This window comes from Agelaius phoeniceus, chromosome 2, assembly GCF_051311805.1.
Source record: "Agelaius phoeniceus isolate bAgePho1 chromosome 2, bAgePho1.hap1, whole genome shotgun sequence".
In the NCBI taxonomy this organism is placed as follows: domain Eukaryota; kingdom Metazoa; phylum Chordata; class Aves; order Passeriformes; family Icteridae; genus Agelaius; species Agelaius phoeniceus.
Genome location: NC_135266.1, coordinates 77,713,191 through 77,775,021, shown reverse-complemented (window position 1 = coordinate 77,775,021; position 61,831 = coordinate 77,713,191). Strand labels below are relative to the sequence as shown.

General features: G+C 38.3%; 1 protein-coding gene across 1 annotated transcript; it reads right to left on the bottom strand.

The window, feature by feature from the left end:
- Nucleotides 1-2,106: 2,106 nt before the first annotated feature.
- Nucleotides 2,107-40,775, bottom strand: PGR (progesterone receptor). Its single transcript, XM_054654611.2, has 8 exons — nt 39,222-40,775; nt 37,776-37,927; nt 26,343-26,459; nt 18,915-19,217; nt 17,433-17,577; nt 14,108-14,238; nt 10,891-11,048; nt 2,107-9,479 (listed from the first exon to the last, which is right to left on the bottom strand). Exons 1-8 carry the CDS (start codon nt 40,403-40,405, stop codon nt 9,324-9,326), a joined length of 2,346 nt encoding a protein of 781 aa, XP_054510586.2. The 5' UTR covers nt 40,406-40,775; the 3' UTR covers nt 2,107-9,323.
- Between the last annotated feature and the right edge of the window lie 21,056 nt (nt 40,776-61,831).

Below are 61,831 nucleotides of genomic sequence, written 5' to 3'. Positions count from 1 at the left end.
ATTGTTGAGTCTGAGATGTCACAATAAAAATCCCATCTCATTTAGGGAGACTCTCATCTGCTAAAGGTTAAAGCAAAACCTTCTACCTCAAAGGGTTTAGACATCCTATGTCAAATAAGGAGTAATCTTATTTTATTCTTTATACCCTTCTATTACCATGTCTGTTAAAAAGAATAAAACACCAAACTATCCTTGAGCAAAAGAGGTATGCATTGAGGCTGATTTGGGACAGAGCAGATTATATATAGAGATATATAGATATATATATATAGATATATATATAGATATATATATATACATATATAGAGATGTATAGAGATACATACATATAGATATATATATATGGACACACAAAGCTCTTCCACCCAATCCTGAGGAACATTATTGTGTAAATAAATAATGGGGGCCTAAATAAAGGTACCAATGAAGATGTGCTCCACTGCATATTTAAGTAAGACCATATTCTTTCACTTTGACATCTTGAAGTTCAAGTGTCTCAGAGACTTTAAGATTATTTTCTTCTGTGTGCTAGCTGTTAACAGAACTTCCACGTAGAAGAAATTCATGTGGTTTTGTACCGACTAAATGCCTTCCCCAGTTGTTTTATACTGCATGGAATGCTTAAAACTAAATTAATTTGGAAAATGAATCACCTGTGTGGTAAGTCCCAGAGCTGTCAACCTGTGATGTGTACATGGAGCACTGGTAACATCCAAGATATCAATTGACAAGAATGAGGACATTCAGAAATGAAACTGCAACATCACTTTCAAGATGTTCTGTATCATATGGAAATTATGTCCATGAGTATTGGTGTTGTTGGCATGACTAATCCTTCTCTGAGGGCACACTAACACTGCAGCACACCCTTAGAAAGGGGTGACATCTACACCAGCAGTCCAGTTTTTTGCCAGTATTTCCTTGGAACAGAAAAGGAGGGGGGTGGTCTCTCCTGTTGATGGAGGAGCACCTGGCATTTCCCAGCCATTCTGCCTGTGCCCCTGACCAGGCTGCAGCTCCCACTCCTTGCCTGTTGCACACCATGTCACAAGGCACTGGGGTGGGAAGCAGAGCACATTAAGGATGAGGGAAGGATCACCTGAGCACTGGAGTCAGTTCCTTATAAGCCAGGGGTGATTTTGGTGCAGCCAAGGAAAGGTTGCACCAGTCCAGGTCCATGACCAGCAACAAGAAAAGTTCTTCTCCCCCATGACTGAGGATCCCAGGGTGGGTGGATGGATGGCAGATGGATGCATCCTGCAGTGTGCTGCATCTTGCACCTCAGAGGACAGATCTGGCACTGACCAATTCTGGCAGCAGAAAGCTCCAGCTCTAGGTGTGGACTGGCTCTGTAAAGTCCAGGGACAATTTATTCTGAAACTCTGGCTTTTAAATAGTTACAAATTAATGATTACCCAATGTGTAGGCTGCTGTGCTAATGGTGTCTCTACTCAGATGTATTTTTGCTGATCTGGACCAGCAGTGCCATGCCAGCACCTCTTCTCCCACAGTGCCACAGTCTGTGCTCTCACATCAGCACCTCTTGCTAGTGCTGCTGTGCTTGGACCTTCTGCACTGCAGGGCAGGCTTTTAAATAAACTTTCCCTTTGTATGTGTTTATGCCAGGAGATCAGGAATGCATTGTAATTTATTTTGATTTTTGATGCTTCTATCAGCTGGCAGTTTGCTTCAGTTTTGATTAAAGTCACAACCTTCCATGTAAGAATAAATAAAGATATAAATAAGTAATTAAAATAGGTTTTATTGTATCCTGTCTTGTAGAGGGTTTGAATGGCAAAAACTGTGAAAGACAATTCTGTCCCCCCCCCCTCCCCCCCACTGTTTCCCAGCCATACAGGTTTGAACTCAGTGACTAATCAATGTGCATTGTCTCTAACCTGGAGCTGCCAAGTATTCCCCCAAAATCAGCCCCCCAGCAGCTGCTCTGGAGGACTGCAGCACAGGTGTCTCCACCAGCCTGGTTCTGGCAGCTGCAGCCCTGTGTCCAGTGACAGCAGTGTCATTCTGCAGCTTTAGCTTCCACTCAGTCTAGAGGATTTTTGTACATCTACTGAAGAGTTAAACACTTCTCATACTACTACAAAGCAAGCACATCCCCAGTTTATTGGACATGACACAATGTAGCAAGACAACACCTTTGCAAAAATATTTGAAGCTATTATTTCAGTTGTACAAATATAGAGATGAAAGCTCCCCGAGAGGAAAATACAGAAATCTTATACAAGTCTTTTTTTCCAAAAATAAAAATAGCAGCAAAGCATAAATTGTATCTATCATGATCCTAATGTCAAATACAGAGAAATATGAAGATCCTTCCAAAGATGTCTCAGAATTAAGGATTATTTGTCTTTCTACAGATTTTTTCCATTAAGGATTAGAAAGACTCTACAAAGTGTTAATGTATTACATACCCAAGAAACCCATTGGGAAAAGCAGGTGTGTTGAAGGCACAGGAAGGAGGGGAGAATAAATGTTTCACAAATATTTGAAACGTGGATTTAGACGTTGTAAGAAATTCAGAAACTTCAACAGATCATTCCAGGAGTGCCCAGCTTTGGTTTGTGCTTTTCTCTATCATGTAGTTTTTCTTAAAATTAATGTTTGTCTTCAGAGAATGCTTAAAGGGTACTTCAAGTGCAAAACTTCATTAAGTAATATTTTCAAAATTTCAGTTCTTTTTGGTTTTTTGTTTGTGTTTTTTTTTTAATGTCAGATTTGTGGAACCTTTTGGCTGTGGGCAGCCAAGTAGACACATGACCTGTATTTTGAAGCTTGAGAAAGGGAAGCAGTTTCTGTCTCCCAGTAAAACCTAAGCTGGCTGTAGCCATCACTAGGAACTGCTTCTAACAGCAACTGGGGATGTGAGTGTGTAAAATTATTGTAAGAAATGAACTGTCCAGTGCAGTATGACTGTACTGTAAGCTGAGCTTTAGGATACAAAACATCTAAATTTTCAAATGAAAAGCCTTGACATCCTCAGCTGACCAATGCTTGATGTGTGGTGATGACAGTGCCAAAAGATGATTATTCCCATGCATTGTGTGTAATGCCCCATAGGTGACCTGAGAACCTGTCCTGACAGCATCATGTCACAGTTTTTTCTATTTAACAGTGGTAAACTTTTGTCAAGTGTGTTGCTCTTTTTCTGCAACAGAATATGCCTCCATGGGCCATCAAAATCCATGTTTTACTCTTAGGAATGTTGCTGGAATCTAGGGAAAAGGTTGGGAACATATTAACTGCAGGTGGCCAGGTATTTATCTTTCAAATACTCTCAGTAAGATCACATCCACACCTTTGTGATTCATACTGCCATGCACATGTTGGTTTGGTGTTTTCCCTATTCATGCTCCACATAGCCAAGACAGGCCTGCCAGAATAAATCAATTTCTTTGAGCAGCACCATGATGAGAACATTGTTCTCAACTGGAGATATCACAGATTAGAGTCCCACACTGGACATCACTCAACAATACAGGGTATGAAGTGTAACAGCATTCCTATATTCCCATCCAGCATATGGAAAATAGGCCTCTGATAGAACTGTACATCCCTGGAATGAGCAGCTTATGGTGATGCTCATATAAATCTCACCTGTATAGCACAAAGGTCTCTGTACTTCTCTGCCCAGTTATTTCTGATGTGATGTCACAGGTGATTATTATGCTCCCTACCTGCTTTTCATTCAACCTAGCCCCTTGTTTGAAGATCAGTGATGCAGTGTTCTGATTTCCTGACAATGATTTATTTCTTTTTTTTCCTCCACAAATGAAAAGGAGATTTTAGTCATGAACTGGCTGGGTAGGTATTTGAATTGAGTGTGGGAAAATGCACTAGAGTGAGACTATTTAAATGACACTGTGAGAACTTCCTCACTGATATGCTTGAATGTTAAATTGGTGGAACTATTGTACCCATAGACATGAAAAGATAACATAGTTTTCATGGTCAGAAAAACATGATCTATGACTAAAAGGCTCATGATGGTATTTTTATTATTTATAATAAGCCCACCCTACACCAGCAAGAAATTGAAGTGTTGCCAGTTTTAAAGGATATACTAGGATTAAATGAAAACTCACCACTATCTGATGTCCTCTATATATGCTTAAATGCCCCATACAGAGCACTGTGGGCTCAACCCAGGGAAAACAATTCCTAAATGTGAACAAAAAAATCATCAAAGGAGCAGCACTGTTCATGTATTTGAAGTTATGCAACTGCTGCGTAGTTCCAAGAGCACTTAAGGACTGTTTTCTGTGTGTTATTTATTTTCTCTTTAAGGTAAACAGACAGATAAATTTTAACTTAGTTATTAATATCTGTGCAGTCACCTTTTACTGCATGTTCCTGTCCCAGCATCTGAGAAGCTACAGTACCATTCTGCATGCAAATAACATCAATCTAATAAATTAATAGCATTCATTGAAAAAAAAACCAAATTTAAACCAAAAAATACCTAAAATATTAGAGTTTTTTTTCCTTTTCATCTTCCAAGGGAAAAAGAGAACTAAACTAAAAGCAAATCTCTGTTCAAGTCAGGTCACCATGACACAAAGCAGTACAAACCAATAAATCCAGCAATGCTGACAGTCCAGCCTGGCAATATGCTCACAGGCTTCTGAGCCGTGGAAAGTTGGGAGGGCTTTGGATATAAGCTCTGTGGCTGCAAGCTGACTTCTTGGAATGAAAGAAAGGTCAGTCTGCCACAAACAGCATGTAAGGCAAGAAATGTGTGCTCAGAGTTGCACTGCATGGGGGGGAGGGCAGCCCCATCCTCTCCTGCTCTGCAGATAAACCAACCTTAATTTTGGGCAGGGAGGAGAGGACAGGAAGGAAGGATTTCTGTAGGATCCCTGCTGTTCATGCTACTGACACATCACTGGTACTGAGATGAATATTTGGGTGTAGGTAGGAACACAGGAAAGCAGCTCACCTTCCCAGCAAAGCAATGGAGAGAGAACTACTTGAAAAGAAAGAAAAAACCCAGCTAAGGTACAAACAAGGCATTGACTGTCAGAAAACACAAATTTAGGTCTCACTTTCAATGAGAAAGTTTATACATTGCACATATAGCATGAGAAAGCATAACCCCAGTGCAGCTGAAGAAACAGCTGCAGATCAGAAATTATTATGTATATTTATTATGCACACAAATAACCAGGACATTTCAAAGTGCCATGAAATCAACTGAAAACTTTTCAGAACACATTTCCCTCTGTCATGGACTAGGTATTAAGGAACCCACATTCCTCCACCCCTAAAGGCTGGTCCCAACTGTGGATACAGTTGAAACCTTTGAAAACATGAGCCAAGTGTTTGATCTTTTGTGTTTCTTGGACCACAGCAAGCACAACTGCAGAGCAGCTCATAGACTAAGAGAACAGCTTGCAGGGGCTGGAGGTCTCACCTCTCCAAACACAGGTGAGCTGCCATGGCCAGGCACCTCAACCTCCAAAACATTGTTTAAAAGCCATAAATATGATACCTGTACAGAGCTGAAAGGAAGCTGATGACTTCATGGGTTGGTTTGGTTGCTTCACTCAAGCACCAGCAGAAGGTAAGGCTGAAGGGCTTTGGTCAAAGGTACTCAACTGCACAGAACAGGAGAGGCTTAGCTTCAGACACAGCATGCATTATTCAATGCACGAAGAACTTTTAGTCATAGCTTGAAACAAAAGCCTGTAGAAGATGGCTGGCAAGCTTTCTAATTAATACAACAGGTTTCACACTTTTAAAATGTAGTCAGGCACATCCTAAATGTCAGAAAAGAAGAAAAGTCCATCTGCTGAAACCTGTTATTCCTAGTGTATAAACACACCATAAGAAGATCCAGCATTCTGCCTTGCCCAATATATTGAGAAGCACTACAAGATGTCTATTTAGACATATTTGTAAAGCTCAGGTCCAAAATACTTTGCTCTTTAAAAAACTATTAAAGGACATAAGCATATACAACTATAAAACCTTGTACTCAGTAAAAAAAATCAAGTAATTCCTCTCTGAACATTGCTGCAGGGTTGAAAAGTCATAGTACACAAGATTTCTGTAGGGAAGGAAGAAATCAGGTGTATTGATCAATGTTCACAGAATCAGAATTATTTAGTTTGGAAAAGATCTGCCAAAATCATTGAGACCAAGCTTTGACTGATCTCCACCTTGTCAACTAAACCACAGAAGTAAGTTCAGTCATCTCTTGAACACTTCCAGGGATGGTGACTTCAACACTTCCCTGGGCAGCCCCTTCCAACACTTAACCACCCTTTCAATGAAGAAGTTCTTCCTGCTATCCAACCTGAACTTCCTCTAGAACAGCTTGAAGTCACGTCCTCTCCTGCTGTCAGTTGTTACCCAGGAGCAGAGGTCGACTTCTGACCCCCACCTGGCTGCACCCTCCTGTCAGGCAGCTGCAGAGAGTGATGAGGTCCCCCAGAGCCTCCTTTTCTCCAGGCTGAACACCCCCAGCTCCCTCAGCTGCTCCTCACAGCACTTGTGCTCCAGAGCCTTCCCCAGCTCCGTTGCCCTTCCCTGGACACGCTCCAGCCCCTCAATGTCTCTCTTGCACTGAGGGGCCCAGAACTGAGCACAGCATTGGAGCTGTGGCCTCAGCAGTGCTGGGTACAGGGGGACGGTCACTGCCCTGCTCCTGCTGGCCACACCTGGCTGATCCAGGCCAGGATGCCATCGGCCTTCTGGGCCACCTGGGCACACTCTGGATCATGCTCAGGCACTGTCAACCAGCACCCCCAGGTCCCTTTCCACTACTCATAGTCTCTACATAACCCAGAGCAAATGACAATATCAAAATGGACATTAAAGGCCATTTTATAATCTGGGCTTATCGCTGAATTTTTTTTCCCAACTTCATACAATCACATAATGATCACAGGACTTCCAGACTTATAGCAGACACAATTACCCAATCATTCTATCTTGTGTAATGAATTCATCATGGCCACAAACTTTTGGGAATTTTTTTCTGTGAGTTAGAGGTCTTTCAGAAATACAATTTGAGAATGTTTTTAAGCTTTGTTATCTATTCCCATAAGGTATCTTTTTTTCCTTTTTGATTATGCCTTTGAGGCAAATATAGTGCATTTCAGACTAATCTGCCAAGTTTATGGGACACGGTGACATGTCAGCCACTTAGGGATTGAGTAAAACGCAGATGTAGGCAGATTCATGCATTCCTAAGGCAAACACACTGCCTGATCTGTCGTCTAATTTCAAAATTAGCATGATGAGGAGTAATTTTTAGTGTGGGAAGTTTCTGTTATCAGTTTAATCTAAACAGTAACATAGACGGTCTGCTTATTTGGTGGTAAAGCATGTGGCAATACTTCAATTCCAAAAGAATGCATGGAAATACAGTTGTTACATGAAAGTGGAATGATTGAAATGGATTTTTTTACTGAAAAGCACATTTACTGAATGAAAACACAAAATAAAGAAAAAAACCTTCAGGATGTAGAAATAAAGAATTTTGTGCTATTTATTAAAACATAATTGCTTTAAGGATCACAGTTAAAAGTCAGACTGTATGGAATATCAAAGACATTGCTTTCCTGGGCAGTTAGAAATTACAAACCTTGTCAACTAACACAGAAGTCTGTCTATACCACTTTATCTAGGGTCACACATTTGCATCAGCTCTAGTGGGTTTTGTATTGATATGTGGGGATCTCAAAAATGCTCTTATTCCCAGTTGTAATGTGGATTCTTCTTCGTTGGCTTTAGGAAATTATGACCAGTAACGACACCTTGAGACATTCCTGTACTTGTCAGTTGTCCACAGATTTTTCAAGAACCAAGATGTAATTTTTACCAACAAGCAACATCACTTATACTTTTAATGAGGGGCACCCTGATTTAGGTGGGGATACTGAACTTGTATTCCAGGGGCCTTTGTTCATGTGACAAGGATATGTCTGTACAGACCAAGCTACACATCACCAGCAGGACACAGTCACACAATGGGGACATCTAACAAGCCATGGGCAAAAGCAAAAGCATAAGACCAGAAGTATCCAAACAAGACTCACAATTTCCTATGTTTACATATAATTTGTAATGACTGGAAAAATTTGTCATATTTTAATAGACTCATAAATTCTTCTTAAGGTTTATCTGTTCCTCTGTTGTTTGAATATATCTACAATTTACTGCCTTAAATGTATGAGTTGCTTCATAACTGTATCAAAGGAGCAAACACCACCACATTATAATTTTTCAGTTGAATATTCATTTCTATGGTAAAACATGAATATAAAGGTAATTGAGTCCAATTCCTTTTTTACAATTACCCCATTTATAATGGTGTGCTTTTAAAATAGAAAATATGTAGCTCCAGTAAATCATACTGAAATAAGTCTGATGTGTATCAAAATGTTTGCAGTCATATTTTCCATTTCTTTTTGCATCTGATCTCACTATAATTTGATGCTAATGGCTGATTGAGTGTTCAGCATTGGAATGCAAAACATTAAGATTATTAAGAGTTGCAGTCAGTGAAAACATCTCTATTTAAAGCTTCTGAAATACAGAATGTAAGAGTTGATGAATTTAGGATTACAGCTAAGTGATTTAGCTTTAGTAAGTGCTGAACTTTTAAGGAAAAATAACACAAACCAAAGCTGAATGGGTTTGCATACACATTACTTCTGGTGTAACACACACTGAAATTTTCCTAAACTTTCTGATTTTTGAAGAAGAGCTCCACTGAATGATGCAGAAAACAGTATGCTGGATTAAGAGTTTCAATGCAACATGACCACAGGTGCAAATATGAATATATACTGTGTGCCTAGCACATTATTTATTTCTGATGGCCTTGCAGTAATAAAAAGTGAAATATCTGTAAAAAAATGTGGGCGATATTTATTTTAATTCCTCCAAAATCTTACATTATGCACGTGCCCACATGTACCCATGCACACAATGTGCTAAAGTAAAAATTTTGCACCATGTCATACCAGAAATTCAAGAGTGTGCAATGTGTAAGAAAAAGGTATAACTGTTGTTAGAAATCTGGAAAGTCTATTCACTGTCATTCATATGCATATCTAAAAAGCAGCTTAGACAAGTTTACAAAACATTTCTTATGACTGTTGTGATTTTTGCAGTTAAGGAATCAGGAACTCACAATATGTACATCAAGCTTGAATGGCTTGTGTATGTTACAGGTATAAAGCAGTCGGCAGGGTAAGTATGTCAAATATGCTGAAGTCCTGACATTGCAAAATCTTGACCAAAATAAACAAACAAAAAATGACCCAGGTATCATCTCTGTGATAAAAGACATTTCACTTCTTATGAAAGAGAAGAGGTTTCACCATCCCTGCTAGAATCTTGGGTAGCTGTGCAGCAATCACTTCTGACATCATCTCAGGGAATTCAACGCTCAGTGCACGGGACTGGAGAAATGTGTTCAAACAGAAGAGATGGAGCTGTTTCACCAGCTGGATTTGATAAAATACAAACATGATCAATCAGGCTAACAGTAATGCAGCCACATAAACATGCTGTCAGTCACTTATACATTCATCAGCTCACATCATTCTATACCTTACCCTGTCCTTTCTTGAATCAGTAATGAGGGTACTTGTCAGACCCTATTAATGGCAAAAACCATACATATAGTTATGGCAAGTCATATAAAACCACTGCTCCACTAATATTACAAAGTATCACCCTCACTCAAGATATATGTGACAAACCATGGCAAATACTTAACAAGCTTTCAACCTTACATCTTGTTCTCACATTCATGTGGGTGCTTTGGTCACTACCTGCTATTTAAACACTGCTCTGAGAGGCAGCATTTACTACTTACCTGTGAGCTTTGACATGGTTTTCATTATGATCATATCCGTGTATGCTGCCAACACTGAACTCCACAGACCCTAATCCCTTGAAAGCAACTGCTCAACACATGATTATTATATGTCTTCTAGCCTCTCTGAGAGATTCCAATTTTTATTTCAGACCAGTGACCATTATGTTGTTAAATATTGGACTATTTCTGCTACCTTAGGCTTTAACATCACACAATCTCTCCAGTGTGATGATTTTTCTTTTCCTTGTATCTCCCACCACCTTATCAGCCTGAGCTGAAACAGGACTTGAATGAAAATACTCCATGGATCAAATACTACTTTGTTACTTTGCAGCAAGCCTCTCTCCCTCTTTCCCTTCCTTACAGGTTATTTTACTGTATGCATTTAAAAGGAAGAGATTGAATTAAAATAAAATGCAGATTTGCTGAGTTCTGGAGAATACAAAGATGCAAAGGTCCTGTCCACCTTGAACTCCTTAGGAGTTCCTCACAACCAACATTGAGTTCAAGTGTCCAGGGCATGATATCTAGAATTGTCAAAGATTACTCAATTTCTAAACCTAGACAGATACTGAAAAAGTGGTACAGAATATCCACATAAAACCAGTTGAACTAAGGTTGGAAATCCAATCTTGGTTGCCTTTCATTAATTCTTAGTAGTCTGACTTTGCAACTTGAATTGCCTCTACCTCACACTATTTTCCTGAACAAGTATACACGTGCTCACACACATATACACCAACCCTACCGAAGCCCACAGCTGTGCTGGTTAAAATACACTAAAAGTTAAACAAAATGGTAGCACTCTAATGCATGTTTCACAAATACTTTGATGTGGTATACCATAAAATATGTGCACAATACAAATACTGATGTTGAATATAGAGCTATCTATTCACACAAATATACACAATAAAGGAGTTTTTTGTTTGTTCTTCTGTTGTTTAGCAATGCTGATGACTCCCTTCCATAGAATTACTTTTAGGAAATTCCTTCTTATATAAAGAGCAGAAAGCATTAACAAATCAACTTACATCATGCATGGAATCCATCAGTTTTGTAAGTTGATAAAAACGCTGTGAGTTGGCCACAACGCCTTTCTGGCGCATACCAATTGCCTTCACCAGTTCTCTGATGTAGCTTGTTCTCATCTCATCAAATTGGCTTTGACTCCTTAGACCTTCCAAAGGAACTAAAAAAAAAAATCAAATCAGTTGGGCTACAATTTACTCTGAAGGCGATGAAATTTCAAGTACAGGAAAAATTTACAGTATTTCATGCTGTACAGTGCAATTCATTATGATGTGCCAGGTACTTGTTCCCCTTCAGGAGTTACTCCAAAACCAGTGATACAATTAGTTAAAAGGATATACCAGGAGCAATCAGTTCATTTTGCCAATTGCCTTATGTCTAGAAATATCCCTAAGCTTCAGTTACATGTGTTAGCTGGGGAAAAAAAAATATGGCTTAAAGAACCACTCCTGTCTTTGAGGAAACACGTTATGGACAGATCTGTGCTTACCCTGCTGAGGGTCTGCCCTCTTCACAGCAAATCTGTGGAAGAAACATCTAGCTGGAGTGCTTCAAAATGGAGTCAAGGAATGAACTAACAGCTCTAAAGTAGTGCAGACATTAAAGCTGCCAGGGCTCAGACCTCCTGTTTGAACCTCCTTCACTTAATAGAACCAATCAGAGACTTAAAGGTGAACAGCTTTTTAGAAAAATGAGCAAGGAGAAGAAACTGGTTGAACTCCCTCTTCTCTTAAAGGTCAGGTGTGAGAATCAAAATGAGGCCATGGAGAGAACACTGAGATAAGAACCTGTTAGTGGCTGCTACTGATAAGTGTCATGGAAAAAGAATACCTTAATTTTCAAAGCCTGGATGATTCTAGACATTTCTTTTATAGAGAACTAAGGAATGTTTTCATATAAAGTGGCTCTGATGGAGTTTAGGGTTAGATGGAAGTTATCCTTGACTTACATCTCTAAACCAGCAATTAAGTCTTTATATTTCCCCTGCAAATTAATTTTGAAGGTATCTTCCATCAATGAATCACCTTTTTCCTCTGAATTCTGCAAAAAGACAGTCACATTCCCACCTAACGACCAAAAGTTCCTTGTAGCTATCTATGTGAGCTGCTCCCTTCCCCAAACATGTGGCAAGAATGAGGATACTTCTATTCAGTGGCACGAACCGAGCCAAAATCTTATGTAACAAGATTTAGAAATTCCTTTAAATCAGAAGTCTGGAAAGCATTACATTTAAGCCTCAGCCAGCTCAAAGGAAAAACTGTAAAATCAAATATAATGTTAAAATTTAGGCTGGGGGTCCATTCAAAATTAGAAATGTATCGAGACTGACACTCAGTTTATTTCAAATTATTGCTACTTTGGAATAATCTAAAAATGTCAAAAACAGTTCATCTAAATAATAAATTGAACAGAAGACACAATGAGAGACTAAAGGATTAGACTTGATTTACTGTTAGTACACAAAAGATTGAAATGGCTGTACTTTCACAATTGAAGTGGAGTAAGATGAACATCATGACTAAAATAAAAGTAGTCTTAAAACACCTTAAAACAACAACAAGGTTATATGGCTCTTTAAAAATACTTTTGTGGAATTATATTTATACAGTACCAAATGTTTACTAAATGTCTCAGCAACAACTGTTAGGTGTGTTCCTTTTCCCAAAGATCTGACAAATTGTTTTTTCCTATAAGACAATAAGTGCAGGAGAGAACAAAAAGCAAAACTCATCAGAACAGGTAGAAATACTTTCTTTTTTTTTTAAGTGATTTCTTGTATATACAAAACATATCATCTTAAAAAAATAGCTTCTAAATACAATGCAGTTGATAAAGCAAGGTAACTGGATGAATTCTATTAAACTGATGCACTCAAAAATTAGAGGGATTGGACCGACACTGTCATGCTTTTTTGAATTTGATATGAACTTTCTGGAACAGAGATAGCTGAAATTTATCACAAATTTGTCAGAAATTTATCTAAATTTAACTGAAATTTTAGAAGATAGACAAGAAAGTTTATTTGGGATGAAAACAAGGTGGAAAGCATTTAAAATAGGAATGCATTAATATTCTAACAAAGCAGCTGGAGTTATACCAGGATTTTTATCCACATTACCTTTACTGCTTTAGCACAGTTAATGGAATTTTGCTATTCTTTTAGTAATTTCCATGTTCATATATTTTTAAACTTACTCTCTGCTAAGACCAGTTTTTTTGGTTTTTTTTAAACGAATGGGTTTATGCAAATACCAGCCATGAACAGATTGAGAGGGACTAAATTTTAATTCCTTATCAATTAACTAAACTTGGTAAAACCAAGAAGCAGGTCATGCCGGATTTGCACATCTCTCCCCTGACCCCTTTGTGTGTTGAGAACCAAACTTTTACATTCTTTCCACTATATTTTTCAAAAGTGCTTATTCTCATTTCTAACAGCACCTGTATAACTTTAAACATTTTCTATTTGGGGATTCATAATTAACAATTATGGCCTTAGCAGATGCAAATTTTAGTATTTCAGAGAAGATTTTGGAAGATAAGTTCACCAGCAATCACATTTCCTATGTAATGGGGAATGCAGCTGTATGCTGCATTCTTTAAAAGATGCGTATAATTAAGTGACCATGGATTTTGTTTCCAGAGAAACAAACCAAAGAAAAACATTTCCATTTGTTTGTATCTGTGCTAAACTTCACCTATTTATAACTATAAAAAGTTGAATAAATGCTTGTATTGTTTGTCATGGCCACTTCCCTAATTCTTTTCAGCAAACATGCTTTAAGATCTTGGTCAAGATAAAGCCCTCAGTCCTGATAATTTATTAAATATTTTTAAATATATTCTAATACTTTTAAGATTGCTTTGATTTGGTTGGAGATTTTTAAATCTGTGTAGAGTCATTTGAACCGATGTTTCCATGCAGAAATACTGCACAGTTGATTTGAAAATGTGTAACACAATATAGCCATATGTCAAAAGGGATCCAACATTTCCCCAGTATCTTTATACACAATAAAACCAACAATGAATCACAAATTCTTTGTTCTTTATAAACATTGGAAAAAATATTTTTTAGTCTTACAATACTAACATTCCATCTAGGACAGTTCCATTTGTTAAGCCATAGAGCTTAGTGATTGTCAAGTTTTCAAGTTAAACAACATGGTTCAAAACCCTTTTAGTAGTAATGTGTTAGAAAGAAATAAAAGAACCTACTTGTGTTGAGAAGTAACAGTGCTTTCATACACAGGAACTCTTCTTGGCTTACTTGAAGTCTGACAAATTCCTGTGGCAGTTGCCACATGGATAGACACAGGGAATAGAACGATGATTCTTTCATCCTCTGTCTTACACCCAGAAAAGTTTAAAAAAATAAATTAACAAACATGAAAACAAAGACAAAGAATTACTCCAGTACTAACTGCTTGAAAGAAAGGTCTTATTAGCCATTTATCACATTACAAAAATTAAAGATAAGCTTATACACATAAACAATTTTCTGATTATTTTTGTTCCTATGCTAGTTTTTTATTGCAATGAATGTGCTATTATTTTGGATGTTAAATCTGTTACTGCTGTCCAGAAAAAAAACAAAAATTATCAAAGCTGAACTCTAACCACTAAAAATAAGGGGAGTTTACTAATTAAAATACCCTAATGAATAATGTGAAGTACTCTCTTATTTTAGAAGTTGATAGATTCTTGTATCTCTGTAAAGATTTCAAAGCATAGAACAGAAGACAAATCTGAAAGTCTATTGAAAACTTGTTCTTAGGTTTTCCAAAATATCTGTATCAAGATACTTTGTAGCAACTCTAGCCTGGTACCTCTAGCAGCAATGATATTACTCTGTAGCATGCTATGCCATTAAAGAAGCAGTTAAAAATGTTACATGCTAAGTAAATGGAGACATTAATACAACCTTTCCTAAACTCCCACAGAAGTCACCAGAACAAATCACACAGGAAATACATAAAACTGTGGGGTCTTTGCAGCACTTTGATACCACTTTTCTCTTTGTGATTTTGGTATATTGAGTATATATTATTGCATATACTTAGTAGAAGAAATTTTCAACTACAATGACTGCAATGGTAGCGTTACAAAGTTTCTAATCTAGACTGAATTCATTGCATATTAACCTGATGATCCAGTAACTTGGACTGATTTTAAAAGGTGGCATCCCAATCCAGATGAATTAGGTACAATAACAGGAAGATTAAATTTTGCTTGCCCACCTGCTAGTGAGTTCAGATCAGCATTCCAACCTGACTGCAGGTAGTGACCTCAGCAAACAAAACAGGATATTTTCCATTTAAAAAAGACTTTTTCAATGCATTGAATTTTTTTCTTGTCAAAGTGTTACTGTCAGCTTGAATGAAAATTATTTCAATGTTGTTCAACATCTGGTATCTTGTACCAGCTCTTAAATGACATAACCATAGAAATTTAATCTTTTAGACCTGAATAGACTTGTTTCTTCATCTACTTTAAATCTCCTTTTCTATTACTTTTTGGTAGCATCTCTTCTTAATTATTATCTATGAAGAGCAATAGCAGCTTTTAGGGTTTAGCAGCTTAAATGTTGTTCTTACTCAAATTTTCAGACCCTGCAAAATACAAGAACAGTAAGTCCTTGCAGGGTGTTAATACAAAGAAATCTTTGTCAAACCAGCACTACTGGCTTTCTTGGTCTGAAATTGATGCTACCAAACACATCCTTCCCCAGAAGCATTACAACTCAGTTCACTAAATGATAGAATGGCTGTGACACAAGCTTTGGATTCTGGTTTCATGGTAATTATGAACAACTACGGTGTGTGTTGCCCCTGCAAAAGGACTTTCTATTATCTCCTTCTACCTCTAGGCACACACTCCTGTGATTCTGGCATTAGTGCCTGCACTCCTACATGGTGAGTCATGTCAGGGATCATCTCTATCTGCTAATGAATGGCTTTTTCTGGGGCACCTCTCAGGCATATAAACTCCTCATCTGTTTGACAGTGCAGCCACAGAGTGTTTGGTGCAGCTCAGCTAAAGTCATGGGGATGCATGACCAGGACAGCTAACTTTTTTGGCAGTGTTCAGCACTTACTCTTGCTTAAGGTGAACATGAAAGTACAAACTTAAGCATCATCGTAGATAAAGTCGTTTACATTTTACTGATCTAAAAGCTAACTTGTTTCCAATAAATAGTTGCAGATATGATTCAGTGCATCAGTCACTTTTTATATCTCCTTGTTTATAACATCTCTAGTATGACCCTGATGAGATGTTCTACAACCAAGAGAGGAATATGTTGTCAGCACCCAGCACAGATGATCTTGAGTTGATAATAAGAATCTGTCTCTGGTGGATTACTATCAGGGTTCATAAATCTTAACACCATTCCCAAAGAAAGTACTTAAAGTCTTCTTCACAAGCTGTCAGCAGTGGTGCACAAACAGGGTGATACTCCAAGACACGACATTACTGCTTAAAGCTGTCATCTCACTCTGTGTTTCTTCTGAAGGTAACCATAAGATGTATAAGACTATGCTGGGACAACAATACAGCCAGAAATTCATTCAATCCCATCACTTCTAAGTATTTCAATTTGTACATCACAATTAATAAAAATGGGACAGGAAAGAATTCATTACTCAACAACCTCACAGTAATTTACAGTCATTTGAAAGAGAAAAGGTCAGGAGCTATAGGGTCGGTTCTACTGAATATCTCCTACAAAGAACTTCACTGGGAGGATCTTGCACATCTATAGATTTTAAAATCAGGTGTCTAGATCTTCTGCAAATCCACCCCTTAATCCTTAAACAACATGTCTTGCTTGCTTCATAGCAGTTTTTTTAGTATTTTAAGAAAAAAAAAAAACGAGAAAAATTTATTAAGGAAAAATAAATATAGGGATTAAATTATGTTTTACTGTTCCTGGCAACCTCTCATGTACTATAACAAAAGAATATAAAATTACAAGTCTGACAATATTAATTTGCGGAGCTGGAAAACTGACAAAGACTGAAATGATGATTATCTAAATTAAATAGCATAGTGAAGGAAAATCCAAGCCAAAAAGCCCCTGCCATCCCCCAGCAGAAAAGAGCAGTCTCATATAATTTTTCCTTGATATTAAAATTCCTACTTGATAAGTAGTTTTTTTACTGAGCATTTAGATTTTAGGCAAACTATTTCGAAAACCACCCAAACAAAAAAAAAACCAAAAAAACCCACACTCAGTTCCATTTAGTAAACATTAACTCATGACTTATTCATACAAATTGAAGTAAATCTTCTGACAGCATGATTTTTTTTTCCTTAGATAATTAAAATTCTATTTGAACTGCTTTTGCTTGACCATGTACACAGAATAGTTGAGGTTCCCACAAAACCACTCCCAAAGATACTAAACTTTGATATGGTCAGAGGACTTGGCCATTAATTTTGAAACAGAACAAGTAATGAATGAAATCTTGGCCTCAATGGAGTCACATTCCCATTGGCACATAAAAGTTCAACATGTTATTCAAGGGAGCATTCTACTTACTCATTTAGAATCAGATCTGGTGCAAAATACAACATCTGACCACTGACGTGTTTGTACGATCTCCATCCCATGGCAAAAACCATTAGACTCATCCAGGAATATTGGATGAGGGTTATCTGATCGTCAATATGCAAATTCCGAAAACCTGGAAATGAAATTCAAGATAAAATATTTCATCATTCTCATTTAGACAGCAGCTAAGTAGGTGTTTTGAGATTACAAATCTGAGCTATCAAACTGAGAACACCTAGAAAGACAAGCAGTTTTGGGGATGTAGCTCTCCAATGCTTGGGTAATAACTGCCTATCTTACTTTGACAGTTAACCTCTTGTCTTTTTGTTCTCATCCAGTATTTTGAAATGTTCACAACAAAATTTATTTTACCAAAAATGACTGTTTCAGAGGACAGGAATGTATCTCTTTTTCCTTTGGTAAAAATATGACAGTTTGTAACATCATCACTGTAGCCAACTCTCATTGAATGTCAATAGCTTGATCACACAAAAACATCCAGTATGAGCATCTTTCTTGCATTCAACTTAAGAGAACCATATTCAGTTGTGAGCTTGTGTTTGATCACTTTTGCTGTTTGAAAAATTTAAAGATTGCCACAAATTATCTGAGTGAAACTAACAGCTTCCTGCCACTGAAAGGAGCACTCCTGTTCTTCATTGTGTGGTCCTGTTACCTCCTTCAAGCAAGCTTTGGCAGTCATGCTCCTCCTCAGTGAACTGGTTCAGTTCATGAAGACATCAGGAAACACAGAGGACTAAAACAAAGGTTTCTTTTCTTCTCATTTAGTGAGATGAATCAATTCACTCAAGAGGTCTGTTAAGTGCCAAATGCAATGGGAAGAGCAGTGATTGAGACTACTGCTTCTTGCAGCAGCAAAGTGTCAAATTGAGCTCACATGAAACTGTTTTCCAGGCTTTCTCCTCAATATATTGATTTCTATATATCCCAGGATGACCATGATGATCCCTATCACCAAACAGCACACATAAATACATAACATGGATCTTTTTTTTTCAATCCAGTTGTGGATCTTCATAAATTCAATTACTTCTCATTTCCAGTCTGTTTGTGAGCAGCTTACTTCTAATTGGTATTATTTATAAAAAATTTACTTTTTGGTGCTTTCAAAAATTCATTGTAGTAATAAGAACAATAAAGAATAAGCAGATATACAACCTTTTTATATCAAATGAATAAATAGAAGAAAGGCTGTAATAACAATCACATACAGGAACTGTCTGAGCTCCTGTGCTTACTTGGAGTGAATCTAAATATTTAGATGGATTCTTTCAAATGTGCTTCCCTATTAAAATATATTTGATTAGTTAAATTATCTGATAAGGGAAAGCTTAATCATTTCAGAATTTGTAAAGAATTGACAGGTAGTCAATAGTATTGTCTTTAGACTGCTCCTCTCGTGAAATATTTGCTTAAATACAATTCACTACATATAAGAATTTATACTACCTGGTAGTAATTTAGACCACTTGACTACACAAAGAAGTTGCCTCTCACAAAGATGATTCAGACTGGTCAGCAAGGAACTTGGTGTTTCGGGTTTTGTATTGTCATAACCAGCATAGACAACTTCTGGCTCAATGCCTCGTAAAACGCTTATCATTGGGGGAACAAACTGTATTTCTTGATTTGGAGAAAAGGACAGCCTTTGGGTTAGAGACTGGCTTTCATCTTGAAGGACTGCTGGCTGCTGGAGTGCAACATCTAATGTTCTCACAACCTTAATTTTGTTAAACTTCTTCAATTTTCGACCTGAAAAAAAAAAATTGTTGATCTGTTAGAAAGAGTTAACCAAGAACATTAGTATTTTCCAGTAGTGTTGGATTACACTTTTAATCTATACAAGGAAACTAGAACTGTCTTCAGAATAAATTTTTTACTTTTTGACTATTTGTGTAATTGAATAATGATGATGGAAAATTCTTTAGAGCTTCTCCCTCTGTATCCTGCTCCTTTCACTAAGGGATGAACAGCACCCACCCATTAAAATTATTGCCATGAATTCTAGGTTACAGTAACCTCGTAAAGTGTTTTCTGGTTCAATTCCCACTCTTATGTCATATGTCGACAGCCGAGCCAGCTCTCTCTACAATTCAGTTTCTATTTAATGTCAGTTAAAGATACTGCTTCTTTTACTCCCTAACATTCAAAACCAAAAATGTTAGTAATTAATTACTACACACAGAAACTCCTCTCCTCCAGTTCCCTAAGAACATTTCAGTGTCATGGCTGAATCTTATTTTAGTGCCCAGGGGGATGAGTGAAAGACTGACAAATACTGTAAACTCTTAGAAGATATTTCACTTCCTAAAGCATAATTTCCCTGTCTCAGTATTTTTAATTGTTAATTCCATACTGCAGTGGTATGAACAACACTAACTGAAACAAATTAATAGCTGAACTGCCTTCCCAAAATAAGCACAGATACATGCAGTATGGCTATTTGCTTTAAACAGATCCTCAAAGATGATGAAAACCCTGCTAGACCTTTAGTTCTGCCAAACAAGTTTTTCTTAGGGAAAAAGGTCAAAAAATGCAATAAAAATACTGATACTTATGGTCTGATTTACATGACAGGGGGATAGAAATAGACACAGGGGTGATGGCAAAAACAGTAACACTCATCATGCAACGACATTCAGGGGTCATATTCCCACTAACTTAACTGCAGGTTTAATTAGATTAGTATCAAGTGCCACAACAATCATATGCTCATTTTATCACTTGTGGTAAAAATAAAAATATTTCTAATTGGAGATTTCTTAGTAAAGAACCAAACATGAAGTCGCATCTTATGTTACAGCTGAACCAAGGAAAAAAAAAGCAAAACAAAAACCCACAAAAGAGTAGACAATTTATTATGCTGAAAGACCTAGAGCCAATTTTTATCATAACAAACCTATACATAGTCATAAACTTGCTGGGAATTTCCCACTAAGTATTGTGAAGGCATGAAGGAAAACAGAAGTAACAATGCATTTGATAGTTCATAAATAATGATTTCAGGTATTTTCAGAAATAATGGCTTCAGATACTTTTACAGTTCAGAGAACAAGTAAAAAAAGAAACCAAACAGAATAGTTATCACAAGGAAATGTTAGTAGTTAATAAGTACCCATGTTTCCAAGTGACTAAATGTATCAGAATTAATGTCACACTGGTTTGCAGAACTGCTCATGTGTTTATTGCTAATTATGTTGCTTAACAGCAATCAGTAAAACAACTCCACTTGTTACCTATCTACAAGAGAGGTGACGATTAATAACTCGCAGCAAACTTTCCCATCTACAACAAAGGAGACCATGTCAAATTAATAAAAACTCTAAAGAACATAAGGAAAACAATGGAGATTTGACAATAGCTTAGTTTTTCATTTGCTGTTTACAAAGCAGGTAAGTTTTGCTGTAAGATAAGTAAATGTCTCCCCTTAGTCCCATAATGGGTAAATAATACCAATCCACTCTGACAACTACTTTTCTTAATACTATAATATATATTTCTTAATACTATGTCTGTGCATATTTAGACAGCACAAAATTTTTGGTAACATTTTCATTACCTCACTTTAAGACAGCTAACCACTCAAGCTGTTTCTTCATACTCACTGTTCCCTACCCTTGATTACTACAAATAGCATGTTTATGGTGTTTGTGTTCTACATGTACCTATTAAACATTAAAAAAAAAATCTGTTTAATCCCACTATCAAATATATTATGATTTTCTCCTTACTACCTAATTCTGTATTTTAATATTTTTTTAACTAGGTATACAGAATCATACAGACAATTAGACATTACTGATGGTAGACAATTTATAATAAAAGGGCTGGGTTTCTAGTAGAAGTTAACATCTCACTACCCTTCTCCTTACCCTGTAATGAGGTGAAAAGCATCAATGATGTATTATTCTTGACAGAACACAATGGCCCTTACTTTAAGGTCACTATGCTCTTGCTTTTTGTGTAGAAAAAGAAGCCATGTACACCTTAGGAGGGTGTATACAATATAGAGAAAGCAGCAAAGCAGAAGGAACACATCTTGGTTTTAATAAACCCTTTGATCCTACCTCAGAAAATATTACCTGGAAAATTAATTCACCTTTTTCTGCATGTAATCACTGCACTGCGGACCGAAAGCTGATTGAAACAATGAAGGACACAGTAATTTAGCAATACAACTGAACAAGGAATCTGTGATAATCAGCCTGAAAAAATTACAGATTCACTCATAATAAATAAAAGAGTTGAGTACTTGTTTATTCCAGGACCTGATCCAGCTACCTGCTATCCTATTAGGTTTAAGATTAGAAAGGGGATAGATTAATGTCTCAAGTTATGAGGTTATAAAGCCCAAATTAACAATTAACACTTTCAAAGAAAATAACAAATACAATACTGTGACATGAATGTTTTTATTGATACTTTCCTTCTATAGATTAAGAAAGGCAAAACAGTCTATATAGGGAAATAAATTATTGAAGCTATTGGTTGCTATTCTATAATTTACTTACAACTGACTTTAAATTTCTTTCAAAATATTCTAGGGGTTTGAAATTTCTTTGAATTTAGGGTTGAAAAATGGAACTGTTGTCCATAAAATACTACACTTTTATCTATATGGTTGCCACTCAGTGACATTCAATGGAAGATAGGTGTACTTCCCTAAGTAAGTTTAATTTAATTAATATAGTAATTTTTGGAAGCTTCTCATTAATATCCTGTAAAATTTCAGTGTTTCTCATGTTAATTAAGTAATATAGCAAGTCTGCATTTAACTCAAGGCCAGCATTAAGAAACTAAGTATCAGAGGTAAAAGAACAAAAATATCTCTATGTAAGTTCTAAATGGCAGAAATCACAAAATGCACAAAAAATCTTGACCTATATAGGTTGTAAACACAAGAAGAGATTTAAAGTATTGCCAATTCCAATTAATTTTAAATACTCAAGTATGTCTCTAAGCATGTACTTTATTCCAATAATTGCAAATTTGTGTATGGGCTTTTATCACAGAATCACAGAATTCCAGGATGGGAAGAACCTCAAGGACTACCCAGTCCAACCTTCCTTGGCAAAAGCACAGTTAGACAAGATGACCCAGCACCTTGTCCAGATGAATCTTAAAAGTGTTCCACAGTGAGAAGTTCACCACTTATCTGGGGTGATAATGCCAATGGCTGATTTTTCTCATGAAGTATTTCCCTCCTGTGTCTAATCAGAATCTCCCTAGGAGTAACTTGTACTCATTATGCCTTGCCTTTTCCATGCGACTGCTTCTAAAAAGGGAATTTCCATCTTCTTTGCAGTCACCCTTAAATATTGGAAACCAGTCATAAGGTGTTCCCTAGGCCTTCTTTTCTCAAGACTGAACAAACTCAGTTCACAGAATCAGAGAATCACAGAATCTTTTAGCTTGGAAAAGACCTCCAAGACCATCAAGTCCAAACTTCTATGCATCACCACCTTGTCAACTACAGCACTAAGTGCCATGTCCAGCCTCTCTTCAAACACTTCCAGGGATGGTGACACCACCACCTCTCTGGGCAGCCCATTTCAAAGTTTAACAACTGTCTGTGAAAAATTTGCTCCTGATGTCCAAGCTGAATCTCCCTTGGCACAGCTTGAGGCTATGTCCTCTCACACTGTCACATGATTCCTGGGAGAAGATGCTGACCTCCATCTTGCTACAACCTCCTTTCAGGCAGTTGTAAAGAGTAAGAAGGTCCTTCCTGAACCTCCTTTTCTCCCAGCTAAACAACCCTGGCTCCTTCAGCTGCTCATCATAGGATTTATGCTCCAGACCCTTCCACAGCTCCGTTGCCCTTCCCTGGACACACTCCTCAATGTCTTTCTTGTAGTGAGGGGCCCAGAGCGGGACACAGCACTCAAGGTATGGCCCCAGCAATGCTGAGTACAGAGGGACAATCAATCACTGCCCTAATCCTGGTTGTAACACTATTCTTGATACAGGCCAGGGTGCCATTGGCCTTCTTGGCCACCTGGGCACACTGCTGGCTCATGTTTACCCTTTCCTTGTATGGCAGGCTTCCCAGCCCTTTGATCACTGATGTCTTTGGGAAAATTATCTAAGCCCTGTAACACTCCATATATGAATCATATTGTGCTGATCAGCACATCGAGTCATGGTAGGAAATTTTGCTCATGTGATACAACAAAGGAATTGTAAGAAATGGCAGATGAGCAAAAGGAAGAAAGGCAACAATATAAACATAGAAATAGTATTATGGTTAACAGTCTATCTTGAGATTTTGTTTGCAGTTTGATTTTAAACTCCCATTTACAAATAGTATAATTTCACTCCAGTTTTCCTCATTTTTGGTCTACATTTGTCTTTTATTCTTCTTTTCAGTACTAAGCACTCTATTTCAGCCTGCATAAAACAATTAGCTTCCTAATCTCCCTAGAACTGTTCACATCACTAAGAGTACCTGAGGCATTTAACCTGAAGCATCTAACAAAAAAATAGAGGTGCCACAGTCACAGCTCCACTCATTATTTCCTTTTTTCCATTGCCCAACTATTCTCTTCTGCTTTCTATTTGCTGCCAGATTACTCCTTTCCAGAAGATGGTGTAGGTGGGGATATCAGGGCAGAGATCTGATGAAATGCAATGTCTCTCTAAGAACCAGAGAAACTAGACTGCACAGGCTTCTTAAAAAATGGGAGACAGCTTTGATTAGGTACACTTAGGAGATGACTAAGCAACACAACAAACCAGCTAGGTACAAAAATCTAGTATTAAATACAAAGAAAATATTTATGCTTGCTTTGTAATAGCTGAGAAAAAAAAAAGGTGATCCGAAAAGGTGATGAGAAAGATGAAGATTTTACTCTCTTCATACGTGATAGTAATGAAATAAAAGTCAGAGTATCTTTATCCTCAGGTTTTGTAGGAGGATGGAACATTTTACTATGAGAACACACTAATGAGGACATACCATCTAATCAATATTGCTGGCAAAAGTGTCCAACTTTTTCTGTTCCTAGCACCTACCCCCAGAGAAAAATGCATATATTAAAAAACACTAGGGAAACTAGCATCCATAACTGCACACAAAGTGTAGAATGAAGTCAAGCCTGCTGGCGACTTTTCCTATTACTATGCAGAACAATGCTGAAGCAAAAGGACTGGACAATGATAGTGAGTCATCTCACACTCTTCTGCTTGTTGAAATTGCTACCTGTGATGTTGAAACACACAAAGTTTAGTTATTGGTGTTATCCAGGGTATCATAAATGAAAATTTAGGTTAGATCATCATCAAACTCCTAGCTGTGCAAAATTCACAGTAAGGAATGAATTTTTATCTGTATTAATTTACACCCATTAGAATCATAAAATAGTTTGGATTGGAAGGGACCTAAAGATCATCTAGTCTAAGACACCTGCCTTAGGCAGGTATATATTTTAGAGGTCAAATTGATCAAATCTTGTATATTCTCCCAAATTTTAAAAGGCAGTTACTACATCTGCCAACTCCTCTTCCTCTTACTCTGCATTTTCCACAGCCCACTCAGGACCTCTGCCCTCCTCTTCCAAAGATGGGCAAACAAGGCTTTAGGCTCTGCCTTTGTATTAATAATGTTTCCCTACTGCACTGCTACTCCAGTTTTAAAACACTACCTCAATCTGAGAAGGATCCAAAGGACATGTTCTCCTTTTGTCCCTCTCCCCTCAGCCCAGTGTGCTTGTCAGCTCCATTTATTTTTTTTAACTGAGAGAGAGATGTCACTGACTGATCACGTAAGAATGACACAAGGGCCATGTGTGCAGAATACCCCAGCTCCGTGGGGCTGGCATCCAGCTTACAGGGGCTGGAAACACAGGGCTGTGCAAACTATCAGTCTGAAAACTATATGCATGTTTTACATTATCAAGGAATGCTGATCAGCAAGATAATGCAATGATGTACAGGATATAGTGCCAGCTCTTCCTTCAGGGATAAAAAACAATACTTAAACGTGGGGGAGGGAATGTAGGTTGAGCAGGGGAGAGAGAGAGAGACAGACAGAGGGTTTTGATGGGCTAAAACAGATTAAATTGGAAATAAAGCAGGTTTTTGTCCTTCCCCCCCCCCCCCTTTTTTTTTTTTAACTCCCTTTAGGAACATATTCTTTCTATCACTTTAACATGTCCATTTTCTTATAGCCTTAGCCACATATTTCCAAGCTTTGTGCTGATGCAAAATAGGGGAAAAAAACCAGCAAAAATAAGCATCATTCCTGCCTTTAAACACATCAAAACTTGCCATGTGACTACCTAATCATATACCATTTTCTCTCTGTGGTTTTTCAAAGGCACAGTGCTCAATTACATTTAATGATACATAAAAAAAAAACCCACATCTGTTACAGAAAGAACTAATACAAAGATGGGATTTCCCAGCACCTAATATGCAAAGCCTGCATTATTGGGGCAACCACTGCCTGTTCTCTGGTGGAACAGAAGGATATAATTTTGTTGACATGTACTCAAAGCAATGATGAAGAGTATAACACAAATTAGATGAGCACAGTACTGATTCTTGATTCTAGTGTCAATTTCAATCTACATTTTTTTTACCTATACCAAACTACCTGATCCAAAATTATTAACAAATACACCTAAGACATAATTCCTTTCCCTTCAAGAAAATGAATGTAAGGATACACAGTACAGAAAAGTGTTTTGTCAGGGTTTCCAGATTCACTAAAGAAAAATTCTAAGAAAGTATAAAGCATTAGGTAATTCTTCCAAAAATAATATTTGAATGTGGTTTTTCTTTTACAGTATCAAAGTACTGTTGTTCAACCACAAGAGACTGAAGGTAGTGTACTTGACTGCCTATTTTTATAAATCCACTTGAAAAACAGCTCACCTCCCAGGACCATACCAGCCTGACAGCACTTCCTCAAGCGACATGCTGGGCAGTTCTTCCTACGGATTTTATCGACTATGCAGTCATTTCTTCCAGCACACAAATAGTTGTGCTGCCCTGCAGGAAAAAGAAAAACTGTGTGAACAATATGTTTTCTAACACAAAAAAATTATTTCTGTGTATAAATGTTGCAAAAATAACCGAAGATTCAAAAATGTGTACTTGAACCATTAAAGAACTCCTTCATTTTATGCTAACCTTTGACCAATCATGTTACTATTTGAATATAATGCTTTATTTGGTCTGTTTAAGGGCAAAACTCCTCATCTATGAAATTCCAAAATAATTAGAAGTCAGCATGAACTGCTTAAATTATTGTACTAACAGTATTTCTTAAGTAAATCAAGCACGAAGACAGACCAGTTGTTTCTTTAAAGCTTATTTTTCTGTGAAGTTATCAATCCTATTTTCAAAGAACTTAAGTACATTTTGCTTGGATTGATGTGGAGCTTCTGACAGCAAACAGAAAGAAGAAGTTGGGGTAGTGTAAAAAAAAAAGCCCTTTAAGCAAAGCAAATGACCTCTGATGGGCAAGCAGTCTGTAATAAACTTGCTGAAATACCAGCTGACCAGGTGCAGCCAACACAGCCAAAAAGGACAAATAGAAGGGGATAGTAACTCTGTGGTTTAGATTAGCTTAGTTTATTGCTTAATTTTGCATTTGTTTCTGTGCTACCATTTTAAAAGATAAACAGCTTACTTCTTAATTTTAGTGAAAGAAACCCAATTGTCTGAAATTCCTTTTCATAACAATTTCTTTTTTTTTTTTGAAAACTACAGGTAAACAAAAACCATTTCCACACACATTGCCTGGCAACAAAAATGACCTTACTAATGTTTTAATCAGAAGAAATTCTCATTTAATTTGTCTCATTAATTCTAATTCTGGACTCCTCCTTACAGGAAACATTACCAAAAGCAGACAAATGAATAAAAATCCATCTTGCTATTGGCAGCAGACCAGTAAGCAAAACACTTACTTGGAAGAATTCTTCCATGGGATTACTTGCAGTTTTTCCTTGGATTTCTTTGTCTTTACAAGCTAGAAAAAGCATTGAGTCTTTTGATAAGCAACAACAATTTTAAAACTCCATTAGTTTAATTAAAATCCATGAGTATTATCTCAGCTCCATGGCATTCTAGTGCTTTAATGCACAGCTAATTTACCAAAGAATGCTTAAGCATAGTTAAAGTTTTTTTTGTCCTTTTCTTATTTTGGGGGTTTTCTTTGGTTGCCTGAAAAGAGATTTCTTCTGGACCTCTTTTCTAGGGAATTTGTTAATTCTTCACAAGATAGTCTGACTGCATATAAACCTTGTCCTTCTTATTATAAATCTAAGGCTGAACAACATTTTTCACATTTACAAAACAAATCATAATTGAATCGCAGTTTTTAAAAGTACACTTCCATGCTCATATGTTCTGAAGTTTCAGATTAGACAGGATTAAACAGTGTCTCTGCCCAGTGTATACCAGGCCAGAAATTAAATCTGTTACTAGAATTTAGGCACAGTATAATTTGCTTAAAAGCCAAAATGCTGTTAACCCAATTCTATCAAGGGATTATGGTCACAAAAACTCAGGCACCTTTTGATGCTTACTGTTAACATCTTCCTTGTTTTCAGGACTTTTAAGAAACCACAGTCATATCCTCTACCTGACTTACACCTTTGTGTGACATCTCTACCCCACCTCTCCCTGACACCTTCTGTCCCAAAGTGTATTCCACTCTTTTTGATTCAGCTACAACTTATTTGGAAAACATAAAAGTTTCAATTGTTTGGCAGTTTTCAGTTTCATCAGTAAAGAATTTTAATTGCAGTGATCTGTGTAGATTTCATCTTAATAGATAAATCTGAGTAAATGTTCCCATTTGAAATCACTTCTACCATTGTGCAAAGCTGGGTTCTGAGAAACTGTTACTTGCTTGACATGACATTTTTTTATTAATATTTCAGGGACAGCAGCCATCTAAAGGAGAGATTGTGTAAGAAATGAACACATAACAGATATTTGCCTAATTTCAAAATTACTGGACAATATTTAGTTAGATGACGATGTTTGGAAGGTTTTCCAGGGATGATAAAATATGTATTTGAAAATGTACTTGCAACAGTTCAGTCTTCAGGATCATCTAGATTTGAACTAATTAGTACAATTGAACTAATTGAGCATTGCAGTTATACCAAATGCATGTACTAATGAAGTACCCAAAACCTCCATCAAGATACAATCACCATTCAATTGGTGGCTTGATAGTCAGTATCTTGTCTATGACTACTGTCATTATAACCAAAAAAACAAAAAACAAAACAAACAAGCAAACAAAATACTCAGAAAAAAAACCAAGATAGTATTATAGTCACTAGTGCACAAGTTTGAAGGAAAAGTTTTCTATTAGCACTTCTCACAAAAATATGAACCTGGGGACTTTCTGGCAATTGCCACACCTTCAAACACTTCACCTAATGTTAAGTTTCCTATGCATGTTTACTTTGCACTGTTTATTGAAAATGCGCATTGAGGGTCACTCTCAATGTATTGACCCGTGACCAGCTTGATGAAGAAAACACAGAGATGATTTTATCTGTCACTTAAATGTTCCTGATTTTTGTAGGATAGTATTTTCTTAAACTTCCATCAAAATCCATTAATATTAGCAAAGCTGCAAGTTCTAATGTAAGCAGGCAAACACAATTTTAAGTCCTGTAATGACTATTGCTATTCTGGGAGGTTTTTAGTCCAGTGGTGAACGTAGCACATACAGTGTCTTTACAAACTGCACTATTAACTTAGCTCACTGACATGCTGTAAGTCACTTACAATCACCCCAGTAAACTCAAGAGTTGCAGAGACTTTGTAAATGTACAAAATATGGAAAAAATAAAGCTTTATCTGCACCTGGAGTATCAGACAGAGCAATCAGTTATTTGGGTAAATACATCTGTGCTGAACTGCTGCCACCCTGCACAGAAGCAAAACGCTTGCAAACTCTCAGTTCCTCTTAGCTGCAAGAAGAGTACTATCTCACTTTTTTTTTCTCTCTCCCAGATGGGATTTTACCTCCCTGTATTTCTATTAACTGCCAATGGTTTTGTATAAAACCATCAACCTTGGCAGAACACATCGTGGTGTTTTACTTAGTTTTAGATTTCTGTCTAAAACTTGCAGACACCTATTGCATCTCTTTGCAAATTATTTTACTGCCAAATGTCTCCCAACATCGACTCTTTGCTTCCTGAAGGCTCACCTCAAGGTTTTGCTCAATAATTTTCTAAAAGTATGTTTTACATCTTATAAACTTCTGAAAAAGTACCAATTAAATCAATAGGTAAAAAACCAAACCAAACCAAAACAAAAACCACAATGGAATTGTGGAAGCTGAAAATAAACATGGGTTTAAAATTTAAAGAATGGAAAATAAGTTCACCTGTGCACCTAAACAAAAGATCATGGTGCAGATGTAGCTTTTGAGTAAAAATCTGACTTCTGGAAGCTAAGACAACAGACAAGGCTAGTCCCTAGCTGGTGGAAAACCTGACTGTCAGAGTAAATACAGGGTAATCCTTATGCTGAACACACTCTGACACGACAGGTTTTCCACAGCTAGGCAGTCTGGCCTAGCTCGTCCCTGGTAAAATGGGAAGTAAAATTATATGAATTTAGCCCAGATCTAAATATAACACTCTTCTATTTGCACTGTTTCAAAGAGCAAAACAGCAAATGCAGATTGAATTTACCTCTCATCATGTGGGGTTTTTTAAGTTGTGAAGAACTAGGAATCTACACTACACAGTCTCCACGTCCCTGTATGCCATCCCATGCTATTAGTCTCCAAGATTCCACACGCTTCAGATAATGCTGTTGGAGTTTTAATTTATAATTGATTTTATTTCTGTGTATTTTCTATAAAAATAGAAAAAGTCTCTGAAGTGAGACTTCTGATTCCAACTACTTAAGCAAAACCCACATCCATCATGGACTTTACCATGCATAATCTTTTGATAAAGATTTGATTTCCCTCTTGGCCCACTGAAGTAAAATTCTCACTTCCAGTTCTTAAGTAGGTGTTTCAACTTCCACTCTGTAGCCTATATTGGTATAAAGAAAGACTTTATGGTCTTTCTTTATACCAATATAGAATGGTATATTAGTATATAAATATACCAATGGTATATATATATATATATATATATAAATGGTATATTGGTATATAAATATACCCATATATCTATATTGGTATAGATATATTGGTATATCTGCTCCTCAGCAAAGAATTAAGGATTTAGTAGACCAAAGGGGTCAAAGAGTGGAAAACAGAAGAATTTGTAAATATGTTTCATCCTGGAATCTAACTGAAATAATGAAGAATTTCTTTCTTCATAATAATATATTTCATAGTGAAAGCAATAAAAATAATTGTTTATAACATCATTGACTGACTCTTTCCTCCTCTTGTATAGTGATCTCAAAATCTTCCTGCCTTTTGCTGTGAAACCTGCAATACTATTGTTTGTCCTTCCAAAATCACTTCTCCAAAGAGCAACCTCCAAAGAGAGTAAAATTTTTAAATAATATCTACAAAACAGAACAATTAAATGTAGCTATCTTGAGTTTTTGCTCACTTCTATAGAGTCAAAAGCTACAATCCTGTTTTTTAATCTTTTTTACATTTCCCTGTTTCATATTGATTTTCAATATGAAACAATTGGTTTGCCTAGGCTGTTTACCACTGCAACACCTTGAAATGTACAAAGTTTTGGAATCTAAATTTTTTACTGACAACAGTAAAAACTTTCCATAGCTAATACCCTTTCAGGAGACTATGGTAGCATCTACAAATCATTATTTCCAGTTCTTTTTATGACATTGTGTCACAATTGTTCCTTGGTCATAATTTTTAAATAATTAACTACATCAGGGGTATAAATATGTAAAATAATGGAAGTGTCAGCATATTTGTCAATTGGGGGTTTGTTTCTTACAAATACAAAACATGGGATTTGAACACAAAACCCACTTTATAAACACACCAACTATTTCAGAGGTATGGAGCACTAAAGTATCAGTTGTCCTTTTGATCCCTGTTATATTCTTCTATCAAGTTAAGACTTCATATTTGCATTTCAGTCATCCTATCATTCTTATTTTAGTGGGATTATCATAGAACATTGCCATGATAAATTTTTTCATGTATATTTTCTTATATTCCTTGACTTGTCCTACAACTGAACCAGTGGGACAGGGTCATCCACTATATGAGCAATAAAAGTGGAAAAACCCAGAAATATTAGCAGCAGAAAAATGTAATATGCAAAACACCCAGATATTGCTGCCTCTTGATTGAAACACTTTAGATTAATTTGATTCTATTTGATTAATTAGATTCTAAAATGTAGATATCTATCAAAACACTGCTAGTTTGTACTTCATGAATACTGTGGAACAAATGCACAATTTAAGGCAATGGACATCATTAATCCCAAATCTACTTTTAGCATATACCTATGTCATACAATTTATAAATACTCCAGTACTTAAAATAAGTATGATTGGTATATGTGAAATAATCTAACGATATCTATAATACCTTTTATATATAATACTTAAGCAATATGAAATTATTATTTTGTATGCTTATTATATTTCTTTTATATACTACAGAACTATACTAGCTACCTTGATGATGTGGGTAGGGTTTATATCACCAAATGCAGACAGTGTGCATGGTCACCTGACACTCCTTTATACTCAGTGCTGAGAAACAGTTACTGTCAGAGCACTGCTATTTTCATCACAAGTACATATTAGAAATGTCAGTGTATTTCTTCCTAAATTTCTTGTTTCTGTCCATACACCATAAAATGAACTTAAGATGGTTGCTCACATTGTGCACATGGGAAGTTGGAACAGCGAATTAGCAAGGCTGAGCAGCCACTTGCTGGTGCTCTTTAAAGCAGGGAGTCTTACACAACCTGAATTAGCTTCTAATCTACCTCAAAAGATGTTCAAGATAATAAATGATACTGTTTCTAAAATACTACATAAAAGTTAAACTAAAAATTATAGTAACTGAGATTTCTGCAGGTGATTATGTACTAAGCCATGTCTATTAGGAAAACAGTGGTAAAGTCACAGTTAGAGGAGAAGGAAGCCCAGCATTAGCTCAAGACTCAAAGCACCAGAACAGATGACACCTCAGCTCACTTCACCCTCGTGCTTCATATAAATCAAAAACTGCTGTTTGTCAAACTGCTGGATAACAAATTCTTTTGAAGTCAGAAGTATATTGAAGATATATCATCATGTATCAATGCAGATTTTCTTTTCGTTTTCATGATGCAAATTTTTTGAACTCACAAAAGTGACATTCTCCATCTGTATTTTAGGGTCCTCAATAAAGCAATTTTATACATTTGGATTTGAAAATACACTTAGCTTAATGTACTTTAATACATTTTGTCCATGTGCAAAATAAATGAACTTCAATAACATCAAATCCATTATACTGAGTGAAAAGAATTTTTTCTTTTGTCTGCTTTGTGTGTTTGCATGTTTTCTAATTCATGAACATTTCATCGCCATCAGGTTTACAGTACATGCTGTACCAAATTCTGATCCCAAGATCCAGACTGGAAAGTTGGATTAAGAATTAGAAAACCCTTCAGAGTTGGGAGAAAAAGGAACTTTGAACACCTGCTTCATCAAGTTTACAGACAAAAGGGTCTCTACACTATTATTTCTCTCTTTTCAAAGAAGATTTTCTACTAGTGGTTGGCATTTTTTTCATACTTGGCATGCTGTACCATTTTAGATTCTTTAGCTATGGAAAAGCATAACTGTTTAGACAAACACTTTTCCTTATGCACAGTATTGCACTATGAATATAGTGAATCACACTGCCATCACAAAACTGCTTATCATAACACTGAGAAGGTCAGATAAACTTTATCAGAAAGTTTGGTTGAAGTCATGATCAACCTTCTTACTGTGTAGGTGTAGCTCACACTCCACAGAACCTCTCCATATACAGACAGTGAAAACTCTCATGGAAATCTTACTTTCTGCCAGCATACCAAATTCAGATCTCAGAAAGAAGGAAAGTTCACACGTGGTCAGTTAAATGTTATCTGCTACATGTGCTTGAGCTTGTTCCCTGATGCCATAGATGCAACAGAGTTTAAGGTCAGAGTTACCCTGACCTTAAAGCACATATTAAAACTAGACAAATGTTTTACAATCACTTGATCAAGTTTGTAACACATTCCCAGGTATTTAAACAAACCAAGAGTCAGTTTCTGACAGATATGCTGCAATATCATGTATTCATGTTGGTCTCAGACTCTGGGTTTGGGCAACTACTTTTCCTTAGATATCAACAATACAAGCAAAGTGCAAATATAAATAGAGAAGAAAAGTAAGAAGAGGCTTTATTATAGGAAAAACAGCACTTGAATTTTTTTGCAGGATTTAGATAATTCAAAATTCTCATTAGTAGAACTACTGCAAAAGAGACACTTTCAACAAGAAGGCAATAATGCAGGCTACCAAGAAACTCTGTGTTAGCAACAGTTCCAGAATCCCAAAATTTTGAACACTGGGCTCTTCTGAAAGGAAAAACATCTCATTGTGGTGGTCCACAAGCATTTTGATCATAGCTGCCCTGCATCATTTCACATTATGGAATCTTTATAAGACATCACAAATGACTGTTCGGCAATTTAGTCATTGAAAAGTAAAAGTTTGTCTCTTAATCTTCCTTCTCCTAATGCCTGTTAGAAATATTCTCCTCTACTTTTTATTACCATGAATGAGATACACTGGTAGCAGTTAAATAACACCTGGTCATCAAGAGCAAATTATTTTACAAATATAGTAATTCTACATATTTGAAAACATTTTGAATATTATTTCTGGTGGGTTTTTTTTTTTTTTTTCAATCTCCAAAATCCTCATCACACTCATCTCACTGACAGGAACAGCACTACCCCATCAGCACAATGAATTCAATTTTGTCTCTTCAAATTTCTTTACTGAGTATGAATAGCTGTAACTTTCTTTGGTTTCATTATACTCAAAGGAGATCTTTAAAGTATTTTTTAAAAGCCTTCTCACTTCTTTGTATATTAAGTGAATCTACAGACTTTTAGTTATTTGTAGGAGTCCAACAGAAAATGTACAACCTCTAAATGCAGATAAATGTTTCCTAAGTAAAACCAACCCAGTATCTTTGTCTCCTTTCTCCTCCTCACTTGCAGTACTAACTTCTTTACATATCTGCTATACTACAGGTTCCCAAAGAAAGGACTTGCATTTTTGTTTAACCTGCTTCAAGATTTTGCCTTGAGAACTAAATGTTTATTACATTAACTGCAGCCTTTTTTTCATATATACAGCCATATATGGGGAACCAGGAACCCAAAAGACAGAAAGTATCTACAATGCATATATAGTCTAGAATTCAGTGCCAAGAAACATTCTAAGTAATCTTCGTGATTCTCACATAACTCTGACCCCTCATTAAGTTGTATGTGTATGTATTAGTTACATTCAAATGTGTTACTAAATCATAATTAGTAAATACAGTTTTAAATCATTGATAAGTCATAATAATTTAATTAATAAAATAATAAAATAATCTGGTTTTATTTAAAAAAAAACTAGATATGCAAAAAAATGAATTTTCTCGATAAGAAAGCAGTTCATTTTATTCAAATGGATATATTTAACCAATAAAGTATTGTCCTCACACCAGGGAAGGTAAAATAAATGGTGTATTAATAGAACAGTTTCTGTGAAAAAAACTACAAAAAAAAAAAAAAGGCTGTTTGATTTGAAACAGCAAATGCATCTCAGATTACATAAATAATTAAAATAGAAAATAAGCCTTTTCTAACAAATGTAAAGCTACTATATTAAGTACTTTTTTACCTATGCACAAAACCTCATAACATACAAAAAACCCTCTCAAGATAGAGAAAAACCATGAAATAGCAAAAGCCAGCTATTTCCAATCATGTTTTAATTTCTCATAAAGATCAGTACTATATGGAAATTACATGAAAAGTAGAGTTTTGACCAGGATTTTTTACTCACAAAATTTAACATTTTATTTGAATGAATTATTAAAAATTCCACGTCTGTAGTAGCACTAAAAATTTTAAAAAATAAATAATGCATTTATGCTCAGAGAAATTATGGGCAGGGGACATTTCATGGAAGAACAATGTTTCAAATTTATATGATTGCCAGTGGGAATTTTAAACACTATTTTCTATTGCATTTAAAATACAAATACTTTGTGTCTTTTTACAGAGGAGCAATTTTCCACCATTATTTCTGATATTAAATTTTTTTTAAGTATTTAAAGTCCACAGAAAATCAACTAACTGTCAATAAATAGGATTGGTTAGTGCTGATAATTACATAGTATGCTGCAATGAAAATAAGAAATCCATCAGTCTATCTCTAAGGAGCCCCCTGTAGTCTTGCACTTTCTACACAAAAACAGGTACAACTGTATTTGTTAATTTTGCCAATGCCTACACTGCTCATTGTCTGACATTGCTTCCCATTAAACTCAATAACCTATATATTTTCTGATTACAGTCAGGTTTCTGATGCACATTCTTGAACATTCTTTGAAAATCCTTACTAGAAAACCCAAACCCACTTCCTCAACAGACTCTCAGTCTGTGGATTCATTTAAAAATTAAAATGATGAAGCTGCTACATAAAACGTAAGACTTTTGTTTGTGTAACTGCATTGACCTCTCATTTGTCTCTAAATAACTCTATATTCTTAACCTGGTAAGACTCTGCCCATATAGACTTTGAACAGTCTGTGAAAACAACTTTAAGATGTTCCTTGTATCAAGTTCTTCCTTCTTAACATTTCTTGTTAAAATAATTCTGCTGAACAATCATGTAACATATTATGTTTTTGAGCAGGTACATCTACTGCAAACAGAACTGGGTACTAAATTAGAAATGAGATGAAATCTAAAATTGACAGAATAAAATTCAAAGAAATTATTACATTATAGGTAAAAAGCAAAAATAAAATTTATTTTAAAATACAGTACTCATAAATGACACTACACTTAGTATTAAAACTTCAGCTCCCTGACTTTTAAAAAAAATATTTGGCTGATTTAGAAAAACATAGCAAAAATGCAAAGTCAAACCAGGAGACCAACTAGCAGATGCAGTGAAACTTAAATGTATTCCTGTAAGTGACTTGAGAGCTTTGCAGCCTAACACAAATATTTCTAGTAATTTTCTCATGAAACCCATTGAATGCATTGGAGAAATGTGGCATGGGCTCAAAAGTTCACTGAGACCACCAAGACCACTTTGCAAATATTTAATGTTAAGGAAGAATATTTAATGTTAAGGAAGAACATGAGCATATGCTTAAAGTAGAAAGTAACAGCACAGTGAAACAAAAAATCTAATTATATTATTATGCTAAGCTTTTACCTTTCCAAAATTCCCTTTTTCATTTGGAGAGAGACAAACTCTCTAAAGCAGAAAAAACTACGTATCACAACAACAAAATACAGGATGCAGAGTTTTTATTTTAAGGAATCCTATCCATTAGAACAATGGTTTTGTTAAATACACGGAACAGAAATTTGAATATCCTAGTCTGGCAGGATCAGATAAAAATCAAAACAGGAGACAAAGCCTAAAAAGTAGAAGGATTTGTTCTACTGCTTTATCTGTTGAACCATATAAAACAGTCCGCGCTTGTATTCGTATTCAAAATCTCAGTGGACCAGGCATATAAAAGAATCCAAAATGAAAACGTAAACCTAGATATTGCTACTGTTTCATTAAACTTGCAGTTTGACTTTGCAATTTAACAACTATTTGGAACAAATCAAATACAATTATTGTTATTATGACTTGAAAAGGCTCAGTGAAATTTTAAATACTTCCATAACTTCCAGGAAGCCAAAACTCTGCAACTTGAAAGCAAGAAAAATTTCATCTTTTCAAAAAGAGAACAAAGGCAAAACCAATTCTTATTTGCCTATCATAAGTTCATACCCAGAATATTTTCCTTGGAACACCATTTATACTTTTTAAAACAAGTTGTATAATGCACAAAATTTTTATTGAACTCTGCCTACCTGGAAAGATTAACTGATAAATAGTAAATAATAAATAGCAAAAAAGAAAGTAAAGCAAATAATACTAGAAAAAAAACAATTAAGGAAGAACTTTGCCAATATCCACTGTTGATAAAACAGCAAAAAAATTCACTGCAGTGACAATATTTATAAAAATGAGCAATAAATAAACAGTATGCCCTAGTGTCTAGAAGACATATTTCAGATAATTAGGAACAATGGCATCTTATAGTACCTTCCATTGCCCTTTTAAAGAAGACTTTACAACTTCCACAGGTGAGTACTCCATAGTGGCAACCTGAAGCCTCATCACCACAGATGAGACAAATCTTCTGGGGTAGTGATTCGAAACTGAACTGAGAACATTGGCTGGTTTCCGTATCTGGCCTTGAGAAGAAAAAGAATTAAAAGAAATGAAAGATCTAGCTTTGTGCAGTTAACTACTTACCTGTATTAAGGAGTTTTATATTAAAAACTTCTTTTTAAAATTTGTAGTCAAGATACAGAAGGACACGAAAAAAATAAAGTATGATTGCCTTTCTGCTTAATGGTTTGTCTCTACTATGGTAATACAGGAAAGCATTGCAAAAAAAAGCAGAAAGTTATATTTTAAACCATTTAGCAAAAAAGGTACCATCTAGGACACTCTGTTAAAATGTTCATCTTCCTCAGATCAACAACTCTTGTGAGTGGAGTCATACTGATGATTTTTTTTTCCTGTACAGAGACAGAATCACATAGATGTCAATTGAATTTCAAAGGCCTCTTTCACATGGGAAACATAAAATTTCATTTCAACGAAAAAAATCTTTAATAATCAGCTTTTCACCCCCCATTCAGATGCAGTATTCTCAGCAGTAACTAAGTCTGATGGGGATATCAATGATATTTCAATTTGTCTCCAAGGCAGACTAATCTAGGTAACCACTGCATTTACTAAAAAAAAGGATACCCATACCTGCAACATTGCATGCACCTTTTGTTGCATCTACTTGTAGGTAATACAGATCTCAGCAGGATAGTACACCATTTCATTCAAGCAAATCAATATACAAGTATTTCAGTTTTTCTTTTTCGTGTGAAACCAAATGCTTTTTGTGGTGTTGGATTTTTTGGGTTGGTTTTTTGGTTTTGGTGTTGTTTTTATTTTTAGCTTTTTGGTTTCTTTGGTTTTTTTTTTTTTTTTTTTTGGTTCTTTTTCAAATTGGAAAGTATTTTGGAAAATATTTAGGTATTGATGAATACGGTATCGCTGAAAGTGAGGACATGCTAGAAAACCTGCACGCTGTGTCCCGGGGCCGGGCACTGGCTCGGACATGGGCGGCCCTGAAGTCCCGCAGCGATAACAAACCAACATCCCTGGGGCGTCACCGTGCCCAAAGCCTTGAGGCGCCAGCTGCGGAGCCGGGGCACCGCGGCGTGCTCAGGCAGCGCGGGGAATGCGAACGGGGCTGCGGCCACTACCTAGAGCCCAAAAAGGCCCTGGCCGAGAGAAACTTTATCCTTCCTTCAGCATCCCCTTAACATCTCCCCGAGGCGCCCACCGCGCGGCACGCCCGCCCGCCCGCCCCTGCGGAGAAGGAGGAAGAGGAGGATGAGGCGCGGAGCTCTCCCGCCGCGCAGCGCGATCCCCCCCCGGTCCCGTCCCTCAGCGAGCCCCCCGCCGCCGCCGCCGCCTTACCGCGCGTAGCCGAGGTAGGGCGGGCAGAGCTGGGGCAGGCCCTCCTTGAGCACGGCGGCAGGGAAGCCCAGCGGCTGGTGCCCGTTCAGCCCCAGGGTCGGGTAGAGCCCCGGCGGCGCGGCCGAGGTGGAGGGCAGGCTGTCGGGCGGCGCCGCCGGCCCGTAGGCGCCGGCCAACAGGGTGGGCTCCGCCTTGTAGAGGACGCACTCCAGCGAGGGCTCCTGCCCGGCCCGCGGAGCCTGCGGGTAGTCGTGGCAGCCCGCCGCGGGGGTGGCCCTGCCGCCCGGATAGCGGGCGGCGAGGCCGAGTCCCTCCTCCTTGATCTTCATGACGGGCTGGATGTCGCCGTAGGCGAAGGGCCCGTCCTTGGCGTCGGGCGGCGGGAAGCCGTAGGCCGGCAGCTCCGGGGCGGGGGGCGAGCAGCGCGGCACCGCGCCGCCCTCGTACTCCGCCCCGTCCAGCAGCTGCCGCGTGCGCGAGGCCAGGAAGGCCGAGTTGAGCGGCAGCAGCGGCACGTGCAGGTATTCCTGCCCCGGGTCCCCCGCCCGGGACCCGCCGGGCAGCGCCCCGACACCGGGGACATCGCCCTTGGACGCCGTGGTGGGACACTCCGCGCCGGAGCCCGGCCCCGCCGGCCGCGGTTTAGCGGCAGGGACCAGGGCGTCGCCGGGCGGCCAGAGCGCGGCGGGCCGCGGCGGGGGCTGCGAGGGGCCCGGCGCTCCCGGGGCGGCTTCGGCCGCCTTCTGCGAGGCGCCGCTGCTCATCGGGCCGTCGGGCGCCTCCTCCGCCTCGAAGTAGGACCAGGGCGCCGCGGCCACGGTGGAGCTGGCATGAGCCGCAGGCGCCAGGAAGGTGTCCAGGACGGTGTCCAGGGAGTCCTTGACCAAGAGGGAGCCGCTCCCTGGCTGGTAGCAGAGGGAGTCCCGGCCGTCTTCCCGCCCCAGATGGTGCTGTTGCTGCTGCGCCTCTTCCTCCTCCTCCTCCTCCCCTTCCTCCTCCTCCTCCTCCTCCTCTTCGTCCTCCTCCTCGTCGCTGCTCTTGGGGTAAAGCAGTCCGTCCAGGGAGATGTCGACGGACTCCGCTTCCTCGCGGAAGGGATCACAGCCAGGCTGACCCTGCAGCAGGACCGCCCCGTCTGTGGCAGGCGGAGGCGCTCTGGGCTCCTTGGCTTTCACCTCGGTCATGCTGTCCCGGGGCAGCGATGGACGCCTGCGAGTCTCCGGCAGCGACAGAGCGCGGGCAGCCGGGCAGCGGCGGGGTGCGAGCAGCCGGGCTGCTCCTTACATCCTGGACGTGCCCGCAGCGGCGGTGGCGCGGCTCCTGCTCACATGGCGCTGCCCGCGGGGGGACGGCTCTGCCCCGGCCCCTGCCGCCGGGACGGGGGTGACTCGGAGCCGGGGGCGGTGCAGCCTGGAGAGGGGAAACGATGGGAGCGTGTGCGGGAGGCGTGCAGGAAAGGTGGGTCCCTGCCAGGCTCCGGCGGTGGCGGACAGGCTGACTCCGCGCTCCGCTCGTCCCCCGAGTGTTTCCCACCGCCCGGGCGGGCTGGCCACGGGCTCCACGCCCCTCGCCCGTCCCTCCCTCCCCGCCCCTCCTCGCCTCCAGCCCCGTCCCTTAACGGGGGTCTGCGCTGCGGGGCGCGGGCTGCCGCCTCCCGGTCCCAGCGGTGCGCGCCGCTTCTGGGAACCGCTGCTCCTCCAGCGGCCCTTCCATCGGCTCCTCCTCCGCTCCGCCTGTCCCCCTCCCATCGCTCGCCGTGCCCGCATCCCTTTCCCATCGTATCCGGCGCCCTGTGCCTTAGGTCAGCGCTTTTTGGCTTCTCCTGACCATCTCCCTGTCTTCTCATTCCTTTCCCCCCACCTCTTGTGCCGCTGCTTCGTCCTCTCGCTTCACCATCCCATGAAGTGCGGCTCTGCACTGAGCAGAGGGCACAGCCTTCGGGTATGTCGCTGCTTTGGGGAGCAGAAAGACAAGCTTTACTTATTTGCAGCGACGGCTCCCTTTTGTCTGTTTTTCACTGTCCCCTTCAGACGTTCAATGTAGTTTTTCGTGATTAAGCTCTGTTCCAAAGCCCCTCCTGACGCAAGATCCGTTTTCCAGTAGCAAGAAAACCAAAGCATTGTAAAGTTCTTTATGTGCCATTACAGGACGTCAAAGCATCCTTTACACCAAGTATCACAACGTCTTTTCGGCAAAAGATTTGGAAAGTGGGGCATTCATTTCTTCTTGATTTTAATTTCTTTGTCAGGGAAATGAGAGGACATTTTAGAAGGACTGGCTGGCCAGCCTGCATGTAGCAGGTTGCAATTCAGCCCAGGTTAGATCTCACCAAGAAGCTGTCACCAGCTAATTGCTGGCATTTTGTGGAAAATGCTGGCTTTGTGGCAGAACCCACTCAACTCAATAAGACAGCTACTAATGTGGGGAAAAAATCCCCCAAAAACCAATGCAACCTTTAATATACTTTTCATTATATAGAAATCTGAAGAAAGAAATTTGAGTTGAAAGATACAGAGAATAAATTGGTGCAGGAGTAGTCCTCCTGGCTTTAAGCAGAATCAGTATATTTTTGGATAATTAAAGTGTGCTGCTAAATCCTTGGTTATACCCTGTAGGTGTAACATGCTGTTTTGAAAGGAAACAGCTTTCTTTCAAGAAAAAAAAAAACACAAACAACTGTGATCACCACAAAATAGTTGCTTTTGTTGTTTTACTTTCCAAACACCTTCTTACTGAAAAGGACAGCTTCTCAGGGAGATAAACATAACTGTTGGAAATTATTTTAGTTTTATTAAATCATATAAGGCAAGTTTATAGAAGCAGCAACTTCCCACAAACCTTATTCAATGTGGTGTGTACTTTCTACATTATTCTTGTCAAAACACTACTAGCTTATAGACTGCTTTGTGACTGCTTTTTTATTCCTTTAGGAATAAACAGAAGAAAATCTTTATTTTTTTGGTATTCAAAAGAATTGTGGCAATATGATAATTAGCGGCATTTTAAAACTCAGATGTTATTGTGGGCACCTCTATACACATTTAGAAGGCTCAACAGTATGATACACTTTCAAGTACACTTGTTGAGTATAGGAACATTTCTTGAACAGCAGTGTTTCACTCTCTTGATGTTGCATGGGAAAGAACTGTTTGTCCAGCAAGTACCAGGAGTTGAAGATATTTTCACAAAATCTATCAGTGGGACCAATGGTAAAAGAATTATTTAAGAGGTGCAATCCAGTTCTGTAATGACATGACATTAAAATAATGTGAAGTGCTTCAATGACTAATGAGTTTCTGTTTTGCTTGCTACAAAATTTTTCCCAAACCTGCCTTTTCTCAGAGGAGAGAGAAGTTCATCTCCAGTACTGTTCATCTCCATGCTTGTTTTGGTTTTCCCCTGATGTTGCATGCTTAGTCAGCTGGTTGTCATGCCTTTTTATTGCCACTGCCTTGCTTTCTCATTTCCACTTCCCCATATGCACACAGCATTTATGGCCTGCATCTTTACAAAAGTGTGCTCCAAAGACATGTTTCCTTACAGTGACTTCCCCCCTTCCTACTGCTTCTGGACTAGGAAGAGATGAGAGCCAGAGATGGCCTGAATAGAGGGTCCTGAAAGGAAAGCAGTACTGAGCAGTTTCCACTCACTGCTGCTCATGACTTGTCCATTGAAATTCTACACCAACAAGTCTATGAGACTGTAAACACCTACATATTTACCAGAAATATAAATACTTACTACTTGCATTATTTTTCTAAATGTTAGCATTTAAATATTGTCCAGGTTTTCTGCTGTGCTTCCTAATTTCATTTTTAGGACCTGACAAATGTACTCAAATATTTAATGGCAACAGGAATTATGCTGAGTTTTCATTGCTTAAGGAAAATATTTGGGGTTCTATATCCTTAAGAAATTCATTGGACCTAAGTGAGTGGACATTAATTTATATTGGCTTCACATGATTTCTATGAACTTTCGCTGGAAACTTTTTCTGTTTTCTTTACATTATTCTGTCCATAACCCTTGTGCCCGTATCTGGAAGTGTTCAAGGTTAATAGTGGGGCATTGAGCAATGTGATCTAGTGAAAGGTGTCCCTGCCCCTGAGAGGGGATTTGGAATTAGGTGGTCTTTAAGGTCCCTTCCAACCCAAGGTGTTCTGTGATTCGTTTCTTTTGCTCTTAGATTTTCTCACATCATTTGGAATCTTTCCCTGATATTGCTATGGTACCACAGGTGTTTTGATAAGAACATTTCAAAATATGTCCTCAATTTTTTTAGCAGTCTACCATTGTCATTTCTTAATTTTCATTTATTCACTTTGTTGGTATGTCAATCAACATCAAAGAAAAACATATGGCATATCTTTGACTAGTTTTCATTTGCAAGCCATTAAAATCGAAACTGATATTTTCAAATCCAACCTAAAAATGACAGGTCTTTATATTCAATAATATTTTATTATTTCTTTATATTCAATAATATTTTAATCAATATAAAATTTTCAAAGAGCAAACTGTATGAAAGTACTTATGTACAGACCTATTTTGAACCCAAAAGTAAAGCACTGGGGAGTTTGATTGATACTCTCGCATTTTTAAAAATTCTGTGAGATTGTGAAAATATATCTGAGAGCTCAAATAAGTTGTGTCTATTTTCTTGCTCTGTTCAAGAAGTGTGGATGAGTAAAAGCTGCACTGAACAAAATTTCTCATCTGTGTTGCTTTTCAGCACGATTCTTGTATAAAATGTCAACAAGAATAGCAATAGAATTGTACTGATAACTCCCATTGTAATGCTCTAGATTTGTACTTGATTTTTTAAGTAGTTCCTGAGTATTTTAAGTAGGTCCTGAGTCTGACCATTCAGCCATTCAACGGTACACTTTTAAACAGCAAAATTTTTTTACAGACCCTTTGAAATATTTCTGATGGTTTTGGCTTAAATAAAAAGACAATGTTCTTTGAGAAACAAGACAAATACACAGCCTCCTCAAACAGTACAAATATCAAAATCACATACTTTTTCTATGATGACTTTTTTTTAAAAATATCTTGAAGTATGGGCTGAAGGTCAAAAAGATATAAGTTCCTTTTCTCACACTAAAGTGTTCCATTTGTATGCCAAGATTGCTCCATATAAACAGTGAGTGAGCTAATGTTTGACTCTGGAAAATGACAGATTAATTACACTGAGTTAGTGTCTTAGCCCATACAGACCTTTCTTACAACATTGTTCTGCACAGCCTGTTGGAGAACAGAACTTAGAAGATAAAAATAATACTGGTTTCCTTTTTTTCAGTTAATCAGTGGCTCACAGTTTTGTACTATCATTGTGCAGGACATAGTACAACCAAAAATGTGATTCACTTCTTATAAACAGAGAGGAGGAGAGCCTGCTTCAAACAGTTTATGAGTTCATGGCCAAAACTAAAAAGCAGCTTGCATAAGGAGAGACAGAGAGGCTTTTGCTTCTATCACAGAAGTAACATTTTTATTTTAAAAAAATAGACCTCCATAATTGTATGAAAAGCCCCACATTTCAGCATGTAGTGTAGACAATAAAAACATAATACTGTCATGTGAATAACAGCACATTCTTGTTATGTTACAATTTTTGGAGACATTTCTTTCCATGGTTTCATCCCTATTCTGTAAAAATTTAGACCCCCAGTTATCAGGCTGAATTTCACTTACGTTAGGGTGCCAGCAGAGATTAAATATGCTCTTCTCAGAGATCATGATTTTGGATAGCTGCTAAGCCATGGAAGCACTCAGCATCAGGAATATGATTTGATGGTAACTGTTCACATCTGAACCTGGTGATTAGGCTTCCATAGTCAGGTAAGAGTCATAGATGTCTGTAGGTACCATTTTTCTGGAGCTCTTCAGACACTTTGTGTCTTGTTAAAGACATAAAGGACTTCTTTGATCTGAAGCACTCAAAGAGCCATGATTTTTGGCAGTGCAGTGTCGATGCCTAAATGAAGAGGTATGAATGGAGTCCTAAATCCTTAAAATGCAGTATCAATGTGCCCTGCTATCAATGTGCATTGTTTAGAGTCATAGTTTCAGAAACTGTGCTGTAAGCATGCTTTCATTTCCTCTAAGCAAGGGCATGTTACAAGGTAATTAATCTCTGTGGTCTGTTATCAGGTGTTTTGTTAGCTTAAGCTAAACCATCAGATTTACGAAAAGCTATCAAAACTATTGGTTTACTAAATGCAAGGGTGTACTAAAACATATTGTAAGTGCAAAAGGCGTTGGGAAACAGCGAGGTAGGTGGCAAAGAAGGTAAGCAATAGAGCTGTAAAAAGAGGTGAGGGAAAAGGAAGCTAATCACAGTGCATGTTACATAATTTTTTGCTCTCAGGTGCTAAAGTTCCCACAGGCATAATAGCAATATGGAAGGTGCAGTGGACTGTGAGACACTTTTATCTTTATATATTGTCTAAAGGGAGGAAACAGATGGGTATTGAGTGACAGTTATGAAAGTGGTAGCTCTTTCTGGTACAGGAGTCGTATATTTTATTTATTGTTCTTTGTTTGTTTGTGTTTTGGCTAACGCTCACTGAAATGCAGAATATAATAAACTTGTTGCTGAGTAAATAAGCTGGAACATGAGGAGTGAAAAAAAAAAAGAGAGAAAAGAGAAAAAGAAGCTTTCTGTTTTTATGCCCCACAGAGAATGTCCTTGCTTGCTGGATAACATCCTCAAAAACCATCTCAATTATTTTATCAGTGAATGCACCACCTTGAGGTGTCAAAGGGCACCTGCTATGCTTCCCTCAAGGTCTAGCTGGCGAACTTTGACCCAAACCCACCATCTTCCTCAAAATGGTTTTGTTCCAGTGTAGCCTCAGGAAAACGAAATAAACATTGCTTTGTGTAAAATATGATATTCAATTATCTTTATATATGAAATACATATTTTATATAAATATGTTAAGTGGCTGTATAAAGATGATTGAACCCAGTGCTGCTGGGTGGAACAAGATGACATTGTACTACTCCCCTCCCAGCAGTATAATATTTGTGATGTTGCAGCAAGTCTTGTTTGCTGGCTGGAGAGGAAGTTGCAACCAGTGATACTAAACAGCTGTTAGCATCTCTGAAATTTAGAAAGAAGTAGTCAGTAGATCTTCAGAAGTATTAAAACCAATATCCTGATTGAATTGTGTATGCTAAGTAATCATAGAAAAGAAGGTAACAATTGGATAGGGCCTTACGAAATACACAAGTAAGTTTGGTAATCCAAATTTATGTTAAAATGCTTTTTAATACAGAGATAAAAGAGCGTTGAACATAACTATGGCAGTTTCTTAAGAGTTCAAAAGCTGATTGAAATAGAAGCAATCTTGAAGTTGAATCACACTATAAGTGGAAGTAGGAATAATTTTCTTTTATTTTGGTACAGCCTTTGCTGCCAACTTTAATTTCATAAGAACCATCCTTCCTATGTAAATTCAAGGCATCTTAGCAAGGATTAATTTTCCATCAAATTATTATATTCACCAGCTTTTCTTCCTGTTTCTACTTACAGTCTAATAGTCCACCAGGAACTTGGTTGTCCCATTAAATTTTAAAACTGACTCTTCAGCCTTGAAATATTCACAACCTGCTCTGAATGATCAGTTTTTCATAACCACTTGTTAAAGACAAAGCGTGGCAATGTAGTATTTTTCTATAATTCGCAGAGAATCAAGGAAAAATGTGGGGTCCTGAACCTGGAGAGAATAACCCCCAGAACCACCACAGGATGGAGCTGACCTGCTGGAAAGCAGCTCTGCAGAGAGACCTGGGGTCCTGGTGGACAACAAGCCATGAGCCAACAGTGTCTTTGTGGCTGAGAAGGCCAGTGAGATTCTGGAGTGCATCAGGAGGAGCAGTTCTGCAGGTCGAGGGAGGAGATCCTGCCCCTATATTCAGCCCTGGTGAGGCACATCTGGAGTGCTGTGTCCAGCTCTGGGCCCCTCAGTACATGGAGCTCCTGGAACAGCTCTAGCAGACAGTGGAAACATGATGAGGGGTCCAAAGTATCTCCCTTACAAGGACAGGCTGATGGAGCTGGGCCTGTTCTGGCTCAAGAAGAGACACTTGAGAAGGGACCTCACCAATGTATACAAGTATCTGAAGGGAGGGTGCCAAGAAGATGGACCAGGCTCTTCTCAGTGGTACCAAGCAATAGGACAAGAGGCAACAGGCAGAAGCTGATGCACAGAAGTTCCACCTGAACGAGGGGAAGAACTTCTGTACTCTGCAGGTGACTGAGCCCTAGAGGAGTTTGAACAGAGAGGTTGTAGAGTCTCCCTCACTGGAGATAATCAATAATCATCTGGACACAATCCTGTGCCATGTGCTTAAGGATGGCACTGCTTGAGCAAGGAGGTTGGACCAGATGACCCAATGTGGTCCCTTTCTTGACTTGACTCATTCTGTTATTCTGTGAAAAATGTAACTGTGGGGTGAAGAATGGATGCAATGTATGAGGATTATCTGTGAAGGTGTCCATGTGTTTGGCAATTCTGGGTAGAAATGCTAAAATGCAAAGGAAGGTGCCCTGTGATGTTAAAATTAAGCAAAGACTGAGGCAGAAGACCTTCACCTTTTGAAATGTTCAGTTCTACCCAGAAGCTGCATGACAGTAAAATCTACTCAAAATATTGCCAAGTTTGTGAATCAGCCAGCCATTAAAGTACTGGAATATTCAACTCTGAATTTTGCATCAAGTACTTGAATGCTATCAATCAGCACAGCTAAATGAGATCCAGAGGAGGAACTAGCTTAAAAACTGTCAAGGGACCAATATTCTTTAATTCTCCCAGTTCAAAAGTTCCCTTAAAGTGTGTTACTGGAGGGTAATAAATGTAAGGTCATTGTTTCCTAGGAAGCCTAGAGGACTGTCACATTTTTTGGGTCTGGATACTTGTCTAAACAGTAAACTGCTGTCAGTGTCATACAAAACCAGTACTTCATATCTGACTGACTGAAAAGGGATAAGTTGTTCCCAATTCTTGGGAAAGGAAGCATGATTCTGAATTGAGAGACAAAAAGTATTATCAATAAACTCACAACTGGAGATTTGTCAGGCAAACATTGTACTTACATATAATCAGATTTTAATTTATTACTCATTATTGAATAAAAAAGGGCTAGGTTTAAGCCATAAGCCTGCTAAGCACTGATTTGGATGTGAAATGTTAAACAGCAGGAAGTGAAGGGAAGATATACCCCTGCAGGTTCACGATTGCTCCATTTCTTAAATGAATCAAAGAAAATTAAACTTCATTGCTGAAATTTAACATTACTACATGCCATTTATAAATTCAATCAATAGTGAAACTTGTCTGGAATATGAAAAATGTCACCACTTTAATTAAATGGAATCTTCTGTAAGGTGTGAAGGGTGTCTAAACTGAACTGGAATAAATCCTGTGCTGATTTGCCACAGAGTAAAACCTTCAAGTTACACAAGCTATTTTCATGTCCACCTGAAATGACAATTTGCAGATGAGTCCCTTAACTAGACATGGAAAGATGTAGAGACATGGTTCCTTGTGCTTTGTGCTAACTCCAAAGAAGCAAATTTATTCATGTCAGTGTAGGGCACAGACTTTCTCATGCTGATTTTGACAAGCTCTGGCTAAAATATTCCTTTGTCAGATAATCTTGTTAGTTCTGTTATTACTGGTAATTGCTGGTGTGTCTCGGTCCCTCTGGGAGCCTCTCAGGAGCCCTAGGCCAGTCCCGAGTGGGCAGACACCGGGGGGAGCAGCCCCGACACAGCCGACAGCGGGGAGACACTGTCTGTGTGTGCCCCGAGGGTGCTGAGGGCACCTGGGCTGGCAGGGAGACACTCTCTGTGTGTGCCCCGAGGGTGCTGAGGGCACCTGGGCTGGGGGGAGACACTCTCTGTGTGTGCCCCGAGGGTACTGAGGGCACCTGGGCTGGGGGGAGACACTGTCTGTGTGTGCCCCGAGGGTGCTGAGGGCACCTGGGCTGGGGGGAGACACTGTCTGTGTGTGCCCCGAGGGTACTGAGGGCACCTGGGCTGGCAGGGAGACACTGTCTGTGTGTGCCCCGAGGGTGCTGAGGGCACCTGGGCTGGCAGGGAGACACTGTCTGTGTGTGCCCCGAGGGTGCTGAGGGCACCTGGGCTGGGGGGAGACACTCTCTGTGCCCCGAGGGTGCTGAGGGCACCTGGGCTGACAGCAGGGAGACACTGTCTGTGTGTGCCCCGAGGGTACTGAGGGCACCTGGGCTGGGGGGAGACACTCTCTGTGTGTGCCCCGAGGGTACTGAGGGCACCTGGGCTGGGCGCCTGTGCAGCACAAGAGACACCAGAGACATCGGTAGAAGAGAAAGGGCCGACTCTTAGCAGGGGTTAATCCAAGGTTTTATTAGGATCCCAAAGGAGCTCCTGCACCTCAGGGGCCTCCTGCCGAGAGCTCGAGGAGCTGTGCCAAGGGTACACTTAAAGGGAGGTGGAAACCCAAAGTAGATAACATTTTACCAACCAATGAGTGACCCTAAGGGATGGATGCTGGGGGATAGACATTTAGGACAGCGTATGGGGCAAGGCTTGGGGGGCTGACCCCTGGCCTCTGGCTCATCACTCGACGACCTGGATCAAAACTTCGGATGGAGGGGATGGGATGCTGGGTGATTGACAGAGAGCCAGGGTGGGGGTTTGGGGATGATCTCATCCTGGGAGAGGGATAACACAGGTAAAGGGAGGGGGGTACAGTCTGGGATAAACCATTTGGGAAAAATATGGGGATACAAAACAAAACTACTTCAAAGTATTACAAAGTATAAAAACGCACTACAACACTAGTGCTGTGATCATCCTTAGAGGTGTCTGTCACTGATCAGAGGTCCCAGTTCTATGTTAGGTATTTAACAGAAAAAAGGTCTCTTTAAAACCTCTTACAGAAAATGATATTAAATTAGAGTCATCTAAACAAAAGACAAATGTTAAGATCATTGTGCAGTTTGTTTTAGAAATAGATACATGTCAGGGGGATGTTCACTTAATACAACCCTAGAAGAAGACAGAGGCCTGCTACATCTGTTAATCACCCTCCCCTAAAATTAATCCCAAAATAAACTGCCCTAGAAATTCTGGCCATAACACATATTACAGGGATATTTTAGGGTGTGTTTCTCTTGACTTCTGCTGACCTTAGGCTAAAAAATGACAGCTACATTTTTCACTTTGGAGGGCCAGTGCACACACTGGGAAATCTAAAACCAAAAAAAAATTGTGTACTGTGCTGCTAACTGTGGGGCTCTCCTTGCCATGAAATGAAAAAAAAATACTATCACTGCTCATGGAAAAGTAGATAAGTGAGGTAGGAACAAGGTTATCAGAGTAGTGACAGCTGGTAGCAGGAGGGATGAAGGAGGCAATGTGTAAGAAGGAGAAGACCTGGTGACACCAATGCCATGGTTACATTTTGGGTACTCGTGGGAAGTTTCTGCTGCAGGGACAGAAGCCTGGCTGGCCTTGTTTTATCATAATTCTGTTCATCCTGTTCTTTTGCATGACTTATTCCCAGCAAAACCTGTGTTAACCAGAACCTCAAGACTTCTGCAATATTTCCAACAGGTAGACTGCCACAAATCTGCTTACATTAGCCTAAAAATCTGAACAGAGTGATTAGATAGAAATATGGTCTGAAATAGTGTGTAAGTTCAGTTTTTAATAGAATACAATTAATAAATGAATAGGACACTTGTTTTAAGCTATTGGAAGTCACCAGCAAAAAAAGTGGAGGAGAATAAATAATTTAAATATAGTAATGTTCTTGCATTTTATATAGTTTTATAAATTATATAGTATACAAACATGCCTATTATAAATGTTTATATTATATACAATGTAATGTAAATGACATGAATGTATTAAAGTCCCCCAGATTATTACTATGGATTTAAGGAATATTCTTAATATCCTGATGTCCAATGATGTCCAAACTGTAACATTCCTCTGAGTGCTAAGAGAATATTTTCCCCTTTGGCCCAAGGACAGAAAATACGAGTGACATAAACAAAATGGATTTTTTTAAATCTACTAGCAAAACAGGGACCATTTAAGGTTAAAACTATAAGTCAAGCTTTCCTTATTTGACTTCATATCTATTCTTTTATTGATATATTTTTAAAATCAGTACATGGCATCTTTTCCTTTGGTTTTTGCCTCTGGGCTTTATGTGTCTTGTTATATTCATCCTTTTACAAAGAAATAAGGGAAATTAATATGACCAAAAAAACCCCACCATGTCTGATCCTAAAGGAAATCTGAGTTGGAGCCACAGCTCTGTGTTTTAGGCATCATTATGAAATCAAGGTAAAAGCAGTTTTTGAGTAAGCAAATCATAAATGCAAATTCCATCTTAAATCAGAAAATGATCCTGACATGTTTAGATGCCTCTTGTAGACTGATATATCCATTGAGCTGTTTGTTACTAATGCAGGATTTCTCTCCCCAGAAAAGGTTTCTGTCTCTGGTTTAAGCCTCAGCCAGTAAATGTTCCAAAGCATTAGCAGTAGTTCTGAAAGGATATGAAGAATGTTCCATTTCACCAGAACATTAAAAAGCTTTCAAGTAGAACAGAATGCAGTTACCTGAATAAGAACCAGGTCACAGCACTAGAACTGCTCCCCTGACCCATACAAAAGCAGCATTTGTTATCTTTTTGAAATGATGACTGATATTAAAGATGTGGCACAGTGACTCAATAGATATCTACACTGTGCAGGAGGGACCTGAACAGGAGTATCAAAAGTAATTTTTCAGGAAAATATTAAAAATATTAAGTCTTACAGTTGATTTTTTATATATTTATCACTCTGAGGCCTTGTACAATCAAGACTGCAAGAATTATGAGGACAAGAAGCAAGCAATCAAGATGTAATTTAGCCTATCATACCAATAAAGAAATGCAATGGAGGAAGCAGACTAAGTTTTTCTTCTTATTTTTCCAAACCAGTGATGGCTCAGTGTAGACCATGGTCTGAGTTTTGAACCTACAGTATTCTGTGACAATTGTGAAGTGACATTCTTAGACTGATGTAATTTTAGAAAGATAAGAAATTAATCTCTCTGGAAACTGAACTTTCTTGTAAAAGACAACCATCTCAAAGTTTATCTGAACAAAATCAGCCAAACCTCGGTTGGAGGCTGTACATGCCTTTTGATTTTAAGTGTTTCATAGTGTAAAGCCTTTGTTACAGCTCATCCATTAGGAAAGGTGGGAAAGCAGCCTGCTGGTTATGGAAACATTACTCATAGATGAGTGATAATGTGGGAAGTCACAATACTTGTTGAAAAAATAGATGTACTGCAATGGAATTTTTTTTTCCTTTTTGAATTATTGCACAAGTGGATTATTCTAATCCTAAAAATTCCTCTACATTTTATTTATCAGAAGGAAAAAGAAAAAAAAAAGAGGGGAAAAAAAAAGCCTTGGTAGCAGGTCTGAAATCTTTTAGTGGAACATATTGAGTGTTGAGCGTGTAGTCTGAGATCCAGGAAACTCCTGCTCAAATTACAGAACCAGGAATATTCAATAAGAAACATCCATTTGTTGAAGTAATAAGTAGAAATGTACTCTCTCTCTGTCTGTCCTGGACAAACTAGAAAGCTTTCTAAATGTCTTTGATCTCTTCATATGAAAGACCCGTCACAGCTCTGTACAGTTCCAGTTTACCTGGGCAGGGATAAATATTTGATAAAAAGCCAGGAAGATGCTTTGACTAACTAAAACCAAATCCAAAGCTACAGAAAACAAAACAAAACAAAAAATCCCCACGAAACAAAACAAAACAAACAAACAAAACTGTGATGACTATGATCCTCATGGAATATACTGCCCTTGGAGCAAGGAAAGCCAACATCACCTTGGGCTGTATAAGTGCAGCCAGTGGGTGCAGGAAATCACCCTTCCCCTTCCCTTGTACCTCCACTCATGGGGTACATCTGGAATGCTGTTCCAGTTCTGGCCTCCCCAGTACAAGTAAGCCATGGGTGTGCTGGAATGAGACTCGTGGAGGTCACCAGTGGTCAGGGAGCCAGAGCACTGAACTTACAAGAAAAGACTGAGCAATTCATGGTTGTTCAGCCCGAAAAAGAGAATCCAAGGGGCAAATCTTATTGCTGTCTACAATTACCTGATCAGAGGATATCAAGGAGTTAGACTCCTCTTGGAGGTAGGTACACAACAATAGGAAGAGAGGAACCTGAAAAATTCCAGTTAGACTTTTTATTTTTTAAATACCAGAATATTTTCTCTGAGAGGCAGTGTGTTCTTTCTTAGAGGTGTTCAAAATTCAACTGGACAACTTGAGGTCCTTGGATTTGGCAGTGTCCTAAATTATTCTGTGTCCTGTTGTTCTGTAACTGCCGGAGCAGGGAACCTACAAGGGGTTGGCTATAAGATACACTTGAAAGGAAATAAATTGAAGTTAATTCTTTATTTAAATCCTTTTATTTGCAGGGATTGTATTTTATGAGTATATAGAATATATTTTATTTAATACAACTATTTTTGCCATATATACAGCTATTGGATCTAGGATGAGTAGAATGCAATACACTACAAATGCAGTTGCCACAATATCACTCTGATGGAGAATTTGTTACTCTTTGCTATATAGGATTTGTATTATGCCAACACACTTCTGTAACGTCAGCTGACATGTTTTGTGCCAAGTCCACAGCATAGACCACAGCATCCAAATTATCCGATAGAGGGAAATGTATCAGGCTATTGTGAACAGTTCATCAGCTGATCAGCCAAGATGCACCTAACCTGTGGGACCCAGAATAATCTTCTAGGCTATTTTGGGCACTCTAAATACACCCTGAGGTCGTGTCAGGATGAAACTCTCTGTGTGCCATGACTCACCTGTACCCCTCTTGCTGGCAGAAACAGCAACAGCAAGGTGGACAGAGAGGGAGCCACAGCAGGACACAGAAACCAGGACTAGCAAACAACCCATGGCAGGTTTTGATACAGTGCAAGAAACTAAAGCCATGCCTAGGCTTCCTGATTATTTGGGGATTTAAGAACATTGCAAATAGTTGTAAAAAAAAAAATTTATTTCTCTTCAAAGTTTTATCAGGGTGATTATGATAGGTTTAATAATGGGGCAGTGTTCTGATGTAGAAATCTGTTCCTGATATTTTCACATCAGTATCTGCTGGCTTAGCCTCATTATTTGTCATTCTGTATGTCCCCAGTTAGTCTATTGCCTCACTCATTGAGTCTATACTCAATGATCACCTGGACATGTCTCCAAACATGCAGCATTATATTCATTCATACATTTGTAAATATGTTAATTTTTTGTTTGCTTTTGTGTCTTTGAAACTATTCAGCGGCTATAGGAGATTCTGACTGCTCCTTTAATTCTGTCATCCACAAAATGTAAGAAATACTGAGTGCTTCTTTTCATTCAAAAACTATCTCCAAGTAAAATATCAAATTAGAAGTAAATTTTCAATAATACATGTCATATTAAGTTTCTAGAAAAAAAACAGCATTCCATTTTCTGTGAAGAAATTCTATACAAGGGTGGAGGTGTATCTAACGGAGGAGGGAAGATAGAACTCAAGATGTCAAAGGGAAACACATCTATCAAGGCAAACCAGAAAGATCCTGTTCTTTCTGACATCAGAATGTATGCTGCTCAGTTAAATTTTGCTGGGTGCCTCTGGGTATTTGGGAGAACCCAAAAGCTCCGGCTGCACTCTCGTGTGTCCAGAATCTGTGAGCCATCCAGATGCTGAAGATCTTTTTTCTTGGAGAATGAGGCCTACTGATAATATTAATGGAGCTGGTTTCCCTGCCTTTCTGCATAAGAAAAAGATGATGAGCCTTTGACTGGCAAGAGGAGTGGGAAGAAAGTTCTCTCCTCTTTCATTTTCCAGGATGGAAAAGTGCTGGTAAAGTTACAAATTAAAATTCTGTAATTAAGGGAAGAATTGAGCCACCAAATTAATTAATAAAATTGTGATTGATGAATCTGGGAGTTTACAGAATTATTCATGACTATAAAAATTATCCAGGGTGTTTTTCCTCCCTAGTGTTCTATTACTGTTTTTCTTTTTAAAAGTTACACTAACAATTTTGAGAGATCCACTAAAAGGCATCTTAAATATTAGATTGAAATATTTGATCAAGAAATAGATGTTTGGGCAATGAACTGAATATTATTGTTAAATAATAAGAATTTTTCAAAAATAGGTTCTCAGGCCTCTTAAATGATTGCTGCCTTTTAAATTTGATCTTTATAAGTTGCTCACAAAGTGAAGAAATATTATATGAATCTTTGCCTTTTCAATGCTAGTATTAGAGAGCTTTTTGTGGTTTAACAGGCAGTTTAGTTCTCCTTTCTCTTCTCTTGCCAAAGGAAATAGTTGGAATTTTTTTCCCCCTTTGCTTCTTCTTTGTACAGATGATCTGGTTTTGCTGTTGCACCCTTTGGTCAGTCAAGTTCTGCATTAGAGAACTCAGCTTGTTTTATCTTTCAGCAGCACATGACAAAAGCCGCTGAGAATTTTTTTCTTTTTTTCACAGACTGAGACAACACACATAGAAAGTCGGTAGACATATTACAGAACTGCATGCGTTTTCTCCTTTATAAAATCTCAAGTTATCTGTAAGAACTTTATTCCTGACAGTAAAGAGAAAATAAGTGCAGTATTAAGTTTTATGCAAACTGCTTCACCTCAGTTGAGTCAATAGGACAGCTAAGCTCTGAGAACTACTGTCTGGGCCTCAGTTTCCATGTAGCCAAGAAAACCTCTTCTTGCTAGAGATTTGGTCAAAATACACCCTGAAGTAATGTGCCAGATTCTTCAATTTTTCAAAATATGTACAATTAGCTGATGCACACCATCTTTCCAAATATTATATATATACCTTATGCACAGTAAGACCTTCCAAAGCCCAGAGGTTAAATGTTTCTGCAATCTGCTATTGCCCTTATTTTTGTTAGCCTTGAAAAATAACCTGGTTAGAGCTGTAGAAAAAAGTCATAAAACAAACAAATTAAATTATGTTCACAGAAGAAACTGCAGAAGTCATCAGCTCAACAAATGTTAGCTATAGTTGATTTTGCAGTCTGTCCATGTGTGTGTAATTATGAGAGTATGAAGGCGTTTTATAGATTGATAAGATTGATAAAATGAACCTGTAACATTTTCTGGTTTCGAATCTGAGTAAGGTAGATTGGGAATCATTACAATTTTTTTTTCCATTTGTGTATCTGACCAAATTAAGGATCTTCTGCTTTCAACATCTTTTTCCTAAGTCTCAGATGACTCATATCCTCTCATCTGATAAGTGTCATGACCTGGTTGTAGGTCTGTAATTGCACAGGCTCAAATGTTAAATAAACTGCTGTGTGGCAAAGAAAATATATCTGTTCTTATCCTCATCTCTCATTTGTTATAGAAGTAAAATTCAAGTATGCAAAAGACACAGTCTTTATAATATGGCTTTGCTTTGGTCTTTATTTTTTTTAATAATAATTTCTATTAGTTATTAAGGGTTGATATTATGTTTTCACTTTCTTTTTAAATATGTCATTAGTCTTTGCAGATTGTACAGTGTGCTGTAAGCAGCAGCTGGAATACTATACAGCCATCCACCAGATCTAAGGAGAGGATGCTCAGCTCACTTGTTACTTATGGACATGGACAGGGATGCAACACCAGGCACATGCAATTCTCTGCCTCTGGGAGCAGCCTGGCTCTTCAGGAATGCCAACAGTTCCACCACCATGAAGCCCAAGGTCATAAGCCCTCCCAGGACTTTCCTGGTCCCACACAGGAATTCCATATGGTCTTGGCAATTGAGAAGAAAAGATGGGAGACTAACAGAGCCAAGGGAATAGGGCTTTGGGTTTCAGGACATGTAGACACCTGTCTCTCCTGGTGTCAGCAGCATTAACCGGAAAAGCGTTGGCCTGTCTGCTTCTATGTTTTAATTCACTGCCAGACCATGTGTGAGTCCACAAATCAGTACTACACTCTAAAAGAACAGGCTTCATCTAGTGCTCTTCAGTGTAAACAATATATAAACATTGAAATGAAGTCCTGATGTACTCAACAGAACCTAATCATAGAGAAAACTAACTTTGGTCATCTTGGCAGCCATCACTGTCTTCTCTTCAGCACTATTGGCATGAGTTGGATAGGTAGTGCTATTTTTATTACACCTGCACAAGCTGTAATGATACCTCCATATGCTTGTACACAATATGGACACACACACAAAGTATGGATAGTGCCCTTGTTCATTTTTGCCAGCTAGAAAAATTATATGCCTTTGTCTTATTCATATATGAGGAAAAACTAAATGTTCAGGTACCATTATGTTAATGATTTAGAGCACTTGGTAGGCTATATTTTTGTAATTTTGGAGGCTGATGTTTTCTGGTGAACTGTCATTCACTGAAATGTGTGAGGTACTTCTTAGGTCAAAAGATGGAGCATTTGTTCAGCTGCGGTGTTTGGGGTGCTGTTTTCAGAGCTTCTTGATGGCAACTTTGTCTTCCAAAGCCTTTGGATCTGATAACACTAACTGACAGATTCAATAAGACAGGTAGATAGGAAATAAAGTTATAAATGTTTGCAAGGTACATATTTGCAAGTAAAAGCAATGCTGACTGCTTTGGAAGCAGGGTAGGCAGCATGCATACAATGAAACATTCTGCTTTCTTAATGGAGCATTGCACAGACAGAAATCAAATTACCATCCCCACCTTCCTATTTTTATACCAATCAGTCCAGGTCATTCGTATTTTCACCCAATTTTGAGATGCAGAATGACACAAAGCATTCTGACTGCTGTTAACCAGGTCATGCCTTCATCTCTGAGTCTGCCAAAACATCAGTATCATGACTGGAAAATGTGAAAATGTGACTGGATTTTGTAGAAAGGAAAATAGGGACTGGAGAGTTTTTTGGCATTAATGCTAGTACTTACCAAAGATAGAAAACTCCTACCACGAGCGGGTTTGCTGTGGTTACTGTAATTCTTTCCTTTTTCTACCTTCTTCTGAGTGAGTGATTTTTTTTTCCTTTTCTTCTTTGTCTTTTACCTGATCTTCTGAGTGGAGATTTTTTCCACCCAGACAGGCAGCCCTTTGCATCAGCATTCAGCAACTGTCCCTGACTGCCTTAACTTCAGGGGAATTTCTCAGGCACTAATAGTGATTTGCAAAACCTCAGGTATTCTGAGCAGGAAATGATAAGGAAAGTATGTGAGAAGAGAAGAGTGTTTTTGAAAATCAATCATAAATCTCACTGGGCTCCAGATTCTCTTGATGACAGGGAATTTTTTTTCCTTCTTTTTGCAACAGAGAGATGAAAGAGAAATACTAGGCAACAAGGTAAAAACTGCAAGGTTTATGTTACTTAATGTTGATAGATATGTTGCTTTCTGTCCCTTCTATATGTCTTTTTTTTTTCAGGTCAGCTCTTGGCATGCACCCTTTTGGGGCTGTGTCTGCTCATAAACATGAGGGTTCTACACACTGCTCACACTTTGCTGTTTGCTCCATTTCACAACAGCAACCACATTTTATTCTAACTAGTTTTGTAACATAAGCAGACGGTGATAGCATGGATGTTATTTGCAAACAAAGAATCATGGAACTGGGTTGAAGGAACCTTAAAGGTCACCCAGCGTAAACCCCCATGCCTTCAGCAGGTATATCTTCAAGTAGATCAGGTTGCTCAGCATCTCATCTAATCCAAACTCTAATCTTTCCATGGATGAAGGCTTCAACCATCTCTCTGGGAAACCTGTTCCAGTATTTTACTACCCTCACAAAAAAAAAAAAAAAAATTAAAAAAAAAAATCTTTATATCTAGTCTGAAAGAACACACACAATATTTTATCACTGATATTAAAAGAAGGAGTGCCACAGAAAAGATTTCCGTTCTGCTGCTGGCTGCTGAGATGGGTGGGACTATCTTGTACACACACACACACACACACACACAGAAGCCATGTGATCCAAGCATGGCCTAGCTCCTGGCACCTGCCAGGAATAGAGGAAAAGCTGATAACAGTCACCACATACATAGCACCAAAACAAAACCTGTTAAGTTTGTGCAGAAACAAATACTACTCTAAGTCTTTTCCTGCTTTTTAACATCTTCCTTGCCCACAGATCAATGGTAACAGGAATATTACAATATATTAAATGTAGTCCCACACTGTACCCATGACCAGTATTCTGCTGTCTGCTTAGAAGCCTGAATGTAATTTTTGGTTCCTGTCGCTTCTGTACTGTTCCACTTGGCAGAAGAGTGAGGTAAAGCACTGGCCAAGCTGGCTTTGTTTCTTTTGAGGGATTGTTTCTGCACTAACAGCATTGACAATGTCAACAGGGCTTTAAGAACAGTGTTTGCTAACTTGTTCTGGCTCTGTAACAGGAGGTTATAAATACTGTAGCAATTTCATAAGCTTGTATTTCCTCATTTAGCAACAGAGTGCATGTAGTGCTAACAGTTTAACAACAACAGGGACACTCCTCACTAAACTATAGAGGTGTTGAAGAAAACTTGGTTAATAGTCAAAACTGGGCTGAGATTCCCTTTGAATCTTTGAATCTATGACTAGCTCATTTATTGTTATTTTTGTGACCCAGATATATTTACATCAGTTCTGTTTGCTCATTCCAGCCCAAAGAAGACTGATCAGAGGGGAAATACACATTTTGCAATTGCAATAGATTGTGGTTGAAAATATCTTGTGGTAAAAAAATGTGGCTTGTGGTAAAAAATATCTTGAACTTCAAGATAATATTAATATTTCAATATCTGTGAAAAGCAACAAGATATAGTAACAAGAAAAGTATCAAGTCTACTTAGGCCTCTAATGATAGTCTTCTTTATGTTTTCGTAGAACAATAGCATCTACACACCTACTTTCATTACCTTGACCTTGGCTGTTTATTGTACATATAAGAAGAATGTAGCATAATTGTCTTCAGCCAGCAGGATCAGGAAACATTCTGTGAATTTAGGCAGAGAAAGCAACACTGAAATTGATTATCTTAATTTTTCTTTTTCATTTATCAAACTAAAAGAGGATCCTAGGAAGAATTCATAATACACTCACACTTTGTTGTTGCTGTTTTAAAGTTTTGAGTGTTCTGCATCTACACGGTCATTTTATGCGTTTTGCCATAAAGCAGTTGTACATATATGTCACAAAACTTATCATTTGTCCTAATCAGTTTTGTGAATCAACAGCATGAATTAAGGCAAAGGACAAAAGACTTGTATAAAGCAAAGAGGATCTTAAAGCAAGTCAATTAAATTCAACTTACAAGGGTGTCCAAAAAACTGCCTGTTCCTTTTCCTTATTCTTCTTATTCTTTCTGATTCATATCCTAGAGTTTTGGTATTATTTATAAGAAGGGGAAAAGAAGAAAAAGAAAAGAAAAGAAGACAGAGAAATGAACATTCCTTTAATTTTGGGGGCAAACACGTAGTCATTTTAAAATAGCTTGTTGCTTAACAAGGCTGTTTGAACTGGATAACCAGGCTACTTGAACTGGCCACTTTGAGGTAGAACCTGATTGACAGAGTCTGCTGGACACTTTAGGTAAGCACATATGTGTATTTGTACAAGCAGAAATATGATGTACAAGGGAAAGGTAATCACAGAATCATAGAATTACTTAGGCTAAATAAGCCCTCCAAGATCATCAAGTCCTATAACCACATTGACAACTAGACCTTAGCACTATGGGCCACATCCAGTTGTTTCTTGAACCAGCAACAGGGAGTCCACAACCTTCATGGGCAGCCCATTCCAATTCCTGACAAACATTTCCATGAAGAAATTCTTTCTGATGTCCAACCTGAACCTCTACAGGCACAGCTTGAGGCTATGGCCTCTTGTCCTGTCACTGGTTGCCTGGGAGAAGAGGCTGACCCCCAGATTGCTACACCCTCCTTTCAGGCAGTTGTAGAGAGTGATAAGGTGTCCCCCAAGCCTCCTTTTCTCCAGGAAATCATGCAGACATTAATCTGTAAAATAATTTGATACATTCAGTTTTGTTTGTTCACCTAACTATAGAAATTCTAACAAATCTTTCAAAAAGGTATATTTCTGACTTGAACTAAGTCCAGCTTGCATTCATGGTATAGCCTTGGATTTCCACATGCTTGTCCTGTGTCTTGTCAACTGTCTCCAAATCCATTTATATTTTTAACATCTTTACATCCTCCCAATGCACTTCCCACTTGTGTATTTTACGGATATGACTCCTTTTTTTCCAGGTCACTTCTCAAAACTACCTTTCTTCCATGATGACTTTTCCCAAACCAAGTAACTTTAAATATACTTGAAAGAAACTACATGAATTGTTTGAATACTATGCCTTTGATCTGTGGACCTTGTGCCTGAGTAGTCCTCTGGGAGCTTAAACACACTAACTCATTGACAGTGTTCAGTAGATATTCCAGATGGAAATCTTCCAATTACACTCAGTGAAATATCAGCCTTGAGTTGCAATCAATTTGGTTTTGGTTAGAAAAAAAATAGGCCACGTATTAGTAATTTTCTGATGTCAGA

Bases quoted from the DNA above. Each gene is read 5' to 3' on its own strand.
- PGR (XM_054654611.2), bottom strand. From the start codon at position 40,405: ATGACCGAGGTGAAAGCCAAGGAGCCCAGAGCGCCTCCGCCTGCCACA. The intron at 19,218-26,342 runs GTGAGCTGTTTT...TTTTTTTTTCAG, and splicing joins GGCTGGTATGGTCCTGGGAG to GTCGAAAATTGAAGAAGTTT. The intron at 11,049-14,107 runs GTAGGTTCTTTT...TTTTTTTTTTAG, and splicing joins ACTGTTACTTCTCAACACAA to TTCCTTTGGAAGGTCTAAGG.